We start from the raw sequence: 72,089 nt of genomic DNA on the forward strand, positions 1-72,089 counted from the left end.
TTACAAAATACAGTTAAGGCAAAATACATCTATTACATATGAGCAAAAACAAGTACAAAACACAGTAGAAAAATAGCTTGTTTATTAAGTATTTAATTAACATCTATAATTACATTTCAAAGTAATTATTTTTATTCTGTGCCCCACAAACTGCTATTTCCTATGGTACGAAACGCTGCGAAGCTAGGCTGGGAGAGTTTGTTGAAAGGCGTCCAGCTTTTTGCTCCTTCCTAAGCAATTACATTTCTAGAGTGTATTCAACTGCTTTGAAGATAAAATTACTAATTACAGGTTTCTTATTTTTTTTAACCCAAAGTTTCTACCTGCAGTTTGGTGTAAGTCTCCAACTGTGTTCGTCTCCTGGACCAAACAGCGACTGCTACTAATAGTATTACAATAATGAGCAGGGACAAGCCTCCTGAGATGCCCACAGTCACTGCAAAATTCTTCTGACTGGATGCAGAAAACTGGGTCAGTCTGTCCTCTTTCAAAAGGCTTGGTGTGGGTTTGGTGCACCCTGAAGACAAATCATAAACCAAGCACAAAGTTCAAGGCACAGGGACTTGGCAGAAGTCTGGATGTCATGAAAGTCTTGCTTATTTTAAAACATTAACATACACCTACAGAATGACTTTCTGTGGTAACCTTGGCCAGCCATTATAGTAAACCCATGTGTTTTCTGGCAAACAGAAGACTTTCAGAAGTCTGTTCAACTGGTATTTTCCATAAGTTGGACTGCATAGCAAACACCCCAAGTAGCAACACCATTTTTGCTTCTGTAATACATTACAATTTCTTAATAGCCAATGACCTAATCTAATTTGACCCATCTGCAAAACCAGAGCCTTCAAACTATCACTTAATGGCAATTTTCCTTTTTCCAGATTTGTTTTTGTGTGTGACTAGACTGAATTCTGCAATCAGGCACTGGGTTTGGAGGATGTGGTTTAAGAGTAGGTTACAGATTTTTGCAGTTTTAATAATTTCTGGGCCTAAATCTCAAGAGATTTAATGGATGATATTCATGCTGGACTCTCCCACAACTCACCTGTGGTATAAAAGCTGTAGTCCCCCTCTTGAATCTGGTGCCCTAGAGGGGGCCAGAGCATGCAACGATAGCTCCCACAGTCTACAACAGCAGGGGTAGGGAGGAGGAGAGAAAAATCTGCTCTGATTTGATAGGTGTGGTTGGCAGATTTATATAGAGATGTCTTTCCTGTATTCAGGTTCTTCAGAATCAACCCCGTCAAAACTCCTAGTTCCACCTGCATACAGGCATCAGAATAACAGGTCAACCATGTCAACAATACAAATGAATCCTTAAAGTTCAAGTTCAAGTTCTCTCTCCTACCTGGCATGCAAATAAAGGCAAAACATATTTAGTAGGCATTAGAGAATTGCTGTTTAACTGAAGGTGTGTATATGTTATTTACAAGAGAAATTAAGTAAATCAAGTATACAAAAATAAATAAATCTTCCAATAGACATTTTCGATTTCAGTCCATTTCTGCTGATTGGCAGATACCAGACAGGTCAAAGTTCACATTGTTAATGTGGAATAGTGGGAAAAGTCCAGCGTTCCTGGAGTAGAATGGGCATTCTAGATACAAGAAAAATGAAGGGTAAGAAATGCACACACAAAAGAAATGTTTAACAAAAGAAAGCCCCCCAAAACCGATGTAAAATAGCTAGATTGCATTTGTAGGTGAAAAGCTTTCAGTACGTTTTGAATGCCAATGTTGCATTACTCACAAACCACACTATGAACCTCCCCACAGTCAATCACATGAATTGCATGCTATTTTATTAAAACAGTTAAATAATAATAATAAAATAATAATAATAATAATAATACATTTAAAAATCACCAAGGATAAATGCATTCAAATAAGGTTCAAAATATTTAGTCATGGGTTTCAGTGACAATCTGAGTATCACAATAGCTCATACGGAAGGGTAGCTCAATAACTGTGCGATAAGAATCAATTAAGCATTTGCATTAAGTTGACAGGTCCTGTAATAATATAGTTTTAAACTCCATTCTAGCACAGTATAAATATGACATACCTTGTACCAGCTCACTTTCCTGTACTTTAACCCCTGTTCCACACGGGCAGTGCACGGCAGGCACCCGGTTTCATTGTAGTCTGCACAGACATAAGCCACGATTGCAAATGCTGTGGAACAAAAACAAGTCAGTCACTTTAGCCAGGCAAGGTATACCTACTGTAACTTATTCTACAATTTACAAACCAAAACGTGCGGCTTGTCTCACAAGCACGAATTACGTTTTACTTTAGTGCCGAATATATAAGTTTACACACATTACATTAGGAATGGTCTTTTTGGAAATGTAAACAAGCCTTATCTACTTGAGTTACTTTTCACAATAACCTTTTCAAATGTGAACTCGCTGTAAACTAACTGTAAGGGTTGTTGTAGAGTGATACAACTGTCTGTCTGTAATCCGACTAGGGGAAGTAGGAATAAAAACCTTCCTATATTTTATATTTATCAATAAATATGCATCTGGCTGCAACTAGGCAGCTGCCAATAACTTCCGTTGTTTCGTTTGCTGACAATGGAAACCAGAAGTAAATTCGTCGCAGTTGTTTTGCCGCTATAGTGGACACATTCAAATAAAAACAAAATACAATAAATCAATAGTTTACGGTCTACGTTTTTGTGCAATTTAAAATAAGTTTGTTGGTGGTTATTAATATTATTATTATTTTTATTAGCCCTGTGTGACCACATCCTACTACGATGCCCATCCGCGTTGCGCAACCAATAACACACATAAATGCAACAAGTTACACATTATACATGTTGTACTGTATCACTTACGTAAATACAGTTTCATCATTTCTTATGTTTTTTTGTTCGTTTGTTTGTTTTTCTTTTTGAATGCAGCTCTCTTTGCAGATCTGTGTGGATATATTCGAACTCCTCCCTTAACATTTATGCAATTAACCAAGGCCACCCAATCAAGTGCTGCCATAGAACAAGGAGCTTGTCTGATTGCATCAAAGTTGCAATCTTGTTATAAAATACATCTGCAAAATGTTAAAACCAATAACACAAAGTTATACGTATGGCATTTGGCTTTCGTTTAACATTAATCATTTGCCGTTGTCACTTCAGAAGAAAACACAACCACAGAGATAGAAAAGAACAGAGGTTTACTAGAGAGACTTTTGGATGTAATGTTGTTCTAGCATTTGAAAATGTGTTATATTGAGGAAGCACCCAGTTTTACTTTTATTTTTTTTTAATCAAGGGAGAAAAAAAATCAAGTTCGTGATCTATCCTGGGAATGTCAGAACTGGACATTACCCGTGTACGGTTACTGAGAGAGAAAGAGCATTCAGTAAACTCACAAATATCAAAAATCATATCCGAATCGAATGGCAACTTATACACAACATTTAATTTAAAGTATTGTAAGGAAAAATGCAATTGCTGAAGCTGGACATATTCCACCATGATAAAATTCCACAGTTCAAAGTCGTCTCCCCCAAATGTTCTTGGGTATTGTTGTGATGTCTAATCTATCGGTGATTGATTGGTTATGCACTGTAGCTGACGTAGCCGGAAGGGAGTTGAGAATGAGGGGAAGTGAAAGGTAGATATAGAGCTACTCTGTGGACTGACTGTTGCATCTTTTTTGTTTGACCAATAAAGTGTTTGAACCGGAGCCACTGCGTCCTGGTGTCTCACATGAATGGTATTGTCCTAATTCACAGAAGGTAAACGCAGATGGCTGAGCAAATTTGGGGTCCCTGGTATCAATAGGAACAAAAGGTTGATGAGGACACAGTTTGCTTACCAGTCTTGTATCAACAGCATATCAAAAGCTATTGATGAAGATGAGTAAGGAGACAGTCTTTCTCTGTTGGGAGGGGTGAGTTAATCATCTCCGAGAAAGGAACAGGTGAGACGTTACCCTGGAGTGTGGGAGAGCGGGGTGAGGGCTCCATTGTCACTTGATATGCTAATAGGCAGCTGCCATTGGATACTCTGGTGGGTGGGGTGGTCACTGTGGAAGGTGGAGTTGGACAGGGGTTCACCTCATAAAAGCTGACTTGTCCATAAAGTCTGTGTATTAGTTTTGCCTTGCTGTACCCAGTGTACTCTGTAATAAATCACATTGAACCTGAACTGTCTTAGTTCCAGTCACTGCTACAGGAGGGTCCATTTTCCTACAGTCTTCATTCTGGACTTTACAAATAGGAAGGCTCAGTGACAAGGCTGAAGTTGGCTTCTTATTCGCAGCTTCTTAATCGCGCCTTCCTATTCAGTGCACACATTTATTTATACAAGTCGCATATTTAGCAATTTAGACTGATGTCTCTGCGGATTATTCACCAGGGGCATTTTCTCTACCAGGTCCAAGTGTATTTAGCCCGGCCCAATGTGGTTTTCATTGGCAAAACAACAGGTAAACATGCCATCTATGCCAACCTATTTATACAAGTTAAATAATGAACATTGAAAGTGATGGGTTAAATCACCTCGGGCCACTTATGTCTCTGTGCAGTCCTGACGATCGAGGGGAATTTCCTCTGCCAGTTCGATGTGTGTTTAGCCTGGCCCAATGTGGTCAGTTGCCAAATACTGGGTATGCATGCCACATGCCTGCCAACAAAGGAATGATTAGCCCTGATGTTAACAGACAAAATACAAGAGGTTTTGTCTTATTTTTCTATATAAAACAAGACAGTACAGACATAAGACATAAATGTACTGCAGGATACACATATTGATATTATATAAATAAATACATACATACATACATACATACATACATACATACATATAACACAAAATTAATAAATGAACCAATGCACAGCACAATAACATGTCTTTTTAACACAAGTCTGTGTGGGAATAACATTATTTTTATTGTGACACAAAATTGTGAAGTCCTTAAACAATCATAATGTGTTAAATTTAACACATTAGTTCAAAGTAGTCCACAAAATCAATTTGACTACAAAATCAATTTTAAAGGGCATGCTCCCTGAGATCAATTTTATATTTACAGGAAAGTCAACGTGAGACACAAAACATACAGCAAATGCCAGCTTCAACAGCTTCAATGCGCCTTGCCATAGATTCTTTGGAACTCTACTGGAGGGATGGAACACCATTCTTCCAAAAGATATTCCCTCATTTGATGTTTTGATGATGGTGGTGGAGAGCGCTGTCTAACACATCGGTCCAAAATCTCCCATAGGTGTTCAATTGGATTGAGATCTGGTGACTGTGAAGGCCAGAGCATATGATTCACATCATTTTCATACTCATCAAACCATTCAGTGACCCTTCGTGTCCTGTTAATGGGGGTATTGTCATCCTGGAAGAGACCACTCCCATCAGGATAGAAATGTTTCACCATAGGATAAAGGTGATCACTCAGAAGAACGTTGTAATGATTTCCAGTGACCCTTCCATTTAAGGTTCTTTATGGATCCTTGTTTGCAAGGAACCTTGTTAAATGGTTCTAATAAGAACCTTTAAGGGTTCCTCCACAGTTTCAACCCCGGCAACCCTAAAACATTCTTATTAGAACATTTACTTCTTAGAGTGTAAAACGTGTGTTCATACAGAAAGATTTTGGTTTTAAACTTTACCGATTGCAAATAAGTCGGATAATGTACTGTATTTTCTTAAATATGTGCACACGAAAATAAAATAAACAATACATACTAAAGATAAATAAACAACACACAAACACTAGCCAATCGAACACGTATATCCATTTAAATACAATTAAACCTAATCAAAATACATACAATTTGACAGTCTGTTAAAATGCCAAAAGCATCGTCTCTTAACCAAACGAATTAACAATTCATACAAAAACACCAGGAACTTCAACATTGGCATGTGTCATATAGATTATGCTAATTGTATTACGAGCAGTAAGTATGTAATATTAGTCCTTTTACTCTACTGTAAGATTGCACTTCACAACATTTTATCATGCTTCTTGCATTACTAGTACTTGTTTTATTGATTTCCCCCTTGCTCCCTTTCCAACATCTTGACAGCACTTTACTTTCCAGGTTGTATGACCTCACGTATTGTACTTGTGAAAATTGGAATTTGTAAAATGTATTATGCTTTGAATTGCTTTGTATAATGTAAATTTAATTTTGTAATATTTGCCTTGTACTGAACTGTATTCTTGCAATTTGTATTGCGCTTATATTTTGTAAGTCTAAGTCTAAGGCTAAGGGCGTCTGCCAAGAAATAAAAATAATAAAATGATAATATGTCAGCTGTCAGTGTTGCCAACTTGACATTATCATTCAAATATACAGATGTTTCAGTCAGCACCACACTGTGCAGTGTCCATAATAATACTATAATAAAATAGAAAGTTTGACCTTTGCGCAAAGACACATTTTGGGGTAGCTGTAGGCCACGCAACATTATTAGCTGAAGCCGTTTAATGAGCCTGGAGTTTTATTGGTTAAAATAGGCATGTCTGCTCCTATTGGCTAGAAAGACTGAAGTGGGTTTGACACAATGTATGATTGACGGTTGGTCTGCCTCACCGCAGATCAAACACACATGCAAGCCAGCAGCATTTTTTTTTTTTTGTCAAATCCCAGGGAGCCACTGAGGAGGGGTTAAAGAGCCGGGGGTTGCCGACCCGTGCAAAGAACAAGTGGACCCAAACCATGCAAGGAAAATGCCCCCCCCCCAGCCTAAGAGAGCCTCCGGACCCCCTCACTGTAGGGGTCAAGCAGTCAGGCCTGTGTCGTTGTCTTGTCGAGACTATGGTGAGGGATGGCTCATCTGACCATATCACTTTTTTCCACATTGCTGTAGACCAGTGCCTATGGCTTTTGCACCACTGAACTCTCAAATGTGCATTTGTCTTTGTAATAAGGTGTTTATGCACTGCAACCCTACTATAATATCCCTCTCTGTGTAGTTCTCAACAGACTGTTCTTGCTGACAGTCTGATCACTTCCTGCATTGACATTCTCAGTCACCTGGGAAACGGTTGCTCTTCTGTTTTTCCTTACATATTGCAGTAATGCACAAGCATCATGGGCATGGAATTTCCAACCCTATTTACTGATGTCTTTCCGATAGATCTAAATGCAGATGTAAGTTTAATCACTGTTCCTATCAAAACACTAGCCAGTTGAGCAGTCTTTATGATTGAAGCACCTGCCATTCGTGCCCCAATAATGACACTTCTTTCAAAGTCATTTAGATCCTTCCCTCTTGCCATCTTGATGCAAAATCGAGGTCAGCTGGGCCTGCTCAGCATTTGTATACATGCCAAAGCACATGATTTTTAAATTAATGACCACATATTAAGTCCAGGCCAGAATACAACTGAATTGAAATACAACACGACTTATGCAATATTTCAAGAATAATTACACAGAGACAAAATATGAATCCCAACATGTCAGTGCAAATAATTAAATGCAAACATGATAGTAATACGTTACACGACCTCATCAGTAGAGAACAATTAGCATGATAAAGTGGGACACGTGATGGAAACAAACACAGCATAATACAAAACTAATCTGAAATATTAAGACTTCATGGATAAGTAAATTTAAACGAGGTGATTTAATAAATACGATTGAACAATTAGGCTACTATTCAACCCATTACTTTCAATGTTAACTTGTATAGATAGGTTGGCATATGTGGCATGTTTACCTGCTGTTTTGCCAATGAAAGCCACATTGGGCCAGGGTAAATACACTTGAACCTGGTAGAGAAATTACCTGTGGACAGGAATCAGCAGAGAAATCCATGGCCCACTGTGATTTAACCCGTTATTGCGCGAATAAGAAGGCGACTTCAGCCTAGTGGCACAGCGGTGTTGACAAGGCATGACACCAGACAAATATTCAGGTAGGATTATTATTCAGGCATAATACTATTACTTTTTGTGGCATTGCAACATAGGTTATAAAATAAATATCAATGCTTCATAAGTGAAAATATAATAAGGTTGTTTACACTTTTGATGTATATTGTCAAAAGTGTAGAAATTAAAACAAGGGAAGTAATGTTCCCTTACTACTTGGAGAGACTGAGGGAACTTAACATTTTCACCCTGGAACAGAGACTACATGGGGACTTGATTCAAGTCTTCAAAATCATTAAAGGCATTGACCACATCAAACTAGAGGAGCTTTTCCAGATCAGCAGGGACACACGCACCCGGGGACACAAATGGAAATTGGGCTTCAAGGCATTCAAGACAGAAAACAAGAGACACTTCTTCACACAGAGACTTGTCACAATCTGAACCAAACTCCCCAGCGATGTGGTTGTAGCTGAAAGCATGTGTACATTCAAAGATAGACTGGATAGGATCCTTGGATCAGTTAGTTATTGATCTGTTTCAATAAGAGTGCATATACATTCAGATTGCCCAAAAAACAGTATGCCCACAAGGACTGCCCCCATCTAATCAATTCACCTAATCAAACAGGAGTCAGTCTTTGTACAACTTGCGTGTGTGCACCACCTATGGACCGTTTTGTTTTTTTAACAACCACCTAAGTACTTACCAGCGTGGGAAAATAACTTCACATCCATTCTTTACATTATATTGTAAGTCTTGGAATAATTCCCATAGTTTCTCCATGTTGTCGTGGAACCTTTGCAGGTTTGTGTCAGTGCAGTATAGTCCAGTATACCTTCAAATATTCCACCAGGTATCTTCTCATACACATAGATTGCAGCTTTTGTTTCTCCATAGGAATGAAGAATCAGAATGCATTTCCCATAACACATACTCAAGATAATAACTATCGAAATTACACACATTTACTTAAATGTACCCTTGATAAATAAAACACAAATGTTTATTTACACAAATATTCTCAAATACTGGTCTTCCACATAAGAGGACAAAAAATATATATATACAGTGATGGTAAGGGCTTAAACAACTTCATTGTAATTGTGGTGTAAGTATTTGCAGGTTTCAAGATTTCAAAAAAAAAAAAAAAAGTTTTTTGTAAATGCCTATTTACAGCTGGGTCTAAGCTTACAAGACCATGTGTTTACAAGATTCCCATCAATGGCACTAAAGGCAGAAAAAGTTCAACCACTCAAGTTCAACTTAAACATGACCTTCAATATTGCAATAAAATGACAACAGTTTGTGTAACAAAAAAAAAGAAAACCAAAAAAAACCTGATACAAACTAAATACAATCAATGTTGTTTAACCCTAAATTATACCAACCAGAAGAGCAGTTTTATCAAATATTTCTCCAGAGCATTTATCTTACCAAGGATATGAAACATTTTCTTCTGGTTTAAACAGCAGGTGTGGTAGAAAACCATTTCAAGCACAACGCATAATGATTCTTGTGCTCTGTTTTTATTTTCTCCTTTCATCATGTTAAAACTAACTACAGGCTTTCCATACCTTTAACAGTGGAAGTTTAAAGCATTTTGAAGACAGTACACATGTTTGAGATTTAATTAAAAAAAAAAAAAAAAAAAAAAAACTTTTGGTCAGTCTCCCATCTTCCCAACTAATCCAGTATTGACTTTGGTTATGCTTCAAGGACTGATTTTCAGTGACTGAAGAAAGCAGCAGCTTAAGAAAAAATACATACTTGACAAACTGATGACTTGGTTTCAGCTAGTTTAGAACAAATGCAGACAATACTGTCATTAAATTGCATGTCCTAGTTCAAATGTACAAAGCCGAGGACTTCCAGGTTAACACAGTGATTAAGTGAACTCGTGTCAAGAAGGGTCATGGAGATTGGTAATGTACAGAGGGTGGGATATCTATACAGTTCTTTGCCAGATCTCAGAATATAAAAAGTCAAAACTATGAGAACATTAGAGAGACGTATTGCAGTCACTTCTGTTTTGCATTTACCAAGCAAGCCGGCAGTTTAGATGAATGCCATCAATGCTCACTACTACAAGGATCCTATTCGTGGTCCTATTAGTAGGTGATCATGTGTACACATACAAGGCTAACACAAAATCAGCTGGGGTGTGAAAGACCAGATGGAGAACCGACAAGGATTTTGAGAAAATATGTTTGGTTAGATTGTATTTTAAGGTGTCTGCTATCTGGGTTGGATTTTTTGGTTAATCTTCTCTACATGGCATCCAATTTGGTACACACTTGTATCAAGCACCCAAGTTCGCAGGTTGCATTGTCCTTCCACAACCGAAACTATTTTGCACTAGCCATGTAAATGAATGCACATATATATTGAGAGCTGTGCGGTTATCTACACAAATACAACCACCTTACCAACTGTCAAATGCATGGAATACCTGTATAACTAGGACATACCAAAAAAAGAAAAGAAAAAACAAATCATTCATTTACTTATTTCAGGTTCATTGAACTTAAAAATCCACAAGCAAAACTGAGGTGGCATTCCTGGACCTCTTCAACAATCAACCCAGTTAAAAAGGGTGAAGGGGGCAAAAAAAAAAAAAGGCAACCACTACTCCAGCCGGGCGATGGAGCAGGGCGATTGCCATCACTGCTGGGCGCCGGCTGCCGCTGGCACTGGGGTGCCCAGGGTGTTGGCGGCAGAGATGACTGGAGACCCAGCCAGGGGCCCAAGGGGAGAGGAGGTTGGCATGGCAGAAATCCCTGGAAATACACAAAGCAGACAACATTTGAGCACTCACACTCTGAACCCTCAACAGTGGAGGCTCTCTCACACACATTCAGTGCATCCACAAAGTATTCACAGCGCTTCACTTTGTCCACATTTTGTTATGTTACAGCCTTATTCCAAAATGGATTCAATTCATAATTTTCCTCAGAATTCTACAAACAATACCCCATAATGACAACATGAAAGAAGTTTGTTTGAAATCTTTGCAAATGTATTAAAAATAAAAAACAAAAAAGCACATGCACATAAGTATCCACAGCCTTTGCTCAATACTTTGTTGAAGCACCTTTGGCACCAATTACAGCCTCAAGTCTTTTTGAGTATGATGCTACAAGCTTGGCACACCTATTTTGGGCAGTTTCTCCCATTCTTCTTTGCAGGACCTCTCAAGCTCCATCAGGTTGGATGAGTGTCCTTCAGGTGCCTTTTGGCAAACTCCAGGCAGGCTGTCATGTGCCTTTTACTGAGGAGTGGCTTCCGTTTGGCCACTCTACCATACAGGCCTGATTGGTGGAGTGCTGCAGAAATGGTTGTTCTTCTGGAAGGTTCTCCTCTCTACACAGAGTGACTGTCAGAGTGACCATTGGGTTCTTGGTCACCCCCCTGACCAATCATGTCATGTCCAATCAACTGAATTTACCACAGGTGGACTCCAATCAAGTTGTAGAAACACCTCAAGGATGATCAGTGGAAACAGAATGCACCTGAGCTCAATTTTGAGTGTCATGGCAAAGGCTGTGAATACTTATGTACATGTGCTTTTTTTTTGTTTTTTATTTTTAATACATTTGCAAAGATTTCAAACAAACTTCTTTCACATTGTCATTATGGGGTATTGTTTGTAGAATTTTGAGGAAAATAATGAATTTAATCCATTTTGGTATAAGGCTGTAACATAACAAAATGTGGAAAAAGTGAAGCGCTGTGAATACTTTCCGGATGCACTATACCTCACATTGTCTTCTAGGTTTCATGTCAAGTACATATTACAAAAAACATCTGAACGTGGATGTGCTAATGTGTAAACTTGTTTCTTAGATTATAGTTCTGAATTACGATTACATTAGCCATTGCAAATCACAAACAAGGGTATCCAAGAGAGAGCAATAAAACTGAGCATTGCTCTTCTCATCCACAGATTACTTTTTAATACTTCTAAATTCTGGTGTTACATTTTTTTTTAAGAACAGGTTTGTTTGTTTATTGAAATCTTGATTTCTGCCATGCTTTGTTTATATATTTCTAACAACTATATGTATTCATATAGTATACATGTCTGAAAAGAAGCAGATTTAAATAAGAATCATGCATTTGATCAATGATGAAGATATACAAACTTGCACATCGACTACCAAAGAGACTACACAGGACTACAGAAACAGGTTTAGCATTCGTTTCTTTTAGGTTAAAAGTTTAGGCTACAAGACAATACAGATCGCCAGTGCAAGTGTGTTTCTGCACATTTCACATCTGCCTACTTTTTGATTTATTTATAGTTGAGCCACTTGAACTCACTTTCCAAGATTAAAACACCAGGAAGTACTACACAGTTAAGTCAATTAAGGCAAACAAACCAGCATGAACACAGACTTATCCCAAGTTTTTAAAATCTTAAACTTCACCTGTAACATTCAATGTTAAATATTAACATTCTAGACTAGATGTAACACAGATGTAGACTAGATCTTAAAATTTAACACACCCCACGCCAACCTAGACCATTATCTAATAAATCTTACTATACTTGTAATCCGTGTTTTCCAATTAGCTGGAATCCGGTTCTCTCTTAAGATAAGTCTTTGCATAGGTGAATTAATTAGACTGAAGCAGAAAGCTTGGACAAGGTTAAGTGAAAAAAGAAAAAACAAGACTATAATCTGGCAGGCAGGCTTTGAGCAAATGCCTTGCAATCTCTTCAATACTGCCCAGATGTGCAGTAATATTCCACCTCTGGCAAAGCACATGTAAAAGGAGATGCATGCAGTATAAGCTGAATTTCCAAACAAATCATGCTCTCAAATCTAATTCTCAAGAGTCCGTAAAGTATCTTTTACCATTTTCTACCCAGGTCAACCATATCCACATTAGTATTGCTCTTATATTCTGCAAGTAGCCCTGGATAAGGGGGACTGCTAAGAAATGAATAATAATAATAATAATAATAATAATAATAATAATAATAATAATAATAGTACATGGTGTCAAGCAAATTGGGTCCTCGCTTTCACACTATGATTTCAATAAGTAGGTGTATTTGCAGTCCCTAAAGGACAGTCCAGAGTGGCTTTCATCTCCCTCTACCTGTGTAGGTGCTTTCACACATCCGAAACTGTTGATTAAAAGTGGGTCATTAACCTGGATGATGTGCTTATGTGAAAGAGACTTAAGACAGTTGGGAAAAACAACTACATTTACATGTTGATGAAAGGGTGTTTTGGAACATGTGGAAGTACAGAAAAAAAAAAAAAATGAAACTGAAGAACCAGAGCTTGACAGCCTGTTGTGAACTGATCTGAGAACAGGGCTTTAAGATGGAGCTGGGATAGGGTTCTCACCTGACATCATGTTGGGCGTGCTCACAGGTGTGTTTGCACTTGGCATATTGGCTGATCCTCCCATTCGAGACTGGTCTTTTACAATCGGATCTGCAGAGACAGGGAGGCTTGCATCAACACTCGCTAAAAAAAACTTGCAACAAAGTCCAGCGTCAATCACAGCAGCATTACCCACCCCACCACCTCCCCTCAAGACCTGGAACAGATAAGATGTCCATCTGGGAGATCAATCTACAACTAAGGCATAGCCAATTAAAGGATCAGGAATACAAAGGGGATATAAATAAAGTAAGTTGGTCACAGGGAGCATAAAGCTGGGTGTGGAGTCGTAAGGTGCTGTGCATATAGAGGGCAAATAGAGGAAAATGATTGTCAATGTGCATAAATCTATCAATATACATCCAGCAAATACACAGCAAGCCTTAGGAACCAGGGCAGGTAACATCTGCTTAAGGGACAGGGAAGGGCACCTCCAGTCCTTGAGGGCTGGTTTTCAGCAGGTCTCCTTTCAATTTGCAATTGATTAATCCCTGACAATGGCTAGTAATTTGACTTGGCTTAAACACCTGACTGCTCACTTTGACACAAACTGCACTGATATTAACTGGCCTTTTTTTTTTTTTTTTGCAAGTAAGGGACATGACAAAACCAAGAGCAGCTCACAGAAATAGGGATGCTCCATTGCCTCGCGAGCGGTGAGCCGTGCCTGGTGATCATATCGCAGCAGTTTGTCCAAGAAATCCAAGGCTTCGGGGCTGACGAGGTGCTGGTTCTCACTGTGGACGAATCTCTCCCATCGCTTACGAGAGTGTCTGGAGAGGGGGAAAAAAAGACCACAAAAACTTTTCAGTTTTGAATTTTTCTTTCAAATATTTCCCAACATAAAACCAATGTCACCTTACAATAATACATTTTGAGTTTCAGTGTTAAAAAATAAAATATCAAAATGAAATTTCAGTGTACCATTTGTAATTCAGTAATATGAGAGAATTGGTATACATACATACATACATAATTATATATATATATATATATATATACAGTGAGGGGAAAAAGTATTTGATCCCCTGCTGATTTTTGTACGTTTGCCCTCTGACAAAGAAATGATCAGTCTATAATTTTAATGGTAGGTGTATTTTAACAGTGAGAGACAGAATAACAACAAAAAAATCCAGAAAAACGCATTTCAAAAAAGTTATAAATTGATTTGCATGTTAATGAGGGAAATAAGTATTTGATCCCCTATCAATCAGCAAGATTTCTGGCTCCCAGGTGTCTTTTATACAGGTAACCTGTATAAAAGACACCTGTCCACAGAAGCAATCAATCAATCAGATTCCAAACTCTCCACCATGGCCAAGACCAAAGAGCTGTCCAAGGATGTCAGGGACAAGATTGTAGACCTACACAAGGCTGGAATGGGCTACAAGACCATCGCCAAGCAGCTTGGTGAGAAGGTGACAACAGTTGGTGCGATTATTCGCAAATGGAAGAAACACAAAATAACTGTCAGTCTCCCTCGGTCTGGGGCTCCATGCAAGAACTCACCTAGTGGAGTTTCAATGATCATGAGAACGGTGAGGAATCAGCCCAGAACTACACGGGAGGATCTTGTTAATGATCTCAAGGCAGCTGGGACCATAGTCACCAAGAAAACAATTGGTAACACACTACGCCGTGAAGGACTGGAATCCTGCAGCGCCCGCAAGGTCCCCCTGCTCAAGAAAGCACATGTACAGGCCCATCTGAAGTTTGCCAATGAACATCTGAATGATTCAGAGGAGAACTGGGTGAAAGTGTTGTGGACAGATGAGAACAAAATCGAGCTCTTTGGCATCAACTCAACTCGCCGTGTTTGGAGGAGGAGGAATACTGCCTATGACCCCAAGAACACCATCCCTACCGTCAAACATGGAGGTGGAAACATACTTTGGGGGTGTTTTTCTGCTAAGGGGACAGGACAACTGCACCGCATCAAAGGGATGATGGACGGGGCCATATACCGTCAAATCTTGGGTGAGAACCTCCTTCCCTCGTGGGTGATGGGTCGTGGATGGGTATTCCAGCACGACAATGACCCAAAACACACAGCCAAAGCAACAAAGGAATGGCTCAAGAAGAAGCACATTAAGGTCCTGGAGTGGCCTAGCCAGTCTCCAGACCTTAATCCCATAGAAAATCTGTGGAGGAAGCTGAAGGTTTGAGTTGCCAAACGTCAGCCTTGAAACCTTAATGACTTGGAGAGGATCTGCAAAGAGGAGTGGGACAAAATCCCTCCCGAGATGCGTGCAAACCTGGTGGCCAACTACAAGAAACGTCTGACCTCTGTGATTGCCAACAAGGGTTTTGCCACCAAGTACTAAGTCGAAGGGGTCAAATACTTATTTCCCTCATTAACATGCAAATCAATTTATAACTTTTGTGAAATGCGTTTTTCTGGATTTTTGTTGTTGTTATTCTGTCTCTCACTGTTAAAATACACCTACCATTAAAATTATAGACTGATAATTTCTTTGTCAGTGGGCAAACGTACAAAATCAGCAGGGGATCAAATACTTTTTTCCCCTCATTGTATATACATAACTATACACATATATACACACATATATATATATATATATACACTCACCTAAAGGATTATTAGGAACACCTGTTCAATTTCTCATTAATGCAATTATCTAACCAACCAATCACATGGCAGTTGCTTCAATGCATTTAGGGGTGTGGTCCTGGTCAAGACAATCTCCTGAACTCCAATCTGAATGTCTGAATGGGAAAGCAATTTTGAGCGTGGCATGGTTGTTGGTGCCAGACGGGCCGGTCTGAGTATTTCACAATCTGCTCAGTTACTGGGATTTTCACGCACAACCATTTCTAGGGTTTACAAAGAATGTTGTGAAAAGGGAAAAACATCCAGTATGCGGCAGTCCTGTGGGCGAAAATGCCTTGTTGATGCTAGAGGTCAGAGAAGAATGGGCCGACTGATTCAAGCTGATAGAAGAGCAACTTTGACTGAAATAACCACTTGTTACAACCGAGGTATGCAGCAAAGCACGTACAACCTTGAGGCGGATGGGCTACAACAGCAGAAGACCCCACGGGGTACCACTCATCTCCACTACAAATAGGAAAAAGAGGCTACAATTTGCACAAGCTCGCCAAAATTGGACAGTTGAAGACTGGAAAAATGTTGCCTGGTCTGATGAGTCTCGATTTCTGTTGAGACATTCAGATGGTAGAGTCAGAATTTGGCGTAAACAGAATGAGAACATGGATCCATCATGCCTTGTTACCACTGTGCAGGCTGCTGGTGGTGGTGTAATGGTGTGGGGGATGTTTTCTTGGAACACTTTAGGCCCCTTAGTGCCAATTGGGCATCGTTTAAATGCCACGGCCTACCTGAGCATTGTTTCTGACCATGTCCATCCCTTTATGACCACCATGTACCCATCCTCTGATGGCTACTTCCAGCAGGATAATGCACCATGTCACAAAGGTCGAATCATTTCAAATTGGTTTCTTGAACATGACAATGAGTTCACTGTACTAAACTGGCCCCCACAGTCACCAGATCTCTACCCAATAGAGCATCTTTGGGATGTGGTGGAACGGGAGCTTCGTGCCCTGGATGTGCATCCCACAAATCTCCATCAACTGCAAGATGCTACCCTATCAATATGGGCCAACATTTCTAAAGAATGCTTTCAGCACCTTGTTGAATCAATGCCATGTAGAATTAAGGTGAAAGGGGGTCAAACACAGTATTAGTATGGTGTTCCTAATAATCCTTTAGGTGAGTGTATATATATATATATATATATATATATATATATATATATCACACACACACACACACACACACACACACACACACATTATATATATATATATATATATATATATATATTATATACATACACACACACAGTGCATCCGGAAAGTATTCAGAGCACTTCACTTTTTCCACATTATGTTATGTTACAGCCTTATTCCAAAATGGATTAAATTCATTATTTTCCTCATAATTCTACAAACAATACCCCATAATGACAACGTGAAAGAAGTTTGTTTGAAATCTTTGCAAATGTATTAAAAATAAAAAAACAAAAAAAGCACATGTACAGAAGTATTCACAGCCTTTGCCATGACGCTCAAAATTGAGCTCAGGTGCATCCTGTTTCCACTGATCATCCTTGAGATATTTCTACAACTGTCTGTATAAGGCCCCAAAGTTAACAGTGGATGTCAGAGCACAAACCAAGCCATGAAGTCCAAGGAATTGTCTTTAGACCGCCGAGACAGGATTGTAATCAAGGCTCAGATCTGGGGAAGGGTACAGAAATATTTCTGCAGCACTGAATTTCCTATGAGTACAGTGGCCTCCATCATCCGTAAATGGAAGAAGTTTGGAACCACCAGGACTCTTCCTAGAGCTGGCTGCCAGGCCAAACTGAGCGATCGGGCGAGAAGGGACTTAGTCAGGGAGGTGAACAAGAACCCGATGGTCACTCTGACAGAGCTCTAGCGCATCTCTGTGGAGAGAGGAGAACCTTCCAGAAGAACAACCATCTCTGCAGCACTCCACCAATCAGGCCTGTATGGTAGAGTGGCCAGACGGAAGCCACATGACAGTCCGCCCGGAGTTTGCCAAAAGGCACCTGAAGGACTCTCAGACCATGAGAAACAAAATTCTCTGGTCTGATGAAACAAAGATTTAACTCTTTGGCCTGAATGGCAAGCATCATGTTTGGAGGAAACCAGGCACCGCTCATCACCTGGCCAATACCATCCCTACAGTGAAGCATGGTGGTGGCAGCATCATGCTGTGGGGATGTTTTTCAGCGGCAGGAACTGGGAGACTAGTCAGGATCGAGGGAAAGATGAATGCAGCAATGTACAGAGACATCCTTGATGAAAACCTGCTCCAGAGCGCTCTGGACCTCAGTCTGGGGCGAAGGTTCATCTTCCAACAGGACAACGACCATAAGCACACAGCCAAGATAACAAAGGAATGGCTACTGGACAACTCTGTGAATGTCCTTGAGTGGCCCACCCAGAGCCCAGACTTGAACCCGATTGAACATCTCTGGAGAGATCTGAAAATGTCTGTGCACTGACGCTCCCCATCCAACCTGATGGAGCTTGAGAGGTCCTGTAAAGAAGAATGGGAGAAACTGCCCAAAAATAGGTGTGCCAAGCTTGTAGCAATAAAAACTGAAAAAATGTAGTGCTGAAAAAACGTTTGACCGGTAGAGTGAGTAAGTGAGTGTGTATATATATATAGTAGCACACCACATGCTACATAATGTGGGGTAAATTGCACCCACCTGTCCCTTTAATTAGGGCAGTAGCCTGGCTAGGTCAATTATTACATTTTCTTTTGTAATTTTCCTTTGGTCTAATTTACATCTTGCATTAACCAGTAAATTAGTTAATTTGCAATTCCAATAAAAAAAATCCCCTTTTTTATATTTTGCCGTCGTTTTACTTATTTAGAAGCCTGTGTTTATAGTGCACCGTTACTATATATATTTAAACGCACAGACTTTAACTTTAATGTAATTTAACTTCTTTGGCCAAATGTATCATGTTTTCAGTCTCAATCTGGTTGATGCCCCACATTCGGTAAATTTTACTGGTCACCATAAAGCAGTGTTTCCCAATGACCGGGCTGCGCACTGCTGACGGTTCCTTAGAAAGATCTGTGGCTCAGGCTTCACTATTGCAGACAAGCCTTGATAGAATATTAAGAAAAAGACAAACATAGTTGCCAAGTGTCATAATAAAGACTAGTGTTCAATACAGTAGAATACTTGTATTTATTTATTTCAGTGATCCTACTTTCTACTTTGGAAAATGCGTTTGGAGAAAGATTTTAATGACAACATTGAGATCAGCGGAGCACAGAATATTCTGTGGTGACAATGTGTGTGTTTAATAAGCAGGAGTAAGGATGGTGGGTATTTTAAAATAAATACATATTGAAGGCTATATTATAACTACCTGGTCCATGAAAGTTCTTTGAATCGGTTTGCTGGTCCACATTAATAGAAAGGTTGGGAACCACTGCCATAAAGGACCAATTTCTAGAGACAGGGGATCCATGTTAGCAAATAATTAAGCTAAGTCACTTTTCCAAATTTTGAAACTTCTGGTATGTTTCAAATTATGTGTAAATTACTAAATTTTCTGATCAGAATGTAATGCTCTTGATTGAAAGCTGACATATAAAACCTAATACACTGTTTTGTTTGTTTTTGTATGGTATCGCTCTTAATGGCAGTTGATACAGAAAACTGCTAGGCCCAGACTGAAAGGGCTTCGGCATTTTCGTTTCCGGCAGGTGTCTGCTGTGCCCACAATGCTTATTCAATATTGTAAATAGGTTCTTTAGGGAAAAGGCACCAAAAGATTTTAATTCTCGAAAACATTTATTTTTAATTTGGATAATGCATTGAAAAAACAAACCAGAAAAAGTTACAGAATGACCTCTGTGGAACAAGCGTTCAAGCAAAAGAACAGACTTTTGGTTACAGTTACCAAAAGAAAAATACAGGTGTTTGGTGTCCGCAGCTTCAAAGATCACCATCACTTTTTAATATTAATGAGTGGAATGCCCCATTGTGCACTGATGAGGCCAAATTGGTGCCTGTGGAAAAATAGATATTGCAGGACAATAGTCTAGGGACTACTTCAGAGCTTTTTGTGTCAGGCCCTTTCAAAATTATCCCCACCCCCAAAAAAGGCAAAATAACACAACATGGGATATACATGAAATAAGAAAATTAAGCTTACATTACACTGCAAGATGCTAATGAAATCAAAAGAATTGCGTGGCTAGTGAGACAAAGATCCAAGTACACAAGTCAGTGACTAAGTAATCAAGGCTCGAACAGGATGCAGATGTGAAAATGGTCCCCTTGAGCGATGGAGTTTAGAAGGATCACAATAAAATTCTGCAGTGTTTGGGTTTCTTGCAAGTTTGTCACAAGCATTCCGTGGGCAGGAGACTTAATCAGAATGATAGGGCAAAACTTACCTCCCTAAGATGTCATTAAATCGAGGTTCCAGTTCAATATTATACTTGTCGATGTAGTCGTAGAGGTCTTCAGTGCCCAGGACTTTGGCTATTCTCACCAACTGGGGAGAGAAGAAAAAAAAAAAAAAAAAAGCAGTAATTTCATGGTCTTAAGAAGCACATCTTACTTAGTCTGTCCCTGACAAAGTAAGTGGAAAGTTGATTCTATAAACTCAAGTACTTCAAATGATCCAAGCCAATGTCTCACATCATTACATTAGAGATAAAAAGCCTGAAATGGATGGAACTGGGTTGCCAGAGGACAGGACAGGATTTCTTCAGGAGCAAACTGTCTTATAGCGCTTTTCCACTGACATGGTGCTGGAGCTGGTGCTCGGCCTGGGAACCAGCTAAACTTTTTGCGAACCAGCCTGCATTTACACTGGTTTGTTAACCGAATGCTTATGTAACTGGATATGGGCATTCCCAAGCACGAAGTAGAAGTCAAGAAACAAACGGCAATAATAAATCACCACCGTGGTGGACTATGTCCTTAATTTGCAAGCTTTACTACTGTCTTTGAAACCCTGTTCAACCATCAAAATTAAACTCATTCAGTGTCTACACATATCACAAATACATTGTAAAAAACAAAACAAAAAAATGCGAGATCACATGTAGACAAGCAGAAACGAAAATACAACTATATGAATATGCTAAGATAACTCATCCTTTATTTATAAGTTGACAGAAAATATGCGTTTTCCCCCTCATTCCTTCATTACAAGGACGTTAAGATGCTACATGAAATTCAAATGCTAGATTAATGTCACATTCATAATCACAATCATAAAATACAGCCTATATAAAACATATTAAATTGAACACTATTTATCTTTCCCTTGTTCATAGGAAATTGTCCACAGGTGAAAACACTGGGGTTTATGCATTAAGGGATTTACACCGATTCGCTATTTTAGACACTTTTACTGTATTGAATAAAATACAAGATAGAGTTAACATGCATTCATCACGGCGCATACAGTTTATAATGAATATACTTTGTATGAGTTTGTATGACATTTTCATTCATTTTGTGGCGTATTTTTACTTTTATTCTTGTTTAAAAAACAATGACTATAGGCTAGCCTATTGATTATGAATGTGGCTTGTTTTGGGGGTATTTGCGGTGCAGTCGTGGGCAAATCAATAAACTGTCGGACAATCTGAGGTGATGTTAATGCCATCATGGTTTGATCGGCAATTCTGCCTATTGATGAAGTCTGGGATGATGGTCCCAAATCAATGTTGCATTGTCCCTGTTGCCAGACACCGCAACAATGCTCTTATGCTTTGAAAGTCGCCCCTGAAAAGGCCGTCTGCTAAGATATACACCGATCAGCCATAACATTATGACCACTGACCATTATGAGCATTATGATTTGAGTGACTCTGCCAAGGGCCAAATTGTGATGGATAGACGACTGGGTCAGAGCATCTCCAAAATTGCAGCTCTTGTGGGGTGTTCCCGGTCTGCAGTGGTCAGTACCTATCAAAAGTGGTCCAAGGAAGGAAAAGCGGTGAACCGGCGACAAGGTCATGGGCGGCCAAGGCTCACTGACGCATGTGGTGAGAGAAGGCTGGCCCATGTGGTCTGATCCAACAGACGAGCTACTGTAGCTCAAATTGCTGAAAAAGTTAATGCTGGTTCTGATAGAAAGGTATCAGAGCACACAGTGCATTGCAGTTTGTTGCATATGGCATAATAATACATAATAATAATAATAAATTGTCACCACTCTGCTGGCGTGTGATCGATCGCAAAGCACATCACTGTCAACAGCGCTTATTGTGCATTTGATCTTCTCTTACTGTAAAATATGTATGTTTTGTGTAATTTGCCCTGTGCTAAGAAAATTAATTAATTCATAAATTATTAATCATGTGGCAAACCAACCAGGGACACATGATTCGTAGGTGGAACTGAATGCGGCGTAACACCGCATTTCTGCCAGTGGCAGAAGAAACTGCCCATAAGGACCAGTTAATTACCAGTTCATTAACAAACAATATTCTATCTAATTTCTATCTAATCTATATTGTCACATTAACTCTCCATCATCATAATATTGCTGTAACACATCTTTCCTTTCAGGTAAGGTGAGCTCAGTCGTCTTCTCATTGCTGCCATTTGCAAACTCCTAACTAGTTAGTTGACCTTGTGAGACCATATTGTTACTAAAGTGTCTCTCTATTCGACAGACACTGCTCGGGTCTCTGCTGGCATTTTAAAAATGGCAGTTGAACTCCAGGAAATAATTTAGTGGAGACAACTTTACCATGCCCCACTGACCCCGACGTCACGGGTTCCTTGGTTGCAGACCAGCAACTTTCTGGTGCGCACAAAAGCGGCTCCATGCTGGCCAAGAACCATTTTTTTTGCGGTGGAAAAGTGCAGAACGGTTCCAGATTAGGCACCAGCTAGGCACCAGCTCCGAACCAGCACGGGCACTATGTCAGTGGAAAAGCGCTATTAGTGGTTATGCATAATAGGTGCTGGAAAAATTAAGAGGGGGTCATATACAAAACCAATTACACTTATCATGTAAATCCCCTCCGGTGCTCAGAGGCAGTCTTGGTACCTTACCTGGTCATAGTTATCATGCCCATGGAAGAATGGCTCCTTTCTGAAGATCATGCTTGCCAACATACACCCCAAACTCCACATGTCCAGACTGTAGTCATACATCTGCCAGGGTAAATAATATATAAGGGACAGTTCTGAATGAGAAAATGCTTTTTGGTGCACCGATGCCTTCTCTCCCCTCCCCCAAAGACACACTCTCAAACATCCTAAAATAGTAGACCTTAAAAGGCCCCAGATGTGCCAGCACTAAAAGCAAGGGTCATCACTACACTTATAACTAGGGATCCTAGGTTTGCAAAGAAAAAACAAAATGTTCACTATTAAAAAAAAGAACACTACGGAAAAAAAGTATTAAAAAAAAAAAAAAGTCACCCCTGCAGACCATGTCCAGGTGTGGCTAGGACAGATTTCACTTTGATGGTAATGCACCACCCTCGCTCATGATTGTTAAATTGTTAAGCAGTGGACTGTCTGCTCTCAACAGACTGGACCAAAGTCTAAAGTGTTTTGCACTGTTCTGGAAAATGTCACAATGATCCAGCAATGGTGTATGTTTTTTCCACCCTGGTGTCAATGGCCCTGCTGTATCAGTGTCCTTTTATTCTCTTCATGTTTTGTTTTTGTTGTACATTATTTTTTATTTAAAGAAATGCAAGAATACTAGAGAAAATAGGATTCATTACAACACATTTTTATCCTAAAGGTACCCCCCTCCCCAAGGTAGTCAAACCTTTTCAAAGGACCTTTATAATACTAAATAAACAAAAACAAAGGTCTGTCATTATGAATGAAATGTGGTAAAGATTTAACTGCTTCAGCAACAGTGCTCCATACTTCCACATTACCCTCTCTGGGTATTGTAGAAGTACATTTGTACAGATAATATCAAGAAAAGGAAGGATCCAGTGATGCCAGTAAAGGGCCTTTAAGCACTGTGCAGGTTTAATACAATTGCCTGGTTAAACCGTAAAATAACCATGGCAACCTTTCCATAAGGTACCCTCCTGTCACATACCATTCAATATTATTGCAGGAATAACGGCGAGCCCAAGACTGGGTTACCTGGTAGTCTACAAGTAACTCAGGTCCTTTGAAGTAGCGAGAAGCCACCCTCACATTGTATTCCTGACCAGGGTGGTAGAACTCAGCCAGGCCCCAGTCAATGAGTCGCAGCTGTAAATGCCCACAGAAAATGGGGACAACACAAATGGGAGCATGTTCAAATCAATCATTTCTCTGGGATCAGTTCACAATTATCACAATTATCCCCTATTCACAGTGGTTTAATTTGCTTTGAAACAATGTATCAGTGTGCTCGCTGTTCAAACTTGCCTTGTGTACAAACACGCCAAGTTTGTTTGGAATTGAACTCGGGTTCGTAGTTCACTTCCATGTTTTCTCAGGACACAGAACTTGTGTTCACAAGTGGGCTCGGTTCGTTTTGTATTGATAAAACACTGGATATTTACATTTTACATGATTAGAGCATATATGAAATGGCAGCATAATGCATACAATAACAAATGTGTATATATACACACACACACAAAGGTAATACAGTAAAGTAGTCCAAACACATTTGACCAACCAATTATTAGGCCTACATGGGGGCGTATGAATGCCATCATTCTGCACAGATCTGAGCAGCAAAGCAATTCAGTTTCAGAATCTATGACAACAGTCTGAATAGTGAACGCATTCAACTGTCTATTTAATCAAACATATGCAGTTATTGAATACAACAATTGGCAATTATACTTATGCATATTATAATAGCAATGCTGCATGTTGATTGTTTTGCCTATAAAAATATACAACAGTAGTGCGATGTCCCATACATATCTGTCTTGGATAATTTTACAGCTACTGCTATACCTTTAAAACTATAATGCTACTTTACATAATACATTAAACATAATGGGGTGTATTCATCAAGTTTTCTTTTTTTTTTACAGGAATTCGTTATTTTTGACACTTATTTTCTCAAACAAATAAAAGTACAAATAAGCCGCAAAATGAATGAAAAATTACTTGCTCCCACGCAACATCTTTAAATAAAATTGTATACTCTATCTATGCATGTTAACTTGACTTGTATTTTATTCCATTTTAAAAACAATACAGTAATACCTTAGTGTAACACCCTTCATGAATATACCCCAAATATCCAATTGTGTTAAGATTACTGATGTTACCATTAACAATAAGTTAATGAAAAGATATATAAATGTGCATGTTATTATAACTTGCTGGTACTCCTGTACAGTCAAAACTACACATTATTATGTGAAATGTGGAGTTAGTTCCTGATTGCAAAAAAAACGAGACCGGTTCATTTCTTAACCTCTGTCCCATTTGTTGTAGAGATTAAACAAATACTCTACTCTACTCCTACAGTTTCTCAAGAGACCAGATACAGTGCATCCGGAAAGTATTCACAGCGCTTCACTTTTTCCACATTTTGTTATGTTACAGCCTTATTCCAAAATGGATTCAATTCATTATTGTCCTCAAAATTCGACAAACAATACCCCATAATGACAACGTAAAAGAAGTTTGTTTGAAATCTTTGCAAATTTATTAAAAATAAAAAACAAAAAAAGCACATGTACAGAAGTATTCACAGCCTTTGCTCAACTTTGTTGAAGCACCTTTGGCACCAATTACAGCCTCAAGTCTTTTTGAGTATGATGCTACAAGCTTGGCACACCTATTTTGGGCAGTTTCTCCCATTCTTCTTTGCAGGACCTATCAAGCTCCATCAGGTTGGATGGGGAGCGTCGGTGCACGGCCATTTTCAGATCTCTCCAGCGATGTTCAATCGCGTTCAAGTCTGGGCTCTGGCTGGGCCACTCAAGGACATTCACAGAGTTGTCCTGTAGCCATTCCTTTGTTATCTTGGCTGTGTGCTTAGGGTCGTTGTCCTGTTGGAAGATGAACCTTCGCCCCAGACTGAGGTCCAGAGCGCTCTGGAACAGGTTTTCATCAAGGATGTCTCTGTACATTGCTGCATTCATCTTTCCCTCGATCCTGACTAGTCTCCCAGTTCCTGCTGCTGAAAAACATCCCCACAGCACGATGCTGCCACCACCATGCTTCACTTTAGGGATGGTATTGGCCAGGTGATGAGCGGTGCCTGGTTTCCTCCAGACATGAGTTCAATCTTTGTTTCATCAGACCAGAGAATTTTGTTTCTCATGGTCTGAGAGTCCTTCAGGTGCCTTTTGGCAAACTCCAGGTGGGCTGTCATGTGCCTTTTACTGAGGAGTGGCTTCCATCTGGCCACTCTACCATACAGGCCTGATTGGTGGAGTGCTGCAGAGATGGTTGTTCTTCTGGAAGGTTCTCCTCTCTCCACAGAGACACGCTGGAGCTCTGTCAGAGTGACCATCGGGTTCTTGGTCACCTCCCTGACTAAGGCCCTTCTCCCCCGATTACTCAGTTTGGCCGGGCAGCCAGCTCTAAGAAGAGTCCTGGTGGTTCCAAACTTCTTCCATTTACGGATGATGGAGGTCACTGTGCTCATTGGGACCTTCAGTGCTGCAGACATTTTTCTGTACCCTTCCCCAGATCTGTGCCTCGATACAATCCTGTCTCGGAGGTCGACAATTCTTTGGACTTCATGGCTTGGTTTGTGCTCTGACATGCACTGTTAACTGTGGGACCTTATATAGACAGGTGTGTGCCTTTCCAAATCATGTCCAATCAACTGAATTTACCACAGGTGGACTCCAATCAAGTTGTAGAAACGTCTCAAGGATGATCAGTGGAAACAGGATGCACCCGAGCTCAATTTTGAGCGTCATGGCAAAGGCTGTGAATACTTATGTATGTGTGATTTTTTTGTGTTTTATTTTTAATAAATTTGCAAAGATTTCAAAATAAACTTCTTTCACGTTGTCATTATGGGGTATTGTTTGTAGAATTTTGAGGAAAATAATTTAATCCATTTTGGAATAAGGCTGTAACATAACAAAATGTGGAAAAAGTGAAGCACTGTGAATACTTTCCGGATGCACTGTATATTTTGGGACTTGATATGGTATAACTACGATTAAAAAAAAAAAAAAGCCATAGCAAACGAGAACAGGGGGTGGAATGTGCATGCTTGTGGTTACATTTGTTTTTTGTCATTCTGCTTGGTGGTCCTCTGGCCCTAACTTCTCTAATTCAATAAGAGACAAGACCCATTAACTTATGCAAAACAACAAAAAACACAGAAGGGAGAGAGATTACCTTCCTGTGCTCGTGATCAATCATCACGTTGTGTGGTTTGACGTCTCTGTGCATAATTCCCATGCTGTGACAGTAGTCCAGTGCCTGAGAAAACAGTTAGCTTTTACTCCTCATGGAAAAAAGGAGGGATAATACCATATTATCTGAAGCCCCTTTCCTGTACAAGACATCTTGGAGAATACCATCTGTTAAACAAAACAGATTGGCTAAAACTTTTTCCCTTTCAAGTAAGGTTTCAAGTCATTATATACAAACTAAATATGTATATGAACAAATAAAAGTCAATTCCACACCTACCTTTAAGATCTCGTACATGTAGAATCTTATATCGTAGTCTGTTAAGGTCTGATACAATTGCTGTTGGTTAAAATGGGAAAAATAATACAAAATTAAACAACTTTTAATAACACTTCACGGGTTATCTTAGGTGTGTAAATACATTAACTGTTTTGTTCTTGGTGGTTAAATTTATGTTGAAGCATGTTGCAGGTTTTTATCACCACTGGAAAAGTTGGAAATGGGAGAAAAAAAAAAAAAAAAAATCAAGAACAGAGAACAAAAATGATATTTTGGATGCTTTGATTCACTTGGCTTCATGCTCCAGGCAAGAACATCATATCAACACACTGAGCTAAACACTGAGGAGAAAGAAAGGATTATTTCCTTTGCCTTAGGTCCATTCTCTTATAAAAGCACCTTTTGGGTTTTCTCTAGGGGTGGAATCAATATAAAAGAAAAAAAAAATTAAAAAAAATTGAAAATGTAATACAAAGATTCACTGCGTACACTGCCAATTCACATACAAGGACTCCGAACAGACAAAGTGAAAAAAGAAAGAGGAGGATTTAAATGCGGTCATTGGTACAAAACACATTAAAAAGCACTGCGGTTTTGGCAAGCAGGCACAAAATACCAGATGACTAATCTGAATACAGAGGCACTCAATTAATTATTTTCCGAGGCTTCATGAGGCAGCAGTACAATCTTCAACTCTAAGCCTGATCGTCAGCCACACAGCTATTTACCACAAGTCTTTAATTCCATAGAGAACAGGAGCACTGTGCCATTTTCAAGTGTAGCATAAGTTACACTTAAAAATTTCAGTTCAAAGAAGTGAATTTAAGTATCACCTTATCAAGAATCCTAGAATCTTGTAGAACTCAATTTCTGCAGTAATTGGACGCAGACACCAATTCCAAAGATATTATTTATTAAAAACAAAAGATAAAATGTAGCATGTAAAATGTAAATGTAAATGTAAATGTAAAATTCAGTCAAGATCAACAAATCAAAGACAAATCACTTCTGTGACCAAATCAAAGACCATGGAATCGCATATGATGACACACAAAACGTTACAAACACATTGACTACAATACCGGTTAGTAAGACGAAGGTGAGTCTCTCATTAGTATTGTTAGTCGGACATTAACTAACTATGCAGGTTAGTATTTATGTCAAATAACTTCTCGTTATATATAATCAGTTTCATTTACGTTTGGGTGCAGAGAAAGAGATTCTATCATTTCTTGTAACCACAATTCTCCTTAATTGATTACTGTTCAATGATTTAGGCAGGGCCACCTATAATCTAGTGTCTATTAATGTGTGTCAGACTAAACAGTTAAACAGGAATGAAAAGATATTTCTCGGCGTTGACAGATTTTATTTCTAAAATTGTCAAACAAAACAGTTTAATGCAGCACTCATTTATATTTAAGAAAACTAAATGATATTACACATTCTAAAGTCTATGACTCACAGAATAACATTTCTAATTGATTTCTCAAATGTCATGAATAATAAACTCCAAACTGTTAAACTTATCTGAACTTCATCGCAGAGAGGCCTCTATGTCTTCGGGCTTAAATAAAAACACAAAGCACGAGGTCCGTGTGGTTTGGAACAAAGGCAGTCCAGTTCGGCTTTGTCCAATAACTTCCACTCAGTCGATAAACCTGGAAGTTGGGGTTTCGCGAAAGTAGACTTTTCCAAACAGATTTTCCACTGGTTTGAAGGCTCCAAGGTTGTGCACAAAATCTTCTTTACAAGCAGGGTTTTTCCACCATAGTTACTTGAAGACAAATTCTTTGAGGAAAGCAGGGCCCTGTTCGTTTCCAAGGGTCAAGTTTCTTAAGATTCAATAGCTATTTAAATGACTGACACTTTCGTATTGCAGTCGAAGCATATGCAGATTCTAAAGTTCTTTAACTGAATAAAGTTCTTTAAAGAATTCTTCGTACAGCTCAATCTCCTTCTCCCAGTTTAACTCTTGTTGCCGGCAAAGACTTGGTTGGTTTCTGGTTCCGGTTCTGGCAACAGAGCTACAGGTTGAGCTGTGGCAGCGAGTTACTGGTTCAGGTGAAAGAGAGAGTTAGATAGATGGCGTGCGCTACCCTTTATACGCCTGTCAGATCAATAGATGATTGGTTCTTGAGTTTGTGAGATTGGATTTCGGTTTCAGCCCCCAGTGTCCTATTGGAGGAGGCTTGATTTATGACTGATGTCAATCCATGCCATCTTTTGGAAATGCCGGTTGGCCCGGGTTCGTAGCTCTGTCGGGATTTCGGCTCTCGTCCACTTCAAAGAGTTTTTATTACCTACAGGCCCTATTCCTCAGATATTTCACAGCAGGGATTCCAAGCCATTTGGCCACATTTGGGCAGTTATTTGTTGAGTAAAGCACGATTTATACTTCTGCATAGATACTACTGTGTAGTGACGCAGAGCAGGGGTTTCTGGGTAAGCATAGCCTGCAGAGGCTCGCAGAGGAGCCGATGCGCACTCCTCTAAAATCTCAACAGTGCGTCGCGCATTAAGTCAACGCCGATTGGTTGAGCAGGAGATTCTGAGAGCCTCAGCCAATCGCTCAGTGCTGGGGCAACTCATCCACGAAACGCATTTGTCACACTAAGACTGTACTAGCCCGGACATGTGGAGAGGTCTCACAAAACTATGGGGCATCTTTTGTGTCATTCATAATTTTGTGCACATAATGAGTATTGTGTCCCAATAATTCACATTGAGAACATTATTGACATTTAGTCCTACAAAATGCCCAATTATTTTGAGCTTGGCAATTTTGTAGACGAAAAGTAAAACATACTTTGCCTTCCGTGGACGGAATGAACAGCCGAGTATGCAGCCATTATATCCACAAAACGATGTAAGGAAAAATACATTTTGTGCACCTGTCGCCAGCCCTACACCAGATAAAAAATAATTAACATCATGATCAAACAGGTGACTGATCAAGGCATTGGTCCAGAGACCTGGGTTTGCAACGCGATCAAGATTGAATTCCAAAGGAAAGTTAGAAACTTGCTGAGCCGATCAGGACAGGCAAATCTAATGGAAAGTCTAGCACCAATATTCCACCGATAATACACCAATATATTTTCTCAAACTATTGGCTAAATATTTGTTTTTCAAATGACCATAAAATCCATAGTCAGACTTTAGACAATACATAAATACATGTTTATTTGGTTTAACACATTATTATAATTATTAACCATTATTTTATTAACATAGTTATGGTGCTTTAAACGTTCACTGAAGATGTTGACTAAATATCAGCAAACAAAAACTGTCTCCAAATGACAAGCAAGCTTAGATCACAGTAAAACATTTAAAGAAAATTAGTGAAAAACACATCTCTCAGACAATGTTGGATAAAACTGAAACTATACATTTATAAAACTATTTCAAATCCTACATTGTGTTTTGGCTATGATTCACATTGCTATACATTTAACATACTTATTATATACAAATGCAGCTGTGCTGTGCTGCCTGCACTATAACCTGACACTGTTGGATCAGCAGTATTGAGCACTGAGCAGGACTTGCAAACTGGAGAGAACCTGACGCGTGTAAAATGCAAATATAAGCTAGACCAGCACTTAACACTATCATATTAATGCTGTAATGTATAGAACATGCACATATTGATATCGCTGCTCTGGAGGCAGTTCAGAAGAGAGCAACCAGACTTATTCCAGATCTGAAGGTAATGTCCTACTTGGACATTTTTATATTTTTCCTTTATTCTCCCTTATACTAATTTATTTTTACAATGTTTGATTTGTGGTTGTTATTGATGATAAAAATGAATGTTAAGTTTATTATGTAAAATGTAAAAATCCTGCCTTCACTGCATATTTGATTCTCTCCGACAGGCAGAGATACGAGGGATCCATGCTAACAAAAAAAAGGTATATCTGCAGATATATCAGTAATCGGGAAATGTAGCTTCCCAAATATCGGTATCGGACCCAAAAAAACTGTACTGGTCAAGCTCTAACTCTAATACAACACAAAGATAATAATGAATATACAGTGAGGGAAAAAAGTATTTGATCCCCTGCTGATTTTGTACGTTTGCCCACTGACAAAGAAATTATCAGTCTATAATTTTAATGGTAGGTGTATTATAACAGTGAGAGACAGAATAACAACAAAAAAATCCAGAAAAACGCATTTCAAAAAAGTTATAAATTGATTTGCATGTTAATGAGGGAAATAAGTATTTGATCCCCTATCAATCAGCAAGATTTCAGGCTCCCAGGTGTCTTTTATACAGGTAACGAGCTGAGATTAGGAGCACTCTCTTAGCTCGTTACCTGTATAAAAGACACCTGTCCACAGAAGCAATCAATCAATCAGATTCCAAACTCTCCACAATGGCCAAGACCAAAGAGCTGTCCAAGGATGTCAGGGACAAGATTGTAGACCTACACAAGGCTGGAATGGGCTACAAGACCATCGCCAAGCAGCTTGGTGAGAAGGTGACAACAGCTGGTGCGATTATTCGCAAATGGAAAAAACACAAAATAACTGTCAGTCTCCCTCGGTCTGGGGCTCCATGCAAGATCTCACCTCGTGGAGTTTCAATGATCATGAGAACGGTGAGGAATTAGCCCAGAACTACACGGGAGGATCTTGTTAATGATCTCAAACGTCAGCCTCGAATCCTTAATGACTTGGAGAGGATCTGCAAAGAGGAGTGGGACAAAATCCCTCCTGAGATGTGTGCAAACCTGGTGGCCAACTACAAGAAACGTCTGACCTCTGTGATTGCCAACAAGGGTTTTGCCACCAAGTACTAAGTCGAAGGGGTCAAATACTTATTTCCCTCATTAACATGCAAATCAATGTATAACTTTTTTGAAATGCGTTTTTCTGGATTTTGTTGTTGTTGTTGTTTAACAGTCTCTCACTGTTAAAATACACCTACCATTAAAATTATAGACTGATCATTTCTTTGTCAGTGGGCAAATGTACAAAATCAGCAGGGGATCAAATACTTTTTTCCCCTCACTGTATGATATGTAGAAAATCTTGTGTTTCACCAATCAACATGATTATAAATCTTTCAGTTATTAATTTTATTGCAAAGACCAGATTGTGGGCTATATAATATGCAGTATTATACGCATAAACTGTTGGTCGGTGGTTGGAGAAGTATTTATAGCTTAAGTTCAAGGAGTTTACAGCTGAAATGCCATATATGTATTTCATTCAAATATTTAGAACGGATATGCAGGAGAAATTCTCATACGCAGAGAGATTTACTTTTGAATTGAAAAAGCAGCTATAGTGGTTCTAGTGTTAAGTCTCTAGCCAACTATAGCAAGACAATATAGATCTGCACATACAGGATGCAATATGGCAATTTGTGTGTGTGTGTGTGTGTAGTTTCTGTAACATGTAATTAACACCCTAGGTGCATCATGGAAAATGGGTTTAGTTTTCTGTAGATCGCGATGTGTTAATGCAAAACTGCCCCATATGCACTCAACATTACGTGCAAGTATGTTGGCAGACACCTATGCGAATGTCTGCGTACGATGCCTGTGCATGTACACAGAAGTATAAATCAGGCTTAAGATGGGGTCATGCAATGTTTTATAACGTTCCCTAATGTAATATGTTAAAAAAAAAAAAACAGCTGTGTTAAGAATCTTTCCACACAACTGAGATGATATCTAGTGAGACACTGAACTAAGCATCAGTGTTCATTTAGATTTATACTGCTCAAAACAATTAAGGGAACACAATCATCACAGTATAACACCAAGTCAATTAAACTTCAGGGATATCAATCTGTCTAGTTAGGAAGCCTGAGTGATTGTGAATCAATGTCAACTGTTTTGGTGCAAATTAAAGTGCCAACAGGTGCACTTGAGAGGCAACAGCAAGACAACCCACAAAAAGGGAATGGTTTTGCAGGTGGTGGCCACAGACGATTGCTTTCTCCTTATCCTTCCTGACTGATTCTTCTCTAGTTTTGCATTTTTGTCACTACCGGTAGCATGAGGCGGTACCTGCAGCCCATTCAGGTTGCACAGGTAGTCCAGCCCCTCCAGGATGGCACATCCATATGTGCCGTCGCAAGAAGGTTTGCTGCGTCTCCCAGTACAGTCTCAAGAGCATGGAGGAGATACCAAGAGACGGGCCTTTACATGAGGAGAGCTGGACAGGGCCGTAGAAGGGCATCAACCTAGCATCAGGACCGGTATCTGCTCCTTTGTGTGAGGAGGAACAGGAGGAGCACTGCTAGAGCCCTACAAAATGACCTCCAGCGGGCTACTGGTGTGCATGTTTCTGATCAAACTGTCAGAAACAGACTCCATGAGGGTGGCATGAGGCCCCAACATCCAGAGAACACCAGAATTGGTAGGTCCGCCATTGATGCCCCGTTCTCTTCACAGATGAGAGCAGGTTCACACTGAGCACGTGACAGACGTGAAAGAGTCTGGAGACACCATGGTGAACGTTATGCTGCCTGCAACATCATCCAGCATGACCGGTTTAGCGGTGGGTCAGTGATGGTCTGGGGAGGCATATCCTTGGAGAGTCGCACAGACCTCCACGTGCTAGCCAACGGTACCCTGACTGCTTTTAGGTACCGGGATGAAATCCTCAGACCCATCGTCCGACCTTACGCTGGTGCAGTGGGCCCTGGGTTCCTCCTGGTACAGGACAATGCCCGGCCTCATGTGGCCAGAGTGTGTAGGCAGTTCCTGGATGACAAAGGCATTGATGCCATTGACTGGCCCTCACGTTCCCCAGACCTGAATCCAATTGAGAACCTTGGGGGGTGCCGAGGGTGGGATATGGGGGGGCCACCTGTTGCCGAACCCTGATGTATATATTTCGTTCATCGAGATCCGATGTGTGATTTAAGTGTTCCCTTAATTTTTTTGAGAAGTGTATTTTGGAGTCATACAGGAATACACATTGCACCACTGAGAATGATTTAAACAAGTGTTTTGATCACCGGTGACCGGTACATTCACATGACCCAAGAACCAGGGAGGAGGATAAGACATCTTAGCAGTGTTTGGTGGAAACCATTTTGTTTACCAGTTTGAAAGGTGGCAGTGCAGCACAAAATTAATATTGAATTATTGAGAGGTTTGAGATCTTTTTCTGGGAGGGGTCTAAAATGGACACAGACTGAAGCGACAAATTTGAAGAACAGTTGCAAAGAGTTTGTACTGACGATTTGGCACCGTAGCAGGAAAATAAGGCAAAACTGAATGTGTGGTCCTAGGTCAAGTTCCTATCCTCTTTCACCGGGTGAATCCTTTCTTCCCATTTTTGCCCTCAATGGTTTTGATTAAATCAACAGGAATTCTTTCAGAGACAATTTAGTGTAAATTATTGACATTCAATGCCTCATGCAGAAAACACAGGTTGATAAGTTGTTTTGGGCAGAAACAGGAAAATTTAAAATATTACCTTGAAGTCTGTGTTGTTAACATGTTCAAAAACCAGAGCAGGCGTCCTTGACTAAGGAAACAGAGAGGGAAACCAATTACAGTTATAAAACAGTTCTCACAAAGTTAAGGCATAGGAGTGACAACCATAACATTACAAATAAATATGAATATGCCTACACTTTTTCCTAAGCCTGCTAGGTAATGTTTACTTGGAACACGGTTTGAAATCAGACTGTTTGCTGCTTCTTGAACAGTCTTAATAAAAAACACCATCTGCTGCAGGTACTAAAAGCGCATAGGTACAATATTAACGGCTCTGTTCCTCTGTTCAGTCTTTTGAAAGTGTTGAACACCAAAACTAATAATAATAAAAAAAAAAAAAAAAAACATGGATCCAACTTGGCGGCCTCATTTCACACACTTTATGGCAAAAATAGGAAATCAGTGACAGGCCAAAGCTTCACAATCGACGTGAGTCCACAGTAGTGTGCCTAACTGACAAAAATTCACAAGGAGAATGCAAAACTGAATATTGCATTGTAATGTGGCTTCACTCAATATGCACTATAAGCAGCCGCAACACCAACCGAGTTTTCACCACCATAAGGCTAAGATTAATATTAAGACGGCAAACAAGAGTGACTTCAGAAGCGGCACGAGATCCATCAGAATGCATTAGACTTCGTTCACTTCCTGAAGACATCGAGGTAGTCCCACTCACCACTGGGTCTTTGACAATGTCTAACAGAGTGATTATATTGGGTCCCCCGCGCAGGTTCTCCAGAATCTTTATCTCCCGTTTAATCTTCTTCTTCTTCACTGGCTGCGGAGACAGGATTGAACAGATCAGTGACCGAAAGGCACAGAGTAACCCTTGATGTTCCACGTCCAGGGATAAGAAAGAGGTTTCAGGAAACAGGGGTATCACATGACCACATGATGGGCTTCTTAAAGCTTGAATCAATGCAGTAAGTGTTCCAATGGAGTCTTAAACCATCGACTTCTAAAGACTTAACTGGAAACACATGCTAAGATGTCGCATCACCTATGCCAGATCTGGTCCTTGAGGGCTGAAGGGTTTTCAGTTGCTTGTTCCAATTGATCTCTGAATGAGAACATTGACCAAAACACCTTTTTGTTTGATCAGAACTAAACTTATTCATAAATTGACGAACTTTATGATGTTTTAATGGCGACCTGGAGTTGGATAGCCAAGAAGCACTATGTCCAGCCAGATATACTGGCCCAGCAAAACATTGACACTTACAGTGAGGGGAAAAAAGTACTTGATCCCCTGCTGATATTGTATGTTTGCCCACTGACAAAGAAATGATCAGTCTATAAGTTTAATGGTAGGTGTATTTTAACAGTGAGAGACAGAATAATAGCAAAACGCATTTCAAATAAGTTATAAATTGATTTGCATGTCAATGAGGGAAATAAGTATTTGATCCCCTATCAATCAGCAAGATTTCTGGCTCCCAGGTGTCTTTTATACAGGTAACGAGCTGAGATAAGGAGCACTCTCTTAAAGGGAGTGCTCCTAATCTCAGCTCGTTACCTGTATAAAAGACACCTGTCCACAGAAGCAATCAATCAATCAGATACCAAACTCTCCAACATGGCCAAGACCAAAGAGCTGTCCAAGGTTGTCAGGGACAAGATTGTAGACCTACACAAGGCTGGAATGGGCTACAAGACCATCGCCAAGCAGCTTGGTGAGAAGGTGACAACAGTTGGTGTGATTATTCGCAAATGGAAGAAACACAAAATAACTGTCAGTCTCCCTCGGTCTGGGGCTCCATGCAAGATCTCACCTAGTGGAGTTTCAATGGTCATGAGAACGGTGAGGAATCAGCCCAGAACTACACGGGAGCATCTTGTTAATGATCTCAAGGCAGCTGGGACCATAGTCACCAAGAAAACAATTGGTAACACCCTATGCCGTGAAGGACTGAAATCCTGCAGCGCCCGCAAGGTCCCCCTGCTCATGAAAGCACATGTACAGGCCCGTTTGAAGTTTGCCAACATCTGAATGATTCAGAGAAGAACTGGGTGAAAGTGTTGCGGTCAGATGAGACCAAAATCAAGCTCTTTGGCATCATCTCAACTCGCTGTGTTTGGAGGAGGAGGAATGACCCCAAGAACACAATCCCCACCGTCAAACATGGAGGTGGAAACATTATGCTTTGGAGGTGTTTTTCTGCTAAGGGGACAGGACAACTGCACCGCATCAAAGGGACGATGGACGGGGACATGTAACGTAAAATCTTGGGTGAGAACCTCCTTCCCTCAGCCAGGGCATTGAAAATGGGTCGTGGATGGGTATTCCAGCATGACAATGACCCAAAACACACAGCCAAGGCAACAAAGGAGTGGCTCAAGAAGAAGCACATTAAGGTCCTGGAGTGGCCTAGCCAGTCTCCAGACCTTAATCCCATAGAAAATCTGTGGAGGAAGCTGAAGGTTTGAGTTGCCAAACGTCAGCCTCGAAACCTTAATGACTTGGAGAGGATCGGCAAAGAGGAGTGGGACAAAATCCCTCCTGAGATGTGTGCAAACCTGGTGGCCAACTACAAGAAACGTCTGACCTCTGTGATTGCCAGCAAGAGTTTTGCCACCAAGTACTAAGTCGAAGGGGTCAAATACTTATTTCCCTCATTAACATGCAAATCAATTTATAACTTTTTTGAAATGCATTTTTCTAGATTTTTTTGTTGTTATTCTGTCTCTCACTGTTAAAATACACCTACCATTAAAATTATAGACTGATCATTTCTTTGTCAGTGGGCAAACGTACAAAATCAGCAGGGGATCAAATACTTTTTTCCCCCCACTGTATTTGGATGGATTAGGTACAATCAGGTAACAAATATCTTTATAATAAACTTTTTTATTCATAAGCTGTAGGGTCAGGTTATTTTAAGTTTCTCGCAGCCGATTAAGGAGCCATTTTTCTACATTTTCCAATTCAGAGGGTAGAATTACAGATCAGTCTCCTCTTTCAAAGGGATATTTTTCTCCATCTACTGCTGCCTGAAATGCTTACAAGACTCCTTCAGTGAATACATATATAAGTGACACATAATGGTGTTCCATTTAATTATTCACCAACATATTTTAAAGCTTACCTTAAGTATTTTCACAACTACTTTTTCATTATTTGTAATGTTGATTGCTTCAAAGACTTCACTGTATTTGCCTCGACCTAATTTTCGAACTAGCTGGTAGTCGTCTTGATTTCTGCAAAAAAAAAAAATCAAGTTTTTTTTATTCATATATCCAGCTTTAAACCACTGTCCTTCTCTGGGGAAAATGCGAGAAGCAAATCATGATTTTAGTTTGATTTAGCATGCTGGGCCAACATCACGAGAAATACACTTTCAGATTTGTCATCATTTCCACAACATTTTTCCCCAAAACAATTAAAAGGAAAAAAAGGGAAATGAATATGCCATCAGCTGAACCCAGAACAATAAGATTATCAGGTTGCAACTGAATCCAAGTATCCTAAACCTAATTCTTTCTGCAGCATATTTGATATGAAAGATGCAATGTAATTAGTTTGAGACGGGACAATTCCATCGGAGTGCATATGTCTATGAAAGTGAAATGGGGTGTGGAGAAGATTTCAGTGGTGTGTTACAAGGTCTCCCCTTGGGACCTTACATAAGAAAATAATAAAGTTTACAAACAAGCATCTAAGTCAGGGATGGTGAACCTGAGGCAGGCAGAGCCGTATAGGTTGGCACGCCAAGTGAGCGACTATGTGCGTTTTTTTTGTTGTTGTTGTTTTTTGTCTAAACAAATTGGCTCTTTAGAAAACCAGTCAGAATATTTGGCAGTGACGGCACCGCCCCCAAGTAATTGAGCAGTGCTCACGTTATCTTCTGAATATTAATTTTTTAAGTTGGGTTCTTGTGCGCAGATCCATGCAGAACTGTGAAAACCTGCACTTCACGAAAGAAATGTTAATGTTATGATGTAGGGCTGTGCGATACGACGATATATATCGTGTAATGATAGAAAAACGTGCCCATTTCATATTATGCTCTATCTTTTATTTTATTGTGTCGCAAATCCCACTCTTTACGACAATAACCAAAACTCTCATCGCCGGGCTAAACTCAGTTTGCAAGCATCCCCGACAATACGCGATCACACACCTCCGTGAAGTTGGCACCCCATATAATTAAATAATCACCAAAACTATTCCATTCATTTGTGCTGTGTTTGTGCTGATTTGTGCCGCAAAAATGAACATTTGTGCTGGTTTGGTGTTTGAGATATTACGCATTCTTTTTTGGGCTGTGTGACGTCACTCTCCACCCCATATTGTCCAAATCGCTCCAAACCGGTGTCATTCGTATGTGCTCGATTTGTGCCGGTTTGTGCCGTTAAAAGAAACAATCTAACTAATTCCCTTACATAGAAATAACAAAATTATCTCCCGGATCTGTGACATCAGCCCTGCATTTACCCCATCTCATCCAATGCACTCATTTTCCGACTCGTTTGTTTGTGCTCTCGGTGCAGGTTTCTTACCGTTGATCTCAATATGAAAAAAAAAAAAAAAAAAACAATGACATCAACTTCTTTCATTCAACTTATTTCTATGTAAGGGAATTAGTTAGATTGTTTCTTTTAACGGCACAAACAGGCACAAATCGAGCACAAACGAATGACACCGGTTTGGAGCGATTTGGACAACATGGGGTGGTGAGTGACGTCACACAGCCCCAATCATATTTGTTATTTCTAAGGAATGGAAATAGATAAAGTGTTCATTTTAAGGGCACAAATGAATGACACCAGTTTGGAGCGATTTGGAAAACATGGGGTGGAGAGTGACGTCACACAGCCCCAATCATTTTTGTTATTTCTAAGGAATGGAAATAGATAGTGTTCATTTTAATGGCACAAACCGGCACAAATGAATGACACCAGTTTAGAGCGATTTGGACAACATGGGGTGGAGAGTGACGCCACACAGCCCAAAAAAGAATGCGTAATATCTCAAACACCAAACCAGCACAAATGTTCATTTTTGCGGCACAAATCAACACAAACACAGCACAAATGAATGGAACAGTTTTGGTGATTATTTAATTATATGGGGTGCCAACTTCACGGAGGTCGATCACACCCCCCACCCCGCTAATTTAGATGTTTATAATTTGTATAAAATTAAAGAATAATGAAGTTTGTTTGCATTTTAATAAATTGGAAAGCAATGCAAAAAGTTTCATTTTCTTTTTTATTAAGATGGTGAAGTGGTACAACAGTTTTTATTATTATAACTATTTTGTATTAACACGTGCTGTGCCGGTAAGTAGAATATAAACGCGACAGTCAGAGAAGAAATGTCCCTGTCTAGCAGATATTAAATGTGCCACTATAAACCCAGATGTGGTAAATCTACCTGAATCTATACCATTTTACAGTGTATGTGACAGTAAATCATACTGTATATATATTAGAGCTGTCAAAATTAACGTTTTAATAACGCATTAATGCAAATTCATTTTAATGGCACTAATTTTATTAACGCGCGATTAATGCAGCGCGCATTTTGAGCCGTAGCCTAGCCCGTAGTTGGAGAAATGGAGATGCAGTCATAAGACAGGAAAGGATGCAGCAGCAAAAAGAAATGGAGAAAGAAAAAGGTCTTCTGAACGGAAAATTCATATACAAAACGATGTCTGAAGTTGTCTGCATTGATTGTCGATTTGAATTAAGTTATCACCGCAGTACGTTGAGTTTAAAATATCAGTTGATGGCGAAGCATACAACTGATGCAGAGAGCTCTCCTCCCCCTCGCCAAATGAAGACCACACTAGATCATTTGCAGCGGAGACGGATGGACAACTCAACAAGCAATAGACTCACCACAGCGATAACTAAACGGGTGGCTAAATAACTAAATGTAAACAGGCTTGTGTAAGTAAATTGCTCAGTGCAAAGAAAGAGAAGTAATGGGAACCTGGTATTTCTATGTTATTTTTTCATGTGTCTAATAGACATGAACATGTTGTTCTTTGAAAAACATCTATGACCTTTGAAACATGTCTAGTCTTCATGCTATATGTTGAGTATGGTTTCACTAATAATAACATCGATTTGCATAAAGCATCCATATTTGTCCATGCCCATGTTGATTAGAGTATTAAAAACTTGAAAAGTATTAATTTAAGGTACATTTAGAACAGATACAAATGTACGATTAAATTGCGATTAATCACGAGTTAACTCATGACAATCATGTGATTAATCGCGATTAAATATTTTAATCGATTGACAGCCATTATATATATCCCATAACAACATAACACATGTAATAGTAATGTAGTAACTTGTAGTTTGAATGTCTTTGGTCTTATTTTGTAGCTTGATTGGATAAAAACAAGAAATAGAGATATATATCGTGTATACATGTATAAACTTCTAAAAATAGAGATATTTATTAAGTCATATCGCCCATCCCTATTATGATGACTGTTTATGCTGCAGTGCGGCACTCTGGGAGCAGGAGCAAGATGACAGGAACCGTAAGTCTGTCCTGTTGTGATTAATTGTGGTCAGCAATGGACGCGTTTGTTGAACACGCGGGGGGAAAGCATTTTGTTTACCGGCATCTCCTGTATCAAATTGGGAAATGGCCACAAGCATTCATATTTAACACTTCGACAATTTAAAAACTTCATAAAGTTGGAAAAAGAAAGCTGTACATTCTCAAAAATAAATAAATTATGCCTTTGTTTTGTAGAGTACATTTGTGCACACTCATAATCACGGTAGATTGATACCACTTATTTTTCGTGCCACACAATGTATATTAATTCTCCAGTTTTAGTTATTTTACAAAATGTAAAAGTAGTAGATATTAAGTAAATATACACTGAAAAATGATTTGAGTGCAAGTGCAAAGAAAACACAAAACAGTATGGAAGGGTTACTAATGCAGCCAAATGAACAAACTTCTACTTGTATGTAACAGCAGGGCAATGGAAGAATCTGTGGGACTTTGTTTAGGGGGTAGATTGTGATTTTAATGGGGTTTTTAGCATTATAATCCTCAAACTTAATGTGTGATGAAATGTGATTCATGCATTTTACTGCACTGTAGCAATACTGCAACATTTAAATGATGTATTCATTGAATTATGCACTTATTCTTTATTCTTTAATGTTGTGAAATGCTTTGGCATGGTGTTCCACTATATACAATTAAGACTGACTGATTTAATTTGAATGAGGATTAAAGATTCTCATTATCCAAAATAAAAAGGGAAATATTCCAAAAATGATTGAGCTAGTGAAGTGCTATTACTATTGCTTTTTATATATGTAAATTGACAATCTGTGAGCAAAAATGTAACCTGCATATTTATAATATTTATTTGGGAAGAATATGTGCCTCGCTTCATTCAGCTTCATATTCTGCAGTAGTCCCATTAGCAGACTGGAACGGCACTTGCTCTCTAGAGAGGGATAAGGGGGTGGGTTCAAGGTGGGGGGGAGGTTGGCAGTGGATGCAGGTGGTGGGTGGGTGGGATTGTCCTCTCTGTCCATAGTTTTTAAATTTTTTGTATTGCGTTTTGTTGGCATGTTTGCTTAATAACTTAATTACAACAACTAAATAAATATAAGTATTGGTTTAAACAAATGTCGTTTAGCCCCTGTATAAACTTTAATATCCCTAATTTATCATTGGCAGCCTTTGGCACTTAGCAAAGTATACAAACCAGACTTTGGGCACTCCATTCAAAAAAGGTTCGCCATCCCTGATCTAAGTGATCCAAGGATCCTATTTGGTCGCTGGGGAGTTTGTTCTAGATTGTAACCACTCTTTGTGTGAAGAAGTGTCTCCTGTTTTCCATGCCTTGAAGCCCAATTTCCATTTGTGTCCCCAGGTCCGTGTGTACCTGCTGATCTGGAAAAGCTCCTCTGGTTTGATGTGGTCAATGCATTTCATGATTTTGAAGACTTGAATTCCCACAAAGTCTTCTCTGTTCCATGGTGAAAAGATTCAGTTCCCTCAGTCTCTCCAAGTAGGACATTCCCTTCAAACCTGGAATAAGTCTGGGTGCTCTCCTCTGAACTGCCTCTAGAGCAGCGATATCTTTCCTGAAGTGTGTAGCCCGGAACTGTACACAGTACTCCAGATGAGGTCTAACATTGTACAGTCTTAACATTACTTCCCTTTAAATTCTATACTTTTGACAATATACCCTAACATTTTGTTTGCCCTTTTTTTTTTTTACTCCTTCCCCACATTGTTTGGATGGAGAAGGTGAGGAGTCCACGAAGACTCCTAGGTCTTTCTCATGCTATACTTCTTCTAGTTATATTCCTCATAGTGCAATTATAGTGGACATTTCTATTACCTGAATGTATATACCTTGCTCATGTCCACATAGAATTTAATCTGCCAGGTGTCAGCCCACACCTGAATATTATCCTTTGAATAACCTGTGCTGCCGAGATTATATCTGCTGAGCCACCTATTTTAGTATCATCTACAATTACATCTTTATGCCGGCCTGTTCCGACTAAACTGACTTACCCCCACTCCACCACATGGGACTCGTAATCCCAGTACTCTCGTGGCCGATGCGTGTTCACATCTGTGTACACTCGAGCCCGGCTCGGTACAGGTCCCGACATGTCCGACAGCTTGACTGAATGGTGGGGCACGGGGCAGATCCGGGGCTGGGGGAGAGGGGGGCAGGCTAGCACAGCTCAAACACTGTCAAACACAGTGACACGCCAGGGGGAGGGGCAGGGGCAGGGCCTGGCTGAGGGGGGGGGGGGGGGGGGCAGGTGGGTGAGCGGCAATCGGCTCTTCTGTACAGCTGAAAAGAGAAGACAAAACCAAAACAAAAATTAATAAAATATTTGGGGTTAAAAGCATTTGCAAAAGCTTTTCAAGTGTAACTGAATTCACAGATAGTTATTAAAGTTTTATGCACAGGTCTGCAGCTCTTGTCCAATCTACTCATTCAAACTTACCTATTCCTGATCCTTCCAAAGGCCTGCAAAGGTTGCAGCAGGTCACAAATAGGTGACTTCAGCCCCTTTTCACACTACCACTTTTTAGCAACCCAAGTTATGCTTTTCATCTGTGTGAAAGCACATTCAGATAGAAAGTGGGTTGACCCAGGTAAAGAGCAACCCACCTCAGGAGGGTCAGCACTGGCACTGACCCAAGTAGAGCAAGACACACTGTGACTTTCTTCAGTGACCATAGATACGGCCCACTTAGTGATACTGTCGTGTAAAAGCGAGTACCCAATTCGCTTGACACCATGTCGTACCCTGGATATGGTTGAACTGGGTACAGGATGTTAAAAGAGGCATTATGAACTCTTGAAAGTACACAATAGTCTATGTTAATTAATTAAAAGTGCAGAAAAGCAGGTGAAAGAAAATTTTTCCTCCCAACCCCCGAAATGCAGTTTATATCGGACACACAGTGCACTTTCTCCAGTGACCGTACAGCTGAGATGCTTGACTTGATTAAGTTGATTATTAAAAATCATTGGCAACAAATTTCATTGTTAATTAAATGGGTCTACCTGGGGCACAGCTACTATGGGATGGGAGCACTTTACATTGAACATTTCCAAGAAACATTTCCAAAGCTAAACTCACATGGCGAGAGAATGTGACAATGATGCATGAGCACCTGAAGAGAAAACACAATGGAGCCGTGATGACAGAGGATGAAGACACTCAGCATGGTACTCAGCATTTGTAGTCTGTCATCCGAAAAGTTGTCCGTCAAGGACATGGCACTTTGGATCCGTTCAAACCTCACCAAGTACACAGCCTTTCCGTTTCTTGAACTGGTATGCGTCTCACAAGCTACACCCGTTTCTTTACCTCCTCACCTATTATAAATATTATTATTACACTGATATAACATGCTCTTATTATACCCACACACTACACTCAAGGAGGAGTAAAACCAGACAGTAAAAATATACAGCATTACAGTACATACAGACAAAACAAAGTAAGCAAGAAAACAAGCAGCTAGGTTAGCCAATGAATGAGAGCAAGCAATAAAAATGCTGAAAAGATTTTAAAACTTGTAACTAAGATCCCTAAAAACTTTCAAAAAGGTGATTAAGACATTTCTTTAAACTATCATCTGTAGGGCTTCTCAGAGCCTCTGGAAGTGCGTTCCACAGCCATGGTGCATTATTACAGAAGGCTCGGACTATATGACCAAACTAGTGTCACGATACTAGAATTTCGAACTTCGATACGATACCAGTTCAATTTCACAATACTCAATACCAATTGAATACCACACACAAATAAAATCTGCACACACAACATACATTAGCATTCATTTCATAAAGATACACAATCTTCACTCCAGATCAAATAGGCTGGAGCACTAAACACAAGTATCATAATATTAAGAAAACTTTCTCCAGATTTCAGTAACCATTCAAACATTTTCTTCAGAACAATAGAGTGCAGGTAGCTAATAACACTCATGTATATTTTGGTAATTTCATTGCCCAACATAATACAGAACATTCCATGACTGGTTTTATCTGGCTTGTTGTAGTAACCATTCATAGGCACATTCAAGTTTTACATTTTAATGCATTATTGCACAGCTTTATAATATATTGAAAATGTTTTCGATATGGGAATTTAATGTTCTTTTATTTGATTTACAGAGCATGCGTGTAACACACACCAGTCATTATACAGACCACAAAATAATACAGTAAATAACAGGCAAATATATCATCCTGTGCTTGCTACACTGTCTTGAGCCATAGGTGATCCGTTCGACAATATTAATACTGGCTGTAGTGAAGGCACTGTGTAACTTACACTTTAATAGGTAAAGCCATGTGGGTTAAGAAACTTAACTGCAGATAGCTAGAAATAAAAAATGAAATCAAGCAGCATTACCTATGACTATATTATGAATATGCCTTTAGATATAGCTGAATCAATAATATTTGTTTTGTAAATACACGAGTTATTTTTAAATTGTTATGAATCTGTGAACACTAGAACCGCATAGCCGCATATGCGGTGGCTTTTGGAATACTAAAGTAAATATCTCTGCGAATGTGAATTTCTCCCACTTATTTGTCCTTATATATTACAAACAATTTGAATGAAATACCTATATGGCGTTTGCTGTATACTCGTTGAATGTAATAAGTTATTATAGTTTCTTGAGCCGCCGGACCACAGTTTATGCTGTAGGCTTGAATACAGGAATATAGGCAGCACTGTGGAGTAGTGATTAGGGCTCTGCACTCATGACTGGAAGGTTGTGGGTTCAAATCCCAGGTTATTGTACCCTTGAGCAAGGTACTTCACTTAGATTGCTCCACTAAAATGCCCAGCTGTATAAGAGCATCAGCTAAATGACAAAAATAATAATAAAAAAATAATAATACAATAAAGCCGACAATCTGGGCTTTGTAATGAACTCAGTCAATGTGAAATTATTTGTATCGTGTTGAGAGCTGAAACATGTAAAATGTCTACACATATATTCATATCATCATTATTGATTTTATTAGCAGATGACACAAAATATACACAATTGAAGAATCACACCTAATCTAGCTCTCATCTGCGTGTCCTCTCATCGGCTCAGAAAGTTTCTAACTTTCCTTTGGAATTCACTTTTGATCTCGTTGCAAACCCAGGTCTCTGGATCAATGTCTTAATCAGTCAATGTCTGATCATGTGCTAATTATTTTGTATTAGGTGCAGGGCTGGAGATGGCTGGCTGCTGTTAGCGTTTATTAGACTGCTGTTGGCACTACAATTCACTATCTACAGGACAATACATTCAAATTTCAAGCATTCCACCCACAACACTCAACAGGCCAATCACAGTGTGTGTCGTGGTGGTCATGGTTGGTCAGTCAAGATTTGAAGTCAGTCATCCAGTCCAGCAGCCGTAAGGTAAGTTAACTAGCTAGCTAGCCACGAGTACTAGTGATCAGGGGTGTACATTTTCTAATCCAAATCGAAGATCGATCGAAAGCAGTGTTTGATTTCGACCATCGAATTTAAAGACAGGGTTGTGATTATTAGTTTGGCTTTGCCAAACCAATATTAATTCAAGTATCAGCAAAAACAAAATGACAGCAGACAGTAAATACCTCTGCGTATGTGCATTTCTCCCACTTATCCCTTCTTATGTTACTAAATATTTTAATTAAATACCTATACTGCATTCCAGTTGTAAACTCTTCATAATTAATGCGTTATAAACACTTTCTTCTCCAGCTGCTGGACCAGCAGTTTATGCGGTAGGATATACTGAATACAATATAGCTGACAATCTGGGTTGTGTCATTAGTCATTGTCAGAGGTGTAAAAAGTAGTCGGAAGTCATACTTGAGTAAAAGTAAAAATATTCTATCAAAAACTTACTCCAGTAAAGTCTCCCATTCAAACAGTACTTGAGTAAAAGTAAAAAAAAAAAAAAAATCTAATTTCAAGAGTACTCAAGTACCAAAAGTAAAAGTAAATTGTGATTTTAGTAATAAAATGAATGTGCATGTGTGTGTGTGAGCCTTATGAAGAGGCACGCAAGAGATTCATTTGATAATCCAATTTTATTTTCCATAAATTATCAATGTATTTTATTTTCATGGTTCCTCAATTTTATCTTGAAGAAAACCACGTCCAACAATAATAAATGTTATTGAATAACAACACCTTTCAACACAAATGTTCAGCTCAAATATTTTCCATTTGTTTTTTCGTTTACGATATATATTTATATTTTGAATTCAATATTTATGCCACTAATTTGATCGTATATTCCAAGTCTTCTGCAGCACTGCACAACGGCTGTGCAACGCACTTCCAGAGGCTGAGAAGCGCCGATATGCATGATAGGTTAAAGAAATGTACTAAAAATTACCATTTTAAATACGTTTTTAAGAATCTCTGTTAGTTGCAAGTTTTAAAAACCTCTTAGGCTTTTTTTTTTTTTTTTTATTGCTTGCTCCCCTTTATTGGCTACCCTGCTTGTTTTCTTGCTTACTTTTTAATGTGTCTGGTTTAACTTGCTTGAGTGAGGAGCGCGGGAATAAGATTGTGTTATAAATAAAATGTTTATGAACACTACTAATAATGTAGTTGCGTAGCTTGTTTGACACACACCAGTTCAAGAAACGGAAAGGGTGTGTAATTAGTGCGGTTTTAATGGATCCAAAGTGTAATAATAATAATAATAATAATAATAATAATAATTAAAAGTGCCATGTCGTTGACGGACACCTTATCGGATGTCAGACTAAAAGTGACGAGTCGGATCCAGTGCAACTGACTGTACCAGCTGAGCTCTTCCTCCCCCGTCACCACGGCTCCGTGTGTTTCTCTTCAGTGCTCATGCATCATTGTCGCGTTCACGCACCATGCGAGTTCAGCTCTGCACATTTTGCAGCAAACTGTCTTCTTTGCAGTGTTCAGTGTAAAGTGCTCCCATACTTTAGAAGACTTTCACGGCTCTCCACGGGTGTAGCTGCAGCTGGCGCCGTGTTGTTTTTTTGTAGCTGCGCCCCGGTAGACCCAACTAATCGACGATAAAATTCGTTGCCAACGATTTTTAATAATCGACATAATCGATTTAATCAATTAGTTTTTGCAGCCCTAATCAAAACACAATATATAAATTTTAGCCAAACAGCATGGCACTCATTTTCAACATAGCACTGATCTCTGAAACGGTGAATGTTCACACAATCACAATGAATACATCATTCAGCAATGTTGACGAAATATCACACAATATCACAAAAGACAAACCCGTACTTAACAGCAATTTGCTCTTTGGAAAGAGATCTTTCTGTAAAATACAGTCTCCTTTCCTGACCTGTGATGTCCGCCACAATGAACTAACAATAATAATAATAATAATAATAATAATAATTTATTATTATTATTATTATTATTATTATTATGAACTAACAATAAAGTTATATCAACATTGTTAGTGTTCCAGGTATTGTGATTTTATTTTTTTCAATATTAGCAACAGCCATTTAGAAATAATAATACAAACCTTTAAATCAATAGATCAGGTACTTTATTGTTATACATCTGTGCATTCTGGCCATGATTGAGAACATTTATTTATATATATTCTCAATTATGCCCAGAGTGCACATGTTACAATATGTAACGGTTCTATTGATTTAAAAGTTTGTATTATTATTTCTAAATGGCTGTGGCTGATATTTATATAAATAAATACAAATTCAGACGGGTGACAAATTTAAAGAAAAACCTGAATAAATGAGTGGAGGAACATAACGAATGCAGATGCCTACAAACAGGTGTACTGCATGATACAATTTAGCAATTAACATCCTATCATGCTCTGTGGCATGTATAAAAATGCTGAGCAGGCCCAGTTGACCTCGATTTTGGATCACGATGGCAAGAGGAAAGGATCTAAGTGACTTTGAAAGAGGGGCAATTATTGGGGCATGAATGGCATGAGCTTCAGTCACAAAGACTGCTCAACTGGCTATAGTGTTCTCGACAAATGGGCGAGTGCATGTGTAGCGTACACCAAGAAAACGGTACAGGCTTGACTGCTTGACCCCTACAGTGGGGGTCCAGAGTCTCTGATACACTGTGGGGGGCATTTTCCTGGCATGGTTTGGGTCCACTTGTCCGCTTAGAGGGAAAGGTCACTGCAAATCATTAGTTATTCTGAGTGATCACCTTTATCCTATAGTGAAACATTTCTATCCTGATGGGAGTGGTCTCTTCCAGGATGACAATGCCCCCATCCACAGGGCATGAGGGCTCACTGAATGGTTTGACGAGTATGAAAATTATGTGAATCATATGCTATGGCCTTCGCAGTCACCAGATCTCAACCCAATTGACATGTTAGACAGCGCTCTACACCACCATCTTCAAAACACCCAATGAGGGAATATCTTTTGGAAGAATGGTGTCCATCCCTCCAATAGAGTTGCAGAGACTCGTAGAATCTATGCCAAGGCGCACTGAAGCTGTTCTGGCGGCTCGTTGTGGCCCAACACCTTACCAAGACACTATGTTGGTTTTTCCTCAGGGAATAAAATTAACACCCGCCACCCGCCAAATGCAGGTAGATTTAGTCAGTGGCGGGTAAATCTGTTTCCGTTTGTAGTTTCTGATAGAGTATTTGTCGGTATGTTTCACAATACAAATTAATTTGTTGACGATGTAGTGTTGGTATGTTGATTTGGCAAACCGCAAAATCATGTTTTGTCTTTTTTTTTTAATATATGGCATCTGGACAGTCTTCTGTGCAGGAGGACATATTTCATGGAGAGCAATGAAGCAGAAGTAAGCTAGTTAAGGATGTGGAAAAATAATTACTTTTAATTACTTTTCATAGTCACTGTTAGTTACTGACTTTTTAATTACCTGGATCAAAGTGTTTCAGAATTATAACAGAAAAGGAAAGAGGACTGCAACAAACACATGAATACATACACAGTCAGCTATTGTTGTTTATTTTGTATTCGCTGGAACTCGAACGCACAGTTGTTTCCGAACGCAGAAAGGCAGTCTGTTGTGCTAATGTCGGGACAATAATACAAGAGTCTGACACGAGGTGCATGAGAGTTGACAGGTCTGCTGTTATTATGTTGCATTAATTTACGTATTAATTTACGGGGAAACAATTTGCAATAGAGACATGCATTTTTTGCTGCATAGCGGAGATTCTGCTGGAGAGAAACGTGCGGTTTGTTTACATTGCGTCTTTACTGGCGTGCATGGTTTTGCCCAATGGAAAGGACGTTACTGTCTGTCATCATTCCTAAAGATTATATATTTTTTACCCAGCCACAGACCGTGACTCTATGAATATCTAGCCAATCCAATGAAATCCTTTTTAATGACGTGCAGAGACCCAGAGAAGGGAGTAGCACTGAAGAGGAAGAGGAGTATGAAGAGCAATAATGTGTCACCATATAACACCCCTTCTCATGTGTTAGTTTAGTGTGTTTATACAGATCCCCATTAGCTGCCAAGTTATTGCATATGTGACTGATTAATTTGCAAAATTTTGCGATGCTCCCGTACACTGTTTCTACTTGCAAGTGTTATAATTCAATAGAATGCAATGTTTTGACCAAAGACCTTATAACACTTGCAAGTACAAACTGTGTGGGAGCATGTTTATTCTATCCAGATCCTTTCCCTCATACACACCTGTCTAGTCTATACAGGTGAGCAATTAGCTTTTGTTATAGTGATTGATTAATTACCTGAATAAATGCTACGATTTAACATTTACGCACCCTCATGCATTTTTGGTGATGTTTGTCTTTGGCTGGTAAAAATTCCAAGTGGCTGGTAAGTTTTTTCCTTCTACCAGACACAGTGGCTAGTGGCCAAAAAAGTTAATTTTATCCAGTTTTTCCTTTAATGAATCACCCGTCTGTATATTAAAAAAAAAATTGAAAATCTACTTGTTAGTACGGTTCAGTGTTGCTGGTGGCATCTATGATGATCATCACAGTGCTCATGCCAGAGAGGTGTTTGAAATTTACAAACTACAAGTACTAAGTAGTAAAGTGACTAGTAATAGTGGTATCGATACATGTTAAGAATTTAAGAAATCATGTTCAAAAGACTGCCTGATTAATGCAATTGTTATTTTAGATTTTATGACTATGAGTGGATATTTATTTCAGCTCTAACACATTTACAGTCTGTCATCGTGACAAAAATACATTTTTATTAAAATAAATTACATAAAGAATGTAGCAAAATGACTTTACACTAATATCAGCAAATTAATTAACTTCTCAACCTAACTAAATACACTACATCCACCTCTGCATTCGCACAGATTTAATGCTTTTAAATCCTTATTTGATGGATGCAGACTTTGGTCAGCTCAATCACATCCCTAACCTTCACACGAAAAGTCTGGCAGGTAGGCTAGATTTTTGGGGAGCGAAGTCAAATTTAAAGGTATCTGCCCTGCTGGGCAACCAGAATTAATTATTAATGTTTAATGTTAGAACCTGTGGTTTCCATGATCAAAGGGTTTAGACAGCTAGGAAGCGAGATCTTTTAGCTTTACTTATATCAGTGATACTTGACTTATCACCAGTTTGCTGTATGTACAACATGGGGGGTAAATGCAATGCTAAATGCACAAACATGATTCATTATTTTTCTGTACTCTTGTCAAATTTGGATACCACTCCAAAACAAGCCAGTCATATGTATGGAAAAGGGAAGAGTACCAGTAAAATCACAATGGATGTACCCAGTTTACAAGAAATGCATGTGAAACATACCAGACACATACTGCTCGCTTCCAGATTCTCACTATTATGGTTCTGCACAGAATACTGCATTCATGGCTCCACTGTATATGGATTAAATGCTTTATAAAGGAAAAATCGACAATGATAATTGCAGATGGATGCTAGCGATCTCATCATCCCCTCTTGTTCAGTACAGGGTGAAAGTGGCAAGGCGCAATTGTCAGAAAACATAGGCTAATAGAAGCAGTCAACCTCACCACATCCATAGTTTCAATTTAACAGGAAAAACAGCTAACCATTCCTATAAGGAAAACAGTCGAACAGGTCTCAATGAAAACTCACCTGGTTTCCCATTGAATTTGCATAACCTCTAAAAGGGACGAAATATGCTGGTATTAATCGATTTCATGATATATAGGGCGTTTGTTATTAGATACCATTATTCTCGTACACTTAACATGTTTTCCTCTAGATTGCTCTTTTTTGGGGTAAATCAAAGGTATGTCATTTGCATTAGGCGAGAAGTAAATTGCTACTGCGTAAATATCGATCACTCTGATAAAGCAATATCTTCATCGAGGGCACATTTGACCCTTTCGCTCCTGGAGCTATTTTGTGGTCACAAGCGATGTCCCACAACTGTAGGACTTTAATCGGTGCACGCTAGCTATACCCCTACCCCTTTTCAATCAGGCAGTGTGGTGGTCTTCAATTCCCATGGCTTTTGGTTCCGTTTAACTCGACTTTGTGTGTGTGTGTGTGTGTGTGTGTGTGTGTGTGTTTCTTAAGGGTTAATGGTATATAGCGAGGTATATATACTTCAACTAAATCTTTCTCCTACAGACAGAGACACGCCTTTCTATTCATCTATGTAACCCATGAGGTCGGTGAGGTGCGTGTATGTGTGTGCAGGCAGAATTAAATTGTCCACATCACCCAGACCCGTCACTGTGGGGCTTGTTATCACCTCACCCCTAATTCTGCCGGATGCCCACCCCCCCTCGAGGTCTCTGCTAACTTTATCTGAATAACCACCGACTCCGTGCCCGAACACAGTACCTCCTGTTTGCAACTGTCCGCGGCAGTTCCCTCCGACAATGCGGCGAGATCCTCCCTCTCGCCGGTGCCCCCAGAAAATATATTTCTGCTGTATCAGAGACAATATGGCCGTACCACACTCTCACAGCCACAGGAAGCACAGCGAGGCTGCGAGGAAACGGAAACATGAGGGGGGGAAAACCACACCAACACCACCATAGAGTTATTACACCAGATCTAGAGCGATTGGAGAAGTTTACGTCATTTTGGTATGTAAAGAGAAACGCCATCTTGTCTAGGTATAGTACTGTATATTATACAATTCTAAGTAGGCCTATACTACACCGATCAGCCATAACATTATGACCATTGACAGGTGAAGTGAATAACACTGATAATCTTGTTATCATGGCACCTGTCAGTGGGTGGGATGTATTAGGCAGCAAGTGAACATTTTGTCCTCAAAGTTGATGTGTTAGAAGCAGGAAAAATGGGTAAGTGTAAGGATCTGAGCGACTTTGACAAGGGCCAAATGGTGATGGCTAGACGACTGGGTCAGAGCATCTCTAAAACTGCAGCTCTTATGGGGTGTTCCCGGTCTGCAATGGTCAGTACCTATCAAAAGTGATCCAAGAAAAGGAAAAACGGCCAAGGCTCAATGTTGCACGTGGGGAGCGAAGGCTGGCCCGTGTGGTCCGATCCAACAGACGAGCTATTGTAGCTCAAATTGCTGAAAAAGTTAATGCTGGTTCTGATAGAAATGTGTCAGAACACACAGTGCATCGCAGTTTGTTGTGTACGGGGCTGCGTAGCCGCAGACCAGTCAGGGTGCCCATGCTGACCCCTGTCCACTGCCGAAAGCGCGAACAATGGGCACGTGCGCATCAGAACTGGTCCACGGAGCAATGGAAGAAGGTGGCCTGGTCTGATGAATCACGAGTTCAAGGTGTTGACTTTGCCTCCAAATTCCCCAGATCTCAATCCAATCGAGCATCTGTGGGATGTGCTGGACAAACAAGTCCGATCCCCACCTCGCAACTTACAGGACTTAATGGATATGCTGCTAATGTCTTGGTGCCAGATAGCACAGCACACCTTCAGAGGTCTAGTGGAGTCCATGCCTCGACAGGTCAGGGCTGTTTTGGCAGCAAAAGGTGGACCTACACAATATTAGGTAGGTGGTCATAATGTTATGGCTGATCAGTGTATGTAAGCTATGTATTTTGTAAGTTATGCTTCACAAAACAAATGTTTTATGTCATTTACTGTGTTTATGTTAATATATTGTATTTTGTCACCTATATGCAAATGCAAGCAATGAGATATTAAAATAAAATTACATTTTTAATGCCAATTTTACTCGCATGTCTGTGAAATAAATAAATAAATGAAAATAAGTAGTTTTTGATGGGGTTTACATATGTGAAAAAATGCCTTATTAAATACTTGAAGTTTTGTGAAAAGAAAAGCATCTTTATTAAAATAGCCTGGAAATTAGCATCATACTTAAAATAAAACCCTTGAGTTTATTGTAAACATCATGTAGATTTGTTTGATTATTATTATTATTATTATTATTATTATTATTATTATTATTATTATTATTATTATTATTATCCTATTATCCTGGCTATATCCTCACTAGCACCGCAGACCATCAGTATCCGTCAGGGGTTCGACATTTTTTGTTTTGCCTAGGGCGGCAGAACGTCCAGGGCCGACCCTGATTGTAAATATACAAGACAGTTTAAGTGCAGGGTTATACATGTATAATACGAAGCAATAGTATTTTAGGGCTACAGACAATTGAAATGTAGGCCTATAGTACAACACTGTGCAATATTGAAACATATATATACACCGATCATCCATAACATTATGACCACATGCCTAATATTGTGTAGGTCCCCCTTTTGCCGCCAAAACAGCCCTGACCCGTCGAGGCATTGACTCCACTAGACCTCTGAAAGTGTGCTGTGGTATCTGGCACCAAGACATTAGCAGCAGATCCTTTAAGTCCTCTAAGTTGCGAGGTGGGGCCTCCATGGATCGGACTTGTTTGTCCAGCACATCCCACAGATGCTCGATTGGATTGAGATCTGGGGAATTTGGAGGCCAAGTCAACACATTGAACTCGTGATTCATCAGACCAGACCACCTTCTTCTGTTGCTCCGTTGTCCAGTTCTGATGCTCACATGCCCATTGTAGGCGCTTTCGGCAGTGGACAGGGGTCAGCATGGGCACCCTGCCTGGTCTGTTAACTTGGGGACAGCTTGGTCACCCTGACTGGTACGCAGCCCCATACGCAACAAACTGCGATGCACTGTGTGTTCTGACACTTTTCTATCAGCAATTTGAGGTACAGTAGCTTGTCTGTTGGATCGGACCACATGGGCCAGCCTTCGGTCCCCACGTGCATCAATGAGCCTTGGCTGATCGGTGTATATATATATATATATATATATATATATATATATATATATATATATATATATATATATAAAATGCATTTAAAGCTATGCACATTGTCTGGAAAATACATATATGAATTTCCTATTATTATGATACATTTCCTATTACTGTTCTCTTCTTTTAAAATCTGCTACATTTTCTTTCTGTATTCCCTTAAATAAAACCTTTAATATGGTAATTATTGTACTGTCTTTGATTTTTTTTTAAATGGACACTGTATTCTTCGTTAGAAACTGTTTCAGTGTGTTCATGTCTGTTTTATTTAACTAACTAACAAAACAAGAATTTGTTTTTAAACAAACGTTTTACAGTATATATATATATATATATATATATATATACACTCACCTAAAGGATTATTAGGAACACCTGTTCAATTTCTCATTAATGCAATTATCTAACCAACCAATCACATGGCAGTTGCTTCAATGCATTTAGGGGTGTGGTCCTGGTCAAGACAATCTCCTAAACTCCAAACTGAATGTCTGAATGGGAAAGAAAGGTGATTTAAGCAATTTTGAGCGTGGCATGGTTGTTGGTGCCAGACGGGCCGGTCTGAGTATTTCACAATCTGCTCAGTTACTGGGATTTTCACGCACAACCATTTCTAGGGTTTACAAAGAATGGTGTGAAAAGGGAAAAACATCCAGTATTCGTCAGTCCTGTGGGCGAAAATGCCTTGTTGATGGTAGAGGTCAGAGGAGAATGGGCCGACTGATTCAAGCTGATAGAAGAGCAACTTTGACTGAAATAACCACTCGTTACAACCGAGGTATGCAGCAAAGCATTTTTGAAGCCACAACACGTACAACCTTGAGGCGGATGGGCTACAACAGCAGAAGACCCCACCGGGTACCACTCATCTCCACTACAAATAGGAAAAAGAGGCTACAATTTGCACAAGCTCACCAAAATTGGACAGTTGAAGACTGGAAAAATGTTGCCTGGTCTGATGAGTCTCGATTTCTGTTGAGACATTCAGAAGGTAGAGTCAGAATTTGGCGTAAACAGAATGAGAACATGGATCCATCATGCCTTGTTACCACTGTGCAGGCTGGTGGTGGTGGTGTAATGGTGTGGGGGATGTTTTCTTGGCACACTTTAGGCCCCTTAGTGCCAATTGGGCATCGTTTAAATGCCACGGCCTACCTGAGCATTGTTTCTGACCATGTCCATCCCTTTATGACCACCATGTACCCATCCTCTGATGGCTACTTCCAGCAGGATAATGCACCATGTCACAAAGGTCCAATCATTTCAAATTGGTTTCTTGAACATGACAATGAGTTCACTGTACTAAACTGGCCCCCACAGTCACCAGATCTCAACCCAATAGAGCATCTTTGGGATGTGGTGGAACGGGAGCTTCGTGCCCTGGATGTGCATCCCACGAATCTCCATCAACTGCAAGATGCTATCCTATCAATTTGGGCCAACATTTCTAATGAATGCTTTCAGCACCTTGTTGAATCAATGCCACATAGAATTAAGGCAGTTCTGAAGGCGAAAGGGGGTCAAACACAGTATTAGTATGGTGTTCCTAATAATCCTTTAGGTGAGTGTATATATGGTAATTACAATGTAACTGGATCTGTTAAACACCACCATGGAGTTCACTTTCAAATCGAAAGCAATTACTGAATAGGAAGAGCCTTCTGACCTGCCAATCAGTGAAAACATGTACCAAAGCTGCCCAATAGGGGCCCTGCTGGCTGCCCAATAGGGGCTGCTGGCATCTGTGAAAAGTCTCCTCCTGACTGCAGCTACCTGCCATTTCTTCTTTCACCTTGCCAGTGATACTTGCTTTTGGGTTTTGTTTCGCTTTGCTTACATGATAAAAGTGGAGAAGTGTGCTCACCTGCTCTTCGGAGTGCCATTTTACAATTTTTTCCCTCTTTGGAGTCTATGGTCCCAGTAACAAAACAAAATCTTTGTGGGTCAAACTTTTGAACAACAGATCTGGAGGATCAGAGGTAGGAGTGTGTTACATACCACCCTACTCAGATATTCAGCAAGATGTTGCATTGTACAATGTAATCAGGACTGCATGTAGCAAGGTTGTGGCTGTTATAATGGGGGATTTCAATTTCCCAAACATAGATTGGGAAAGCCCAGTCGGGACTACAGAAACAGAAATAGAAATGGTTGAGATGGTAAATGACTGCTTTCTAACTCAAATTGTCAGGGAACCAACCAGGGAGAGCGCAGGAGAAATGTGTACCAAAACTTAGCAATTTGAGGACCAAAAAACATTGGCCAAAATGGTTTAATAGAGGTATGCAGAAAAATATCAAGAGAACGAAAATGTTGTATAACGCATACAAAAGGGATAGAGATGAAACTACATACAAGGAATATGTTGAACTGCAAAGAGATCTTAAGAAAGGGATCAGGAAAACAGAGGGAAATAGAAACCGCTCTTAGAGCTAAAACTAATGCAAAGAGCTTTTTTCAATTCTATAACAGCAAGAGGTCAATAAAGGGAGAAGTGAAACAGATAAAGGGCAAAAATTGAAAGTATCTTGGAAAATGAACAAGATGTGGCAAATGTTCTAAATGAGTATTTCACATGTCTTTCCAAAAGAAAAAACAGATAACATGCCACAGGTTAACAATCAATTCAGTCAAACCCTAAGAGAGATCAGGATAAATGAGGAGGAGGTACTAAAGGGACTAGCAGAATTAAGCCAGATAGTATATTTCCAACAGTACATAAAGAAATTAAGGAAGTTATTTTTAGGCTGCTAACTCAAATATTCCAAAAGACACTTAGAACAGGGGATGTGCCAACTGACTGGAAGATAGCAAATGTCATACCAATCCACAAGAAAGGGGACAAAACTGAGCCAGGAAATTACAGACCAGTCAGTCTCACCTGTATCACCTGTAAAATGTTGGAAAAAAATATTGGACAGAAAATAGAGGAGCATCTTAATGAAAACCATATTCTTGGAGATAGTCAACATGGGTTTAGATGAGGCAGATCTTGTATTACAAATTTATTGGAGTTTTTTTAACATGCAACTGCAGCTGTAGATCACGTGAAAGCATATGATATGATATGCTTAGATTTACAAAAAGCTTTGGATAAGGTTCCACACCAAAGACTAATCCTCAAATTGGAAGCTGTAGGCATTCAGAATAATGTAAGTAGATGGATTATGAACTTGATGTATAGGAAACAGAGGGTGTCGATTAGAGGAGTTGCTTCTAACTGGAGTGAGGTCGTTAGTGGAGTTCCACAGGGATCAGTACTAGGGCTTTTGCTTTTTCTAATCTATATTAATGATCTGGACTCTGGGATGGTTAGAAAACTTGTCAAATTTGCAGATGATACTAAAATAGGTGGCACAGCAGATACAATCTCGGCAGCGCAGGCTATTCAAAGGGACTTAGATAATATTCAGTTGTGTGCCAACACCTGGCAGATTAAATTCAATGTGGACAAGTGTAAGGTAATGCATGCAGGTAACAAAAATGTCCACTATAATTACACTATGGGAGGAATAGAACTAGATGAAGTAACGCAGGAGAAAGACCTAGGAGTCTATGTGGACTCCTCACTTTCTCCATCCAAGCAATGTGGGGAAGCAATAAAAAAAGGTGTAGCTGATGCGGGTCGGAACTCCCCGCCCGGGATTCGAACCGCGCACCATTGGCACCTCTTCGAGCGCTACACACCGCAGCAGCTCCTGCGCAGTACAGTGTTAATTCCTCTACGCTAAAAGGCCAGGTTTACTACCACGGGGGGCTTAACACTCTACTACTTTTACTGAGGGGTTATGTCACTTAGTAACGGGCTCATTATGGTACGAGTGAGCCCCAGTTACAAAGGCAAACAGAATGTTAGGGTATATTGTCAAAAGTGTAGAATTTAAAACAAGGGAAGTAATGTTAAGACTGTACAATGCGCTAGTTAGAGATCATCTGGAATACTGTGTACAGTTCTGGGCTCCACACTTCAATAAAGATATCGCTGCTGTAGAGGCAGTTCAGAGGAGAGCAACCAGACTTATTCCAGGTCTGAAGGGTTTGAGGGAAATGAACCTTTTCACCCTGGAACAGAGGAGACTACGTGGTGACTTGATTCAAGTCTTCAAATTCATGAAAGGCATCGACCACATCAAATCAGAGGAGCTTTTCCAGATCAACAGGGACACACACACCTGGGGACACAAATGGACATTGGGTTTCAGGGCATTCAAAAGGGAAAACAGGAGACACTTCTGCCTCGGTTCCACTGGCTTAAGTGCCATGCCGTGCAGGACGTGTCCGTCCTCAGACGCGTCCCAGAGCTATTTTTGCAAAACCAGGCCGCTGTGAAGTCCGTCCCTCTGATGGGAGGAGCAGCGACTGTGGGTTTGGTTTGTGTTTCGTTTTAAAAAACAGAGACAGAGAACAACACTACGAGCGACACAGCATGATGTGGATTGGACTTCTGTGTCTGTTTTATTATTTGTTTATATTACATGATTGTAAACAGCGTAATAAATACACGTTTCTGTTAAGAGTTATTAGGAAGAGCTGAACATGTATAGACAACATTATATTCAGACAAGCATGTTCCCATATGAATACGTTTCCATGTGCAACAATAATACTAAATAGCAAATATGTGTTGTTATTATTATCGTCATCATTTGTGCTAGTATATATGTATTTTAAACGGCACAGCGTGACCCCCTTAATTTATTACTCTTATACAGATTTGTAACTGCAAATGATACTATTTGCCATATTATTTATAATTTACTTATCAGACGTCCTTAACCAGGGCAAGTTACAGTTGAAACAAAATACACACGTTTCACGATTAATCATCCAGCTACAGTATAGCAGGTTTAATTGAACTAAAGTGTGCGCGTCTCAGTCATGGCGTTTATGGACGCATTTACTAAACCAGTCCTTAATGTTTTAGAGGGAAACCCAGATCTGCTTTATTTATTTATTCATTAATTTAACTTGTAAATGGGCTCACGTTAACTGAATCGTGTTCGCCTTCATACTGATTGTCTGCGGATTGTCCTGCACACCATTCACATAACACAGCCTGAAACACCGGCCAGCTGTTCATAAAATATTAATAAAATCGGCTGCGATCTGATTATTATCCTTCAGTTTAATTTAACTAGTCATGGCACTGCACCGGTCCTGTGAAATCCAAGTTTTTAATGCACTCCGATATTAACTGTAACTGTTTCTGTATGTGGATTTCACTCCATGCTGCTCATAAAACTGCAATTTCTTCATGATCGCACTCGCACTTGAGATTATATCTTCCGACACAATGTGTCTGATCTCTTCCCTGTGTCTCCAAGTCAAGCACACACCTCCAATTCTGAAAGCGAATCATGTCCTCAGTGGGCGGGACGGATGCTTATGGACACGTCTAGCACCAGCAAGTTAACCGTATCCGCCAGTGGAAACGGGGCATTCTTCACACAGAGAGTAGTCACAATCTGGAACAAACTCCCCAGTGATGTGTGTAGAAGCTGAAAATTTGGGAATATTTAAAGTCAGACTGGATAGGATCCTTGTATCACTCAGTTATCAATGGACACCAAACAAGCACAATGGGTCGAATGGCCTCCTCTCATTTGTAAACTTTCTTATGTTTCTTCTTTCTTCTTATGTCAATCAAGGTTTTGCTTCTCTTCGGAGGTAAGTGTGCATTGGAAGTCTTGCTCGGAGCTGGCCTCGGTCCTCCAGCTGGAGCAGCCTCCGGGGAGGAGAGCCCAGACGGAGGTCCCCAAGAGCTAGATGATCCCACTCCAGATCTCAATTGTCCAGACGCTCCACTGCACGGAGTCCTCCACGCTGCAGGAGACAGGAAGGGGACGGAATTTCAACTATGGATGCAGCCCCCCTCAGGATAAAGGGGATAAGGATTCTGAACTACCTGGACAACTGGCTGCTGTGCACAGACTCCAAGTTTCAGGCAGAGGAACATACAGCAGAGGTCATACAGTGCATCTGGAAAGTATTCACAGCGCTTAACTTTTTCCACATTTTATTATGTTACAGCCTTATTCCAAAATGGATTCAATTCATTATTTTCCTCAAAATTCTACAAACAATACCCCATAATGACAATGTGAAAGAAGTTTGTTTGAAATCTTTGCAAATTTATTAAAAATAAAAAACAAAAAAGCACATGTACGTAAGTATCCACAGCCTTTGCTCAATACTTTGTTGAAGCACCTTTGGCACCAATTACATCTTCAAGTCTTTTTGAGTATGATGCTACAAGCTTGGCACACCTATTTTTGGGCAGTTTCTCCCATTCTTCTTTGCAGGACCTCTCAAGTTCCATCAGGTTGGATGGGGAGCGTTGGTGCACAGCCATTTTCAGATCTCTCCAGCGATGTTCAATCGGGTTCAAGTCTGGGCTCTGGCTGGGCCACTCAAGGACATTCACAGAGTTGTCCTGTAGCCACTCCTTTGTTATCTTGGCTGTGTGCTTAGGGTCGTTGTCCTGTTGGAAGATGAACCTTCGCCCCAGTCTGAGGTCCAGAGCGCTCTGGAGCAGGTTTTCACCAAGGATGTCTCTGTACATTGCTGCATTCATCTTTCTCTCGATCCTGACTAGTCTCCCAGTTCCTGCCGCTGAAAAACATCCCCACAGCATGATGCTGCCACCACCATGCTTCACTTTAGGGATGGTATTGGCCAGGTGATGAGCGGTGCCTGGTTTCCTCCAGACATGAGTTCAATCTTTGTTTCATCAGACCAGAGAATTTTGTTTCTCATGGTCTGAGAGTCCTTCAGGTGCCTTTTGGCAAACTCCAGGCAGGCTGTCATGTGCCTTTTACTGAGGAGTGTCTTCCGTTTGGCCACTCTACCATACAAGCCTGATTGGTGGAGTGCTGCAGAGATGGTTGTTCTTCTGGAAGGTTATCCTCTCTCCACAGAGACACGCTGGAGCTCTGTCAGAGTGACCATCGTGTTCTTGGTCACCTCCCTGACTAAGGCCCTTCTTCCCCGATCGCTCAGTTTGGCCGGGCGGCCAGCTCTAGGAAGAGTCCTGGTGGTTCCAAACTTCTTCCATTTATGGATGATGGAGGCCACTGTGCTCATTGGGACCTTCAATGCTGCAGAAATGTTTCTGTACCCTTCCCCAGATCTGTATCTGTGCCTCGATACAATCCTGTCTAGGCAGTCTACAGACAATTCCTTGGACTTCATGGCTTGGTTTATGCTCTGACATGCACTGTTAACTGTGGGACCTTATATAGACAGGTGTGTGCATTTCCAAATCATGTCCAATCAACTGAATTTACCACAGGTGGTCTCCAATCAAGTTGTAGAAACATCTCAAGGATGATCAGTGGAAACAGGATGCACTTGAGCTCAATTTTGAGTGTCATGGCAAAGGCTGTGAATACTTATGTACATGTGCTTTTTTTGTTTTTTAATTTTAATAAATTTGCAATGGTATTGTTTGTTGAATTTTGAGGAAAATAATGAATTTAATCCATTTTGGAATAAGGCTGTAACATAACAAAATGTGGAAAAAGTGAAGCACTGTGAATACTTTCTGGATGCACTGTAAGTGGTCAGCCTTCCAGAGCTAGTGTAATATCAACCATCCTGTGCTTCCTGCAACAGCTGCTTGAAGACGTGAAATCTGCATCCACACTGAAAGTTTATCTGGCTGCCATCTCAGCATGCCATGATAAGATTGACAATGTCTCCACAGGAGCCCATTTCCTGGAGATCCAGTTTCTGAAGGGTGCGAGACGTTTGAGACCACCAATAAAGGACACAATTCCAGCCTGGGACTTGGAATTAGTGCTGCAAGGACTTAGCAGGGCTCCCTTTGAGCCCATTTCCACAACAGAGCTCCACTTCCTCTCGCTCAAGGTAGCCTTCCTTGTAGCAATAATGTCGGCAAGGAGAATTAGTGAAATTCACGCCTTGTCTGTGGATAAGGCCTTCTCGGGAAGCAACGACAGAGTCACTCTGAGGACGAACACGGCTTTCCTGCCCAAGGTTGTGTCGGCGTTCCACATAAACCAACTAATTGTCCTGGAGTCTTTCCATCTCCCTCCACGTACATCGGATGAGGACTGCAGACTCCACACACTCTGCCCTGTCTGGGCCTTGAGGTGCTATATGTGGAGGACTGCGCACAGCTGCAAATCAGACCAACTATTTGTCTGCTATGGTTCCATCACCAGAGGGTGGGCGTTTCAAAACAACAACTGGCGCACTTGGTGGCGGATGCGATCTGGCTCACCCACGAGACTGCTAATGTTCCCATGCCTGAACACATCTCAGCGCACTCAACAAGGGGACAGGCCATGTCGTGGGCTCTATTTCACAGTGCCACACTTGAAGACTTGTGCAATGCTGCGACCTGGTCCGGTCAACAGACCTTCACATGGTTCTACCGCCTCAACATTGCGGATCGGCTGCGCCCAAGCTTGGGTACCCAGGTAATTCAAACTGCTAGCCCTCAGGCACCGTGAGGCACTGCTATACTTGACATTATGGGTTGGGCTTAAATCAGGTGTCAGGACTCGTGACAGCTCTGGTATAGTCTTCCCATTCAGTAATGGTCGTCATTCGATTTGAAAAGGAAAGATAGGTTATTATCATAATCCTGGTTCCCTGAAAAAGAAAGACAGCCATTACGCTTGACCAGACGACCTTTCTGGTGGAGAAATGGCAGGTAGCTGCGGTCAGGAGGAGACTTTTCACTTTTCTTTTTCAGGGAACCAGGGTTATGATTAGGCATTTTTCCTATTTTGTTGCATTACAACCTGTAATTTAAATGGATTTTTATTGGATTTCATGTAATGGACATACACAAAATAGTCCAAATTAGTGAAGTGAAAATAAAAAAATAACTTGTTTTAAAAAATTCTAAAAAATAAAAAACAGAGGTGTGTACATATGTATTCACCTCCTTTGCTATGAAGCCCCTAAATAAGATCTGGTGCAACCAATCACCTTCAGAAGTCACATAATTAGTTAAATAAAGTCCACTTGTGTGCAATCTAAGTGTCACATGATCTCAGTACATATACACCTGTTCTGAAAGGCACCAGAGTCTGCAACACCACTGAGCAAGGGGCACCACCAAGCAAGCGATACCATGAAGATCAAGGAGCTCTCCAAACAGGTCAGAGACAAAGTTGTGGAGAAGTACAGATCAGGGTTTGGTTATAAAAAAATACCCGAAACATTGAACATCCCATGGAGAACCATTAAATCCATTATTAAAAAATTGAAAGAATATGGCACCACATCAAACAAAGAGAGGACCACCCACCAAAACTCACAGACCAGGCAAGGAGGGCAGTAATCAGAGAGGCAACAAGGAGACCAAAGATAACCCTGAAGGAGCTGCAAAGCTCCACAGCAGAGATTGGGGTAACTGTTCATAGGACCACTTACAGAGCTGGGCTTTACGGAAAAGTGGCCAGATAAAAGCCATTGCTTAAACAAAAAAATAAGCAAACATGCTTGCTGTTCACCAAACGGCATGTGTGAGACTCCCCAAACATATGGAAGAAGGTACTCTGGTCAGATGAGACTAAAATTGAGCTTTTTGGGCATCAAGGAAAACGTTATGTCTGGCACAAACCCAACACCTCTCATCACCCCGAGAACACCATCCCCACAGTGAAGCATGGTGGTGTCAACATCATGCTGTGGGGATGTTTTTCATTGGCAGGGACTGGGAAACTGGTCAAAATTGAAGGAATGATGCATGGCGCTAAATACAGGGAAATTCTTGAGGGAAACCTCTGGAAGACTGAAAAAGATTTGAGACTGGGACGGAGGTTCACCTTTCAGCAGGACAATGACCCTAAGCATACTGCTTAAGCAACACTCGAGTGGTTTAAGGGGAAACATTTCAATGTCTTGGAATGGCCTAGTCAAAGCCCAGACCGAAATCCAATTGAGAATCTGTTATATGACTTAAAGATTGCTGTACACCAGCAGAACCCATCCAACCTGAAGGAGCTGGAGCAGTTTTGCCTTGAATAATGGGCAAAAAACTCAGTGGCTAGATGTACCGCAAGAGACTTACAGCTGTAATTGCTCCAAAAGGTGGCTCTACAAAGTATTGACTTTCGGGGGGTGAATAGTTATGCACGCTCAAGTCTTCAGTTTTTTTTGTCTTATTTCTTGTTTCACAATAACAAATATTTTGCATCTTCAAAGTGGTAGGCATGTTGTGTAAATCAAATGACACAAACACCCAAAAATCAATTTTAATTCCAGGTTGTAAGGCAACAAAATAGGAAAAATGGGGGGGTGAATACTTTCACAAGGCACAAAAGTTGACTAGTGTGGAGTAATGGTGAGGGCTCTGGATTCTGGAGTACAGGGACATGGGTTCAATCCCAAGTGGGGACACTGCTGTTGTAACCTTGAGTAAGGTACTTTACCTTTACCTAGATTGTTCCAGTAAATACCCAGCTGTATAAATGGGTAAAATGTAAAAAAATAATGTGATATATTTAAGTCACCCTGGATAAATCACATCTGGCTTCTTCACCAGACAGCTAATGTACAAACTGTCAGAAATCTTCTCAGGGATGCTAACCTGCTTGCATCCTCACCAGGGCCTAATTAATTTATTTCAACTGACTGATATCCTTATATGGACTGTAATTCAGTGACATCTTTGAAATTGTTGCATTTTGCATTTATATTTTTGTTCAGTGTAGTACAAGAGCCTGCAGGGTTTTTAATTTGATCAAACCTCATATGTCAATGCTGTTCAACACATTGTCATTAGGCTACAGATGTGTTTTTTATTGTAGTCCAGTTTCGCTACCAAGCTAGTTACAGCTATTACTACTCTTGCTGCTGCTATCATAATTACCACTCTTTATCTTTCGGGAAACAGATCACATTGTGTGTCATGAAGGACAGAAACAAAATGAATACCAGTAAAACTTGTCTTAATTTGCAACCTTTCCTTTGCAGTCTATAATCCAAAAGGATTCTCAAAAGAAAACTATTTTGATAATGATCACTTCCACAAGGGGGCAACCTGGCACAGAGAATAATTCACAGCTGACACCAGGGCCCCATTCCTCATACCGGGTTTAATTAATTCAGGCTAATCAGACTGACTCAGTTAATCTGATCATTTAAATCTCCTATGGTAATTTACTCAGATGGACTTTAAGCTTGCTTTGAGAAAATGCCAGACTTATGTCAACTTAACCTGAAAATTATCTGGCTAACTCAGTTAGCCAGCTATGAGGAATGGGGCCCTGGTGTCCTGAGTACAAGATTCAAAACCACCACCGGAGTTCCTCCTTGTGCCTTTTGTGGATATCGCTAGCTGTTTATACTGTAGTAGTTGTTTTAAATCCTCACACTGTTGCTAAGGTTTTAAATTAGTAGATTACTCTACATCCTGCCCTGATTTTTGATCAGTAATCACATATAAGAACATAAGAACATAAGAAAGTTTACCAACGAGAGGAGGCCATTCGATCCATTGTACTCGTTTGGTGTCCATTAATAACTGAGTGATCCAAGGATCCTATCCAGTCTATTTTTAAATCTTCCCAAACTTTCAGCTTCTACCACATTGCTGGGGAGTTTGTTCCAGATTGTGACAACTCTCTGTGTGAAGAAGTGTCTCCTGTTTTCTGTTTTGAATGCCTTGAAGCCCAATTTCCATTTGTGTCCCCAGGTGCGTGTGTCCCTGCTGATCTGGAAAAGCTCCTCTGATTTGATGTGGTCGATGCCCTTCATGATTTTGAAGACTTGGATCAAGTCCCCACATAGTCTCCTCTGTTCCAGGGTGAAAATGTTCAGTTTCCTCAGTCTCTCCAAGTAGGACATTCCCTTCAGACCTGGAATAAGTCTGGTTGCTCTCCTCTGAGCTGCCTCTAGAGCAGCGATATCTTTCTTGAAGTGTGGAGCCCAGAACTGTACACAGTACTCCAGATGAGGTCTAACTAGTGCATTGTACAGTCTTAACATTACTTCCCTTCTTTTAAATTCTACAGTTTTGACAATATCCCAGAGATGTCAAAGATACGGCCCGCCAGCAGGTTTCATCCGGCCCGAGATGTGTTGGGTTAAAAAATAAATAATACAAAAAAAAGAACGTTTTCATACAGTTATTATCAACTATGTGTAATAAGCGAAGTAAGAGGTTTCTATGATATGATACATTAATTGACACTAGAAGCGCCAACATTTCAAACTACCTACAAGTGCCAAAGCCGGTCTTTGTAACCGACAGCTTTTTAACAGCTGTGATATTATAATCAAAGGCACACCATCGTATGAAACTCAGAAGTTTCATTCATGAATATCAAATCCAACATTTACATAGCACATATGTCTATGTCTATGTCATATGTCTATTCATTAAATTGAAATATGACCATAAAACATTAATATTATTGATATAAATAACATCAATTAATTTTTTTCCTAAACGCCCACAGGCAGTAAGCAAAAAGCTCAAAAACTGCATACAATCAGAATAAAACAAGTGTAAACGTAAGTATTGGAATAATGCTCAAAAGCAATATTTTATAGTAAAAAAATAACAATTGCATTTATCAAAACATAATTGTACACTAAAGTAAACATTTTCAACACCGTGCAAACTTTGTTTTCAACATACAGTGCTTGTATTCACTGTAGCTTTGTATTTCAATAAACTATTTACTATATATTTAGTCTGCATACCTGACAGCTCGGGACAGTCCACACAGGACACGTTTCTGCACTTTCCCTGCATGAGCTCGTACCTCACACTGCATTTTGACAGCCCTCTCCAGGTGAACACTTATACTCCACGAATATATAACATCGCAATAAATGCTCCTCCACTGATAATGTCCGTGAATCATTATTTTGCGTGCGATGTGCCTGCGTTATTGCACTCTGTAGTATGTGCAGTAGCAATTGCGTATTAATCAGTAGAGTAAAAGCACTCGGTGCCATTTGGACCTGGCATTTCACTCGCAATGTTTTCACACACTGGCACAAACCCACGAATGATCTGTCATTCCCAGTATCACTGATGCCCCTGAATCAGTCATGTTCATATACACAGCATCTCCAAAACGAGGTTTCTTCAATCTCCGTTTCCAATCCATGTTTATTTGCGGGTAATCACTGTATCCTCTCAATCTGAGCTCAAACCAGCAAGTGAAAATATCATATCCTCCCTACTATAGCATACTGGATTCAAAATCTACTGATCACAGGGCAGCTGCATTAGCCACGATATCTGAACCAGCTATTCTGGACAAATCTATAGTTAATGAATTACTCAGATATTCAAACACAATATGTAATTATTGTTGTTAATAGTTGTATGAAATGCTTTATGTGGCACTTATAATAGGCAATTTTGTTACACTTCTCTCTTCTACTTTTTGTAATTTTACATTTTGGTGTTTTCATGTGCCAACATGCAATTTCTGATTGATTGGTACAGCTATTCTGGACAGACATTTGGCGTTTTATAACTATAACCTGCATTCTTTCAAATGTATAATTAATGAATAACACAGATATTCAAACACAATATTAGTATTACTAGTAATTAATAGTAATTATTAATAGTTCACATTAATAGAAAACATGCTTTCTATGGCACTTATGATCGGCTATTTGTTACACTTCTCTCTTCTACTTTAAATGTATTTTTGTCAGTGTTGCATAGGAAAATTATCCGGCCCCCATGAAGTCTCATTTGAACAAATCCGGCCCACTACCTAATATGAGTTTGACACCCCTGCCTTAATTGCACAGAGGTGGACTCCATTCAACTGATTACGTGACTTCTAAAGACAATTGGTTTCACTACAGCCAAATCAGGTGTGACATACTTATGGGGTGATTACTTATGCATTACATTATTATCTGTTTTGTAATTGTAATTCATTTAGAACAACTTGTAGATTATATTTTTCACTTTGACATTATGGACATTTTCTTTGTTGATCAGTGGCAAAAACTCCTGATTAAATCCTTTCTGATTACATGTTGTAACATAATGAAATGTGGGTGGTGAATACTTTTGAGAGCCACTGTATATGTATGTAGATGTCTAAGATTTTTGCAGAGAAAGAGGGAATAGAACTGTGCTGACTTTTTATTCGATTTTTATTAATTTATTGTATAAATTGAAGACTCACCATGGTTTACTCATTTATTTTTTACATTTGCAATGTATTATTTCTTTGAAAAGTGACTTTTATAGCTTTAAAAACTACATATTGTATTACATATGCCAATTCTGAGGCAAATTAAGGACATTTCCATAAAAGCCAATAGATGTATTCTCCTTTGTCATTCACCCTCAAAGTAATTATTTTTCAAATTTAAGTCCATCCTTAAAGTTGTGTGTTCATTCATACACAAATCTAAGCTAAAGCTTGTCTTCCTTTCTGCCCTAGTTTAGACCAGATTTTGAAACTGAATGTGGTTCTATATTGTGTCCACTGTGGCCCTTAATTAAGAAGAGGTGGTTACCACAAAATAAAAAATACAAATGTTGTCTCCAAGGTGGTAATATTATTCACTTATAAATTATATTGTAGTATATAATAGAAATCAATGTGGCAGCACTCTCCTTTATATCCCTTAGTTTACGGATAGTCATGGATATACACCGATCAGCCATAACATTATGACCACTGAGAGGTGAAGTGAATAACACTGATAATTTAATTATCATGGCACCTGTCAGTGGGTGGGATATATTAGGCAGGAAGTGAACATTTTGTCCTTAAAGTTGATGTGTTAGAAGCAGGAAAAATGGGCAAGCGTAAGGATCTGAGCGACTTTGACAATGGCCAAATTGTGATGGCTAGACAACTAGGTCAGAGCATCTCCAAAACTGCAGCTCTTGTGCGGTGTTCCCGGTCTGTAGTGGTCAGTACCTATCAAAAGTGGTTCAAGGAAGGAAAAGCGGTGAACCGGCGACAGGGTCATGGGTGGCCAAGGCTCACTGATGCACGTAGGGAGAGAAGGCCGGCCCGTGTGGTCCAATCCAACAGACGAGCTACTGTAACTCAAATTGCTGAAAAAGTTAATGCTGGTTCTGATGGAAAGGTGTCAGAACACACAGTGCATTGCAGTTTGTTGCGTAGCACGGAGCAATGGAAGAATGTGGCCTGGTCTGATGAATCACGACTTCAAGGTGTTGACTTGGCCTCCAAATTCCCCAGATCTCAATCCAATCGAGCATCTGTGGGATGTGCTGGCCAAACAAGTCTGATCCATGGAGGCCCCACCTCGCAAGACTTAAAGGATCTGCTGCTAACGTCTTGGTGCCAGATACCACAGCACACCTTCAGAGGTCTAGTGGAGTCCATGCCTCGATGGGTCAGGGCTGTTTTGGTGGCAAAAGGGGGACCTACACAATATTAGGCAGGTGGTCACAATGTTATGGCTGATAGTGCTAGTGAATGACCCAATTATTCACATGACTGTGACTGTTTTGAAAAAAATTTACTGCTAATTTGGCTCCTGACCCACAAAGGTCTGATGTGCTAAACATTTACTGTAGGGGATGTATGGGAATACATTACTTGGATAAAATGGATGTATTCATCAAGTCTGACTTGGGATCAGAAACATGGTTAGATTTCCTCAGGTAGATTGTTGGCTTCTTCTCATGATGTTAAACAAGATGTATGAGACAGTTTTACTGCCCAGACATTTATTCTAAACCTGAGAGGAAGCATCACAGGTGCCCTGTCAAAGAGAAGATGAATGGTTTCCACCTAGAGGTACGCTGGGGATTCAAATCCCTCTGAAACATGGGCTAGAGAGATTAGTTCCGGATCTCTGACATGGCTGCCTTCTCTCTTGGGTCTGGGGAAGTCATGTCCTCCCTTGATACCTAGTAAGTGATATGCTATAACATAGGCATTTTGGACACATTTGGTTATTCCTGTCCAGAAGTTGAGCACAATGTATTACCAATGGAAAAGCCAAGTGACTATGTTTGGATTTCTCTGCATCAGTTTTCTAAAAATGTTTTATCTGAATTGAGACATTTTGCAACATGCATTTGTTCTTTATCCTAGGGATTTTTTAGTTTAGCCACTGTGACTATACAATGCCACCAATAAGCATCCTGGAACAGCTAACCATTGTTATAAAAGGAAAAAAGTTGAATAGGTCTCAATGAAAACTCAGCTGGTTTCCCACTGGATTTGCATAACCTCTAATAGGGACGAAATATGGTGGTATGAATCAATTTCATTCTCATATATATGATATATAGGGTGTGTTTCTTAGCAGACGACGACTACCAACAGGAAGGATTGCTCAACTGTCATTACTGGCAACAACACTTTGAGTCCTTTGGCTGAAAATATGACTTCTGTGTATGTCTTTATTAGTGTTGGTGCAAAAGTGCATCCTAACAATGTGTAGATCATGTGAAAGCATATGATATGATATACATAGATTTTCA

General features: G+C 39.9%; 1 protein-coding gene across 2 annotated transcripts; it reads right to left on the reverse strand.

Annotated features, from left to right (window-relative positions):
- Positions 1 to 8,843: 8,843 nt before the first annotated feature.
- Positions 8,844 to 43,625, reverse strand: csnk2a4 (casein kinase 2, alpha 4 polypeptide). 2 transcript variants are annotated; one of them, XM_066702724.1, is made up of 12 exons: positions 43,416 to 43,625; positions 37,981 to 38,092; positions 35,571 to 35,672; positions 34,869 to 34,919; positions 27,417 to 27,476; positions 27,120 to 27,203; positions 23,946 to 24,056; positions 22,884 to 22,985; positions 20,258 to 20,358; positions 13,882 to 14,030; positions 13,219 to 13,308; positions 8,844 to 10,635 (listed from the first exon to the last, which is right to left on the reverse strand). In XM_066702724.1, exons 1-12 carry the CDS (start codon positions 43,514 to 43,516, stop codon positions 10,520 to 10,522), a joined length of 1,179 nt encoding a protein of 392 aa, XP_066558821.1. In that variant the 5' UTR covers positions 43,517 to 43,625; the 3' UTR covers positions 8,844 to 10,519. The 2 variants fall into 2 exon arrangements, with proteins under 2 accessions (XP_066558821.1, XP_066558822.1); XM_066702725.1 differs by lacking the exon at positions 35,571 to 35,672 and having other exon boundaries at positions 43,416 to 43,624.
- Positions 43,626 to 72,089: the final 28,464 nt, after the last annotated feature.

This window comes from Amia ocellicauda, chromosome 4, assembly GCF_036373705.1.
Source record: "Amia ocellicauda isolate fAmiCal2 chromosome 4, fAmiCal2.hap1, whole genome shotgun sequence".
Lineage (NCBI taxonomy): Eukaryota > Metazoa > Chordata > Actinopteri > Amiiformes > Amiidae > Amia > Amia ocellicauda.

What these genes read in the sequence shown, in the direction of transcription:
- csnk2a4 (XM_066702724.1), bottom strand. Translation starts at nt 43,516, where the DNA reads ATGTCGGGACCTGTACCGAGCCGGGCTCGAGTGTACACAGATGTGAAC. An exon ending in TAGTTGTGAAAATACTTAAG is followed by an intron (nt 35,673 to 37,980) that starts GTAAGCTTTAAA and finishes CTGTCTCCGCAG; the next exon opens with CCAGTGAAGAAGAAGAAGAT. An exon ending in AGTTACTTGTAGACTACCAG is followed by an intron (nt 22,986 to 23,945) that starts GTAACCCAGTCT and finishes TTACCCTGGCAG; the next exon opens with ATGTATGACTACAGTCTGGA.